We start from the raw sequence: 72,089 nt of genomic DNA, 5'->3' as shown, positions 1-72,089 counted from the left end.
ACAGCATTACTCATTTGTGAAGGCTTTGGGACTAGAACCTGAGGAAAAATCTGAACCCATTGCCTTTGGGACATCTTTGGCAGACAAAACAGTTAAGGAGCAAACTCTACAAAGATCCAAAGCAGGAACTCGGAAAGTGATACCTGCCACCAAGTTCATAAGACTCAACAGAACCACAAATTCCACTGCCATTTATACCTTTCTTTGTGTTATAATAATAATAATAATAATAATAATAATAATAATAATAATAAATTTTATTTATATCCCGCCCTCCCCAGCCGAAGCCGGGCTCAGGGCGGCCAACAACAATCAAATAATCAAACAATCAAATAATCACACATTCAAAATATTCATTATAAAAATTAATTAAAATCAAATTAATGGCAACCGATTAAGCAATATTCTGTGCAGGTTGCCAGAGGAGGGAGTCAGGCTGCGCCCTGACCAAAGGCCTGGTGGAACAACTCTGTCTTGCAGGCCCTGCGGAAAGATGTCAGGTCCCGCAGGGCCCTAGTCTCTTGTGACAGAGCGTTCCACCAGATTGGAGCCGCAGCCGAGAAGGCCCTGGCTCTAGTTGAGGCCAGCCTAACCTCTCTGAGGCCTGGGACCTTGAGGATGTTATTATTTGCAGACCGTAGGTTTCTCTGTGGGGCATACCAGGAGAGGCGGTCCCGTAGGTACGAGGGTCCTAGGCCGTATAGGGCTTTAAAGATTAAAGCCAGCACCTTAAACCTGATCCTGTACTCTACCGGGAGCCAGTGCAGCTGGTATAGTACTGGGTGAATGTGATCTCGCAGCGAAGACCCCATAAGGAGTCTCGCCGCGGCATTCTGCACCCGCTGGAGTTTCTGGATCAGTCTCAAGGGCAGCCCCACGTAGAGCGAGTTACAATAATCCAGTCTGGAGGTGACCGTCGCATGGATCACAGTGGCTAGGTCAGGGCGAGAGAGATAAGGGGCCAACTGCTTAGCTTGGCGGAGATGAAAAAATGCCGCCTTTGTTATAGCTGTAATCTGCGCCTCCATAGAGAGGGAGGTATCGAAGATTACACCCAAACTCTTAACGGACGGTGCTGGCACTAATTGCACCCCCGCAAGAGATGGGAGTTGCCCCCTCAATCCCATATCGTCCCGGCCCAGCCAGAGGACCTCTGTCTTCGAAGGATTTAACTTCAACCGGCTCCCACGTAACCATCCAGCCACAGCTTCCAGACATCTCGCCAGTGTGTCTGGGGCCGAGTCAGGATGGCCATCCATCAACAGATAGAGTTGGGTGTCATCAGCATACTGATGGCAGCCCAGCCCAAAACTCCGGACAAGCTGGGCGAGTGGGCGCATAAAGATGTTAAAAAGCATTGGGGAGAGAATCGCACCCTGAGGCACTCCGCACACCAAGGAGTGGCGCGATGACAATTCCCCCCCAAGCGCCACCCTCTGTCCCCGACCAGAGAGAAACGAGCGCAGCCATTGAAGGACTGTGCCCTGGATCCCCACGTCGGCAAGGCGGTGGTCCAGGAGTTCGTGATCGACCATGTCGAAGGCTGCTGACAGATCTAGAAGAATCAGCAGCCCCGACCCGCCTCGATCCAGCTGCCTGCGGAGATCATCTGTTAGGGCGACCAGAGCCGTCTCGGTCCCATGGCCAGCACGGAAGCCGGACTGGAATGGATCCAGAGCAGATGTTTCACCCAGAAACCTACCAAGCTGTTCAGCAACTGCTCTCTCAATCACCTTACCCAGGAATGGAAGATTCGAGACCGGGCGGTAATTGGATAGATCTAAGGGATCTAATGATGTTTTCTTTAAGAGCGGACGCACCACTGCCTCCTTCAGTTCCCCTGGGAATATCCCGGTGCCAAGGGACAAATTGATGATATCCCCCAGGGGGGCCCGCACCTCGTCTGGACACGATCTAATCAGCCATGACGGGCACGGGTCAAGAGGACAGGTGGTGGGCTTTCCAGCTCGGAGGAGTCTGTCCACATCGGCTGGAGATATCCGGTCAAAGTGGTCCAATACTGGACCCGAGGACAGTCGAGGGGCCTCCAGTTCCTTTATTGTATCCAAATTGGCAGGGAGGTCATGGCGGAGCAACAGGACCTTCTCCGCAAAAAAGCTCGCAAATGCCTCACAGCTGTGTGTCAGATTATTATTTAAATTTGGCTGTCCTTCAAGGGACGTTAAAGACCGAATTATATGAAATAATTGCGCCGGGCAAGAGCTAGCGGATGCAATGGAGGCCGAGAAGTAGGACTTCTTAGCGGCCTTCACTGCCATCTCATAGGTTTTCATAAAAGCCCTATAAGATGTTCTTGAGGCTCCGTCACGGGTACCCCGCCATACTCGCTCTAGCCGTCTGAGGTCCCGCTTCATTTTCCGAAGCTCCTTGGTAAACCAGGGAGCCCGGTTTCTGCGAGGTCGCAGAGGGCGCTTAGGTGCGATCTCATTGATGGCTGCCAAGAGCTGGGTATTCCAGCCCTCAACAAGCTCAGTCAATGAGTCGCCAGGGGGAGCAAGGTCCCACAAGGCTTGATGGAATCTATCAGGGTCCATCAGCCTCTGCGGGCGAGCCCAAATCGGCTCACCACCTAAGCAGGGTGGGGGTGGAAAGTCAATCCTGGCTTTCAGAGCGTAGTGATCAGACCATGGCACCTTCATCAAAGGAGACATGATCACATCTATACCGGCGCCAAAGATCAAATCCAGCGTGTGGCCTGCTTGATGTGTGGGGCCCGAAACAAACTGGGAGAGCCCTAGTGTCGCCATGGAAGACACCAGGTCCAGAGCCTGTGAGGAGGGGGTGGCATCAGCATGGAAGTTGAAGTCTCCCAATACCAATAGGTTAGGGAACTCCAAGGCCCAGCCGGCCACCACCTCCAGCAGGCTTGACAGGGTGGCTGCTGGTGCGCTAGGTGGCCGGTACACCAGCCAGACAGCCAAGCTCTCCTCGGAGCCCCACACTAGGCCAACACATTCAATGCCGGGGATCGATGGCGATGGTAGAGCCCTGAAAGAACAATCTTCCCGGATTAATAATGCCACCCCTCCCCCCCGGCCCACAGTCCGTGACTGGTGGAGGACGGAGAAACCCGGGGGCGCCATCTCTCGTAAGGTAACAGTTACCCCTTCGCGCACACAGGTCTCCGTCACACAAGCCAGGTCGACCCCCTGCGAGGTAAAGAAATCTCTCTATTGTTCAGGTCAGGCCTCACCACAATAATGTAGCATTTAGGGGAAAAAATGCAAGTCAGTAACCCAGCACCAGAAGCAAAGATGGAGAAGATCTCCACAGCCACCATGTATTTTCCTCTGGTGCTCAGATAAGTTGGAATGAAGGAGAGCCAAACACTGCAGAAGACCAGCATGCTGAAGGTGATGAACTTGGCTTCATTGAAGCTGTCAGGCAACTTCCTGGCTAGGAAGGCCACCGTGAAGCTGATAGTGGCCAGGAAGCCCATGTAGCCCAAAACACAATAGAACATAGAGACTGACCCTTCATTACATAGAAATATGATTTCTTCCGTCATTGAGTGCATGTCCACATCTGGGAATGGGGGAGAGGTTGCCAGCCAGAGGACACAGATCCCTACTTGAACAATGGAGCAGGAAAAGACAATGGAATAAGCCAGTTCTTTGCCTACCCATTTCCTCATAGTGGATCCTGGTTTGGTAGCCATGAATGCCAAAACCACCAATATGGTTTTGGCTAAGATGCTGGAGAGGGCCACAGAGAAGACAATGCCAAAAGCAGTTTGTCGGAGAAGGCAAGTCACCATATTAGGTCTTCCGATAAACAGCAAAGAAGAGAGGAAACACAAGAGGAGGGAGATAAGGAGACCATAGGTGAGGCTTCGATTGTTGGCTTTGACTATGGCTGTATTGCGATGCTTAATGAAGATGCTGAGCACCAGAATTGTGATTAGAGCGAATAAAAGTGCAGAGGAAGATGAAAAAATGGCCAAGGTTTCATCAAAGGCTAGGAAGTTTGGAATCTTAGGAATGCATAGATCCTGGCCGCTGGTTGGATACTGATCTGCTGGGCAACTGACACATGTATCCATGTCTGAAAATACATAAACAGTGTGTGACCATTTGAAGCAACCAAAAGTATTCTTAAGAATTCCTTCATCACTAGTCCATTTAGTATAGTCTTTTCTACATCAGAATGTATACGAGCTTCAAGTCCAAATGCTTTTGTACTAGGTGTATCAAAAATAAAAGTTGTGTATCAATTCTGGAATTTTCTACATGGGTAACGTCTCTTTTTTCTTTATTGTCTCCCTGCTTTTTCTTAGAGCCACATAAACAGTACAGCAAAATGAGAAATGCATTACAGCTGAAATCTTTGGATCTCAGAAAAGTGAGTTTGATAAGAGTTTCACCCTATTGTCAAACAACCTCATTCTTAGAGGAGAAAACACCACTTCTATTCCACCCTATTTTTTTTGATGCTGTAGGTAAAATATATTAGCTTCCACCTAAAAAGAAATCTTCAAGATGTTTTAAAGATTAAAATATAAACAGTGAGAACAACACATCTGTTAATTTAAGCCTTTTCTCCTGCAGCAGTTTAATGTCAACAAAATTGCCAGGAGCCCAGAGGTTCTGCATTATCTTAAGATGTCATCTCTAACCTTTCTCATTTGAAATCATTCCTTCTGGACATGCATCACAATCATAGCAGCAAAACTTCTTTCCCTCCTTCTTTTTCTTCCCGTAACCAGGATGGCAGTTGGCATTACATACAGAAAGCGGTGGCACCTATCCAAATGGATAGGAAAAGTTTAATATTATGATATTGTTTTGAGGAATTTATCAAATATCCACTATCAGGAGATTTAACAGTAAATAGGAGGACTAATAGCGTGAAATGATTCGTAGGTACACAAGTGGCACATACAGTGGGGTAAAAAGCTGCTGTTCTAAGCACCAGACAAACTTAAGAAGATGTCAGTATTCCCTTACCTTAGTGAAGCGTCTGTGCCATTTGATTCTGTCTTCATTAATGGTGAGCACTTTACCTGGAGGGGCCTGAGGATCCAAACTTCCCACTTTGACCCTGACATAGGAATTATTTGGGAAAGTGACCAAGTTGGTAATATCAAAGCCAGCTGCTAACTCTCCATATTCATTTAATGTAATTTCATCCCCAGCACTGTTGTTGAATGAGATTCTCTGCAGGAATGAGTGGAGCTAAGTGGAAAGAGAATCAAAGTTGAACACTTCAGTTCACAACGAAGAGCATCCATATTTTAGTTGCACATACAGGAGGAGTAGGAAATCATGAATCAGTGTCAATTCAACATTCAACAGACTTGCATCAAGATGGAGAGACCATAGTCCTGCTTGTCTGAGACCAGCCTTTGTCTGTATCCAAGAAAGGGATGGAATTTGAGAAGTCATGTAAGAGAAGAGATGGGAGCTTATGTTCTCAAAAGATAGGAATGCAACATGAGAACATCGGACTCGACCTTTCCATAGTTTATAGAGTGGAATTGAGCATGGTTGGATGTTGGATGCAGAGGAGTGGTAGGAAGCAGCAGCTGGAGAACCCGAAAGGGACGCCGCAAGGGGGCTCAGAGCCAGGGGATTGGTGGTGAGATGACAAGGAGTGGTCAGTGGGAGAAGAGGGAGCAGACTGGGAGGAAGAGGTGTCAGAAGCAGAAAAGGCAACAGGGTTAAGGGAGCAGGAAGAGGCTGTGGCAGACGGAAATCCAGACTCAAAGGCAGAAGAGGAGAAGGGAGAAATTCAGGGTCTAGAGACAGTGATCAAACAGTTGCTAGCCTCTTCTGGGGACCTACCAGTGAGGCCAGAAACCCCTGGTGATTGGCAGACAGGGAAAGATGAGGAGCTGGGGACAGGGCCTTCCAAGATGTGCCCAGGTAGTGGCAGCTCCCTGATGGGCTGCTCTTCTGTTTTCTCTTGGATATGAGGATCCCTGCAATAGCCAGTGCCTGGGGTTGGGGTCCTGGTTGTATTTGCCCAGAATTATGCGCCTGGGCCCCCCAATCTTACACCACTGGGTAACTGGACAGGTAAGAGAGACAGAGAGAAGTGGGGAGGGATATTTGGAGAAAATGGAGGGGTTTGCAGTGTGAAGGAGGTAGTTGTTTGTAGTCTGTTGCATCTGAAAGTCGGTGTCATCTAAAGTCTGTTTAGTATCATTATAGGAAATATTCTAATTCCCATCTTTCATACAATAAATTTACTTAAGGTTCATTTTTAATTTCTTAAGTTTTATTCTTTTATTTCTTTACTGATGATTAAATGCCAACTATCATAATGTACCAATGCAGTGAATGCTTTGTAACAGAGAACAATACCTGCCAAGGTTCTACATATTGAGGAGAGAGTCTTCCCCTAGCACCTCTCCATTTGCAGATGACTGCAGCCAAGTGCATGCTATTTAAGGCATGTGCCAAAGCATAGACAGCATTATAAACACTGTAGCTGTGGCCAGTCATGCTCATTTCAAAAAATGGTGCAGGAAGGCTCTCCAGCATCTCTTCCCCAGTACACATAGTTGCTGAGAGAGTGGAATTCGGAAGTGAACAACTGAATGCATCTTCCCAGAAATCTTGGAAAAAACCATCTGTCTCTGTCCAATGAGGGTATACACTCTGAAGAAAGTCTTGAAAGTTGTGAATCTCCTTGGAGTGAATTGCAAAGGATATAGCACCATGGAGCATTTGTATTTTAACATTAATTTTTTTTTGAAGGCTATATAATATGAAATCAATTTGAGTAGTTGTAATCCATACTTTTCCTACATGTGACTTCTTTTGAGGAAATAGTAGGTGATATAACTCCATTGTGCTTAAAGCAGTTGACAACCATATACTAAATCTACTTCCTCCATGTAGAAGAATTGCATTAGCTTTGCTTGTTGTGATAGTTGGTAACAAAATCCTTGAGTCCTCCAGCATTTCTAGTAAGTTACTGTTATAATGTATATTGGGTTTAACTCTTTCTGTAAATGCTGAACAGATTCCATTCTTGAAAAGCATTGGCTCAATTGTCTGTAAGAAACGTTCCCCAGCTTCATTAGCTGGAGTGATGAGCCCAACCCATTTCCATCTGAAATGCAGAAGTAACTGGATAATTCCCTGATACTGAAGGTCTTCATTGGGGACCATGCGGTAAAAGGAAGGGAACTTGGTTCCATCATTTATGGCTGGTTCAAATGAACCATATGAAATCTGGAAAAAGCAAAAGCCAAATGTTTCCAAGTGGAAACAAGAACTCCTGATACTCCAATTTATTCAAATATAAACACGTACACGCACGCACACTAAAAATATTGAATATATACTGAATCTGTATGCCAAGTTTACCAAGTTTAGGGAGACCACCAACCCCAGCTTATATAGGAAAACACAGATAACCTTGCTCCATGTTTTCTCTTGATATTTATTATTATTATGGCATCATCACAGCTTCATTCTTGTACATATTGATTGTATCCAAGGATAGGGGAGCATTTGGAGGAGGAGCCTCCGGTGAGCTGCGATAGAGGATTGCTGAATCCCATCACTGCCGTACATTTTGGAATCAGAGTCTGAGACGGGAGTAATCAGCCACCCTACACTCCTCAGGCTGGGGAGTGACAGCTCATCCGCAGATCGCCAACACCTGGCCCCAAATTCAGAAGGAGGGGCTGGGGGCAGCTGGGTGGAAAGCCTGGATCGTTTCTTGGCAACTCTCCAAAGTCGCCTCCAATTAGCAGCAAGCTTCCAGTTCTTAAAATGAAAAACTGGATTTAAGTATTGGACATGATCTGAGCGAAGGGGAAGAAACTACTCTTCTAATTAATTCATCCACTGAGGTGCTAAAAAGGATTCGAAAGGAAAAAGGATAAACATCTATGTTGACTTGGTATGTTGGAACTGAAGGGGGGGGTTTGAGCCTCCTTTGTTATTATATTTCGTTTTCCTATGTTATGTGGCAAAATCCTCCTCTGAAAGAACCAGCTGCCTGATTATTTATAGCAAGCGAGACTGGAGAGGTGGTTTATTTGGTGATATAATAGTCTAATTCTAATAGTCATTAACTGTGTGGAAATAACAATTATTCAAAGGTGGAAAACCAAGTTCAAAGTATTCGGCTGCAGATATATTTGGAAGAGGATAAAGAGTTTCCCAACTTTGATTTGGAGAATGACTGGAGAGACGCCAAAAACACTTAGGAGGTTTGCCTAGAATTAGAATCGGAATGACGCAGCTTCAACGAGCGGCCATGTCTGAAAGTAGATCAATTTGTCAAATTAAATGCAGAGCCTTTAAATTCTTACTTAATATTTGCATTCCCAGTTTTATATGGCAAAAACCTTCCCTGGACAGGTTAACCATTTGAAGGACAGCTGGTCTTAAAGCATTGGGCAGATGCCTTGCTTTGATTTTATCTGGACTGACTTGGCTGCTGCCCAAGTTGAGAAGATTTTTGGACTGGCTTGGTGGAAACATCATTTTGTGAAGAGACATTGTGAACATACGGAGGGAACTCGGGATGTAAATTCCACAAAGAATATATTGTTTTGTTCTATCTCGCTTGTTCAGAGGCTGTGAAATGTAATAAGTATTAACATCGGAATGATTTATGGGAACTATCGTGAAAATTATGAAAGCAGCAGAAGAATGAAATGATCAGAACCACCCCAGCCTGAGAACATGGGAAGATACCGCCAATTTTTTTTTTATAATTTGGCCTAATATTTGGACTGTTTGATGGTTGAATAATATGTATAATTTGGAATGTTTAATATGATTTTATTGGATTGTTAAAGTGGAAAATTTAATAAATATTATTTTTTAAAAATAGAAGAATAGGGGAGCATTTATCATGGCTCATGTTAATATACTAAGTGGATGATGAACCAAAACTCCAAGGTGTAAGTGGAGTGATAGAAATTGTTGTTCATGTACTTTTGATCTGTAACCTTTGTAATGACTGTAGGGAGCGGTTGATTCTCTATTTACTAAGAACTCTCTCAGGAAGATTTCCTGGGAAATCCTGAAGATCTCCATTAGATTGTATATAGTATTCATCTCTGAGCACAAAACCAAATCATATAAAATATCAGTAAAATACAAAATACTGTACCAGCACTATTTAAAACAACTAAAATGAAATACAACAATGCAGGAGAATAGCACAATGCTGACACCACTATATAAGGCTCTGAAGTGAGAGATGACAAATGCCAGAACAAAGCAAGAAAACACTTTTTCAATTAGCCTCTGAAAATGAACAATGTTGATTAACATCATACTTTGGGAAAAGACTATCTTGATTTTTAAGGGGAAGAATATTTTTAGTTAATTTGTTCTCAGTTATTTTTGCCTATGAAGCCAATGTCAATTTCATATATTCAGTAGCTCACAGGCAGCCAGGGCAGTGCGTTCAGGATTGACGTATATGAACCAGTCTAGGTGCCTCCTTTACAAACCTGGCAGCTTTACAGAAATCTTCTATTACATCTATTAAACACAAATTGCCCTTCTTACACACATTGTTGGATATGCATATTATACCCCTTTTACTTTGTCTATTTCCCCACTCCATATTTATGAATCAGTAGATTCCTAATGCAAGGACAGCATGAAATCTCTGTTTTTCAAGATCCATATTCTACCTGTGGAATCTTGAAAGGACCTAAGACGTTTGCCATGCACCAGGAGGTATCAGAGCTGAGTCCCCCAATGACCCCTATGACATTTTTCTGGATGCCACACCTGTAGTTGGGAACAAAGTGATGCGATTTAAAGAGCAGGTCCAGAGTGTTTCGGTAGGTCATCTTTGAATCATAATAGCTATCATAGATGTGGAAGCCTAGAGAGACATTGGGCAACATCCTTGGATTCTCATTGATCTCATCAACAGCAAAGACCAAAGCCAGGATTTGCTGGTAGAACTTTGTCAACACCCTGCAAATGAAGTGAGATTTTGTTTAATGGGAAAATTAAACAGTGCACAGAATCTAGATAGGAGAGATTCACCTGCCTCCCTATAAGGAGAGGATGAAGCCAGCAAAGTTTATTTACTTATTTGGGCAATCTAAGAATACTGTGTAATTTTAAAAGCTGTTGCATATTTCTTCATCTCTTCAGCAACCCGTGTTAGTTTTTGCCACCTTGAAAATTTAGGTATCATCAAAAACTTCAGTACCATACTACTTTGCTATATACTTTTCCTATTTTTTCATGCCATCTGTTTTCTTTTTTTTTTTTTTTTATAAAATTTTTATTAGGGTTTTTTACAGAATAGAGTACAAAGACAATAAACAACCTTACTTTTATCTCAACAGAGTTTCATAACTTCTTTGGACTTCCTCACATCTCCCACTGCCATTTTCATCATCATAAATTTTTTCCAAGCAATTTATCATCTAGTTTGCAAATTTTATAACCGCTTATTTAAATATAGTCCTCTGAAAATTTGTTTCTCTTAGTCTCGCTTTACATCCCATTCCAATCCGATTTTGTGATGGCCAATTATTTATGATCTTTCTCCTACTCTCTTTTCTATCTCTCTTTACACAATTAGACTCAAAAAAGCTTATTGTTCATCGACAATATGCACATAGCCTTTATGTACAGATTTCTAATAAAATCTCTCCACACATTTAAAAAATAAAGTACTATAGCAATCAATCAAAGTTATTTTCTGTCAGATATAGCATATAAGGAATAATTAAAATAATATTAATTAACAGTTACTTACATTGGGGCATCAATGAAGTCCTGGGAAGGGTGTTTCTTGAAGGATAATTTGGGGTGTATGTAACAGATATGAGATGCCATTGCACCAATGACCAGGTCACCTGGCTCATACCACTCGTGTGGAACATGAACAGGATTATTAGTTGCGCATTGAGCGCTTTGTCCTTGGGACACTATATTGGGGAGCAGCAGAAGCAGCAGGAGCAACATCCTGATGGCAAATTCCCTTGTCTGCATGGACTCCCCTGCTTCTCTCGACAGTATTATTCCTCTCCTCCACCTGATATGAACAAGACAAATTGGGTGGCAGCTGACTCTGTCAATTTGGCACTGTAAGGGACATGTATCCACCTTATTGTTAGCTTGAAGATTGTCACAACAGAATGCCTTGGATGCCAAATAAGATGCAGTGGTTTGATATGAAAGAGGGAAACTGATAACTGATAAGTAACAGAGCCCAGCCTAGTTGTCTATGGAGCACTGAGGAGCTTATAATCATTTCAGGCTTGCTTGTTGATTCCTTTTTTCCGCTCCGGCCTTTGGAAGTTCAGTCAGGTGGATTGATTATTGTAATTTTAGTAATGATAGGGGAGAGAACCAGTTGTGCAGGGTTTTTGGATTCTATGGCGCATCAGCAGTAGGAGAACTGCCAAAATATTACTATTATTATTTTTAAATATATATTTTTATTGATTTACCAACATTGTTCTAATAGCGACTTCAATATAACAATACCAATTTTATCTAATTAATGCAATTATGAATGCCAATTATTCAAATGTCAATTATATGATTTAATTAAATGTTTCCCCTTGCATGCTAAATTTGATGGCTTCATTCTTCTTCATGATTTCTGTGTTCCACTATGTTAATAACTTCCATTGCATTCCATGTACATATAGCAATCTGTTAGATAACAGCTACAGACTTGTGATTTCTATTTGTGTTGGTATATTAGGTAATTTATAAAGTTTCAATTGAGGAACTCTAAGTGCAATCCTTATTTCTTCCTGCGTGTGACAATTTCTCCCCCATGATGTTTTCCCGTTCATATATGGCCCCATCCTTACCCTACTTCCAAATTTGTTAGTACTGGGGCATCCTTCACTCTCCCACCTATGTAACACTGATCAGACATGCTTTGCCATCACATTAACTGAATGGTGGCAGCAATTCTGGATAGCACCCTTGCCTTATCAAGAAGTGGGAGCACTGGATTATAGCATCAATGGGATATCAGATGCACACAAGGCATGATGGAGAACAGCAAGAACTTGGAAAAGATGGATGCGCCATGCTTGACGCCTCAGTTACTGCTCACGCCCATGTGCCTGCTCTCACTTTAATATATTGCTCCCACTACGCCAAACAACTTTTTACCCGAAGGCTTAAAAAAAGCCCCCTAACAATCCCAGCATATCCTGTGAGGGATCTTTGTGAGGGGGTAACCAAAAAGTTGGAGTCTCATGCAGGTGTTCTTTAAATAAACAATAATGATTTATTTTTTAAAGCAAGGTAGTATAATATAAGTCGAGAAACTTAGGTTATTTCAGCAATAATAATATGCTAGTTCACTTCAATTCAGTTTCTAAGGTTTGGGCTTTATAGTTTGGTTCCTTTCTAAGGCGGGACTTTCCTTCATTTACCCACCCCTTTAACAAATGCAGCTCCTGAGGTAATTTCAGCAATAGTCTTAAGGGCTCACCCCCTTCCTTCACTGGGATTTGGATGTCTCCTTCTCCTGCTTCATCAGTCTCCCAGAAAGATTTGGTCCTTTTACTCCTGCAGGACAATACACTCAGTCCTTCACGGTACACTCGGAGTGGATGTTTTATTCCAGAACCAACTCTTCCTCCTCCACACTCCTATCCTATCTCCCTACCTAACTCCCAACCTCCCTCCTCAACCACTTCAACTCAACCCCACTCTTAACCACAGTCTAACCCCATCTCCCGTGAAATCGGCTCCTTTTAAACTCTCCCTCCTGGAACCACAGCCAGTCAGAGGCAGCTGCTATTTATCCAAATGCTAGCAGGAGAAAAAAGTAAAAAGAAATACTTGTGGAACTAACATTTCTGTCACAATAGACACAACATTTTAGAAGGACTGGAAGAAACACTATGGACAGCATATCTGCTAAACATTGGAAGAACAAGGATGTAGTTTGAGTGCCTCATTTGCAGTTCTATGAATCAATGTGTCAATACAAATAGAAAATATTAATATTGCAGTTGTTGTATAAGGGATTATTATTTTGACTGGAATATAATAGAAATTAATAAGATTTTGGAATGCAGAAATAAAGGAAATCATCTAGCATGTGGGGAGGGGCACCTAAATTATATGATTCAGTATTTGAGTGCTTAGTATTAGTATTACAATTTGATATTGTTTTAATGATGCTATTATTGGATGGTAATTGAAAATTAATAAAAATTATTATAACAGAAATAGACTTTAGAATCAACTTTAGAAACAACACATCTGTATTCTTAAAAATGAGCTTACTTGAGATATTCTCTGAGACCTCTCTTTCAAACTGGTTAGAAGTATAATTCAGAAATAAAAGGTTTGTCCTATTAGTGTTAGTAATATCCAATGTGTTTTCCTCCAGATAGTGTTTCATATCTCTGCTCCTTTTCTTTGTTAAAACTATTTAAAAAAACAAGGGAAATGGCTGTCTTAAACTTCTCCTTCTTCTATTCCTCAGCTGCCTTGTGTGTTAGAGATAAAGAATGTAGAGCCCTTAACTATTTCACAATGTTTTTTGTTTCTGGTATGCTTTTTTATCTTCAAGATGAATTTGTAGATACCATGAAGTAATTGATAAGAGACTTTTTATTAACAATCATTTATACAGTACATGTAGAACGTTGATCAACTGAACTTAACCATTTCTAAATGAAAAGGCTGAGAGTTTTGCTATTAAGATTCCATTTGCTATAAATATACAGTAAAACATGACAGGTTAGTATAGTGGTAAGTATCCCCGCCTGTCACGCGGGAGACTGGGGTTCGATTCCCCGATGTGGAGAGGCACCAATGTTTAAGGGACGTGGGTGGCGCTGTGGGTTAAACCACAGAGTCTAGGGCTTGCTGATCGGAAGGTCAGCGGTTTGAATCCCCACGATGGGGTGAGCTCCCATGGCTCGGTCCCAGCTCCTGCCACCCTAGCAGTTCGAAAGCACGTCAAAGTGCAAGTAGATAAATAGGTACCGCTCCGGCGGAAAGGTAAACGGCGTTTCCGTGCACTGCTCTGGCTTGCCAGAAGCGGCTTAGTCATGCTGGCCACATGACCCGGAAGCTGTACGCTGGCTCCCTCGGCCAGTAAAGCAAGATGAGTGCCGCAACCCCAGAGTCGGTTATGACTGGACCTAATGGTCAGGGGTCCCTTTAGCTTTAATACACAACAAGGGTGTATGGAGTGTTAGGGAGGGGTAGTAACTCTAGCAGGGACCAAGTCGTGCTCCTTCTGGGGTAGTTTGTCTACCTCTGATCCCCACCCTGCCCTCAGTTCTCACCTGTGGCTCCTAGAAATTGTCAGCTTGCAACAGCAGCCACATCCCATGAATCAGATACAACTGGCTGGCTCCCTAAACCAGGTGAGGGCAGCCAATGGGCCTCAAATCCTCAGTCTGTTAGGGAATTTCTCTGCATGCAAAGACAGGACATAGCAGATAAGAGAAAAAGTGGGCCCAATGCTTAAAAAGGTGGCTACTGCAGGAGCTGTAGAGGGAAATGAGGGGCAGATGGGTCTCGTAAACCTAGGAAGGGAGCCCACCTAGGAGATGGAAATTTTGAACCTAAACCTCCACTGCTTTACAGCATTACTGATTTGTGAAAAAGGCTTTGGGAGTAGAACCTGAGGAAAAATCTGTACCTATGGCCTTTGGGACCTCTTTGGCAGACAAAACAGTTAAGAGGCAAACTCTACAAAGATCCAGAGCAGGAACTCGGAAAGTGATACCTGCTACCAAGTTCATAAGACTCAACAGAACCACAAATTCCACTGTCATTTATACCTTTCTCTGTGTTAGCTGCTCTTTGTTGTTCAGGTCAGGCCTCACCACAATTATGTAGCATTTAGGGGAAAAAATGCAACCCAGCAACCCAGCACCAGAAGCAAAGATGGAGAAGATCTCCACAGCCACCATGTATTTTCCTCTGGTGCTCAGGTAGGTTGGAATGAAGGAGAGCCAAACACTGCAGAAGACCAGCATGCTGAAGGTGATGAACTTGGCTTCGTTGAAAGTGTCAGGCAACTTTCTGGCTAGGAAGGCCACCGTGAAGCTGATAGTGGCCAGGAAGCCCATGTAGCCCAAGACACAATAGAACATGGAGACTGACCCTTCATTACATAGAAATATGATTTCTTCCGTCATTGAGTGCATGTCCACATCTGGGAATGGGGGAGAGGTTGCCAGCCAGAGGACACAGATCCCTACTTGGACAATGGAGCAGGAAAAGACAATGGAATAAGCCAGTTCTTTGCCTACCCATTTCCTCATATTGGATCCTGGTTTGGTAGCCATGAATGCCAAAACCACCAATATGGTTTTGGCTAAGATGCTGGAGAGGGCCACAGAGAAGACAATGCCAAAAGCAGTTTGTCGGAGAAGGCAAGTCGCCATATTAGGTTTTCCGAGAAACAACAAAGAAGAGAGGAAACACAAGAGGAGGGCAATAAGGAGACCATAGGTGAGGCTTCGGTTGTTGGCTTTGACTATGGCTGTATTGCGATGCTTAATGAAGATCCTGAGCACCAGAATTGTGATTAGAGTGAATAAAAGTGCAGAGGAAGATGAAAAAATGGCCAAGGTTTCATCAAAGGCTAGGAAGTTTGGAATCCTAGGAATGCATACATCCTGGCCGCTGGTTGGATACTGATCTGCTGGGCAACTGACACATGTATCCATGTCTGAAAATACACAAACAGTGGGTGACAATTTGAAGCAACGAAAAGTATTCTTAAGAATTCTCTCATCACTAGTCCATTTAGCATAGTCTTTTCTACGTCAGAATGTATACGAGCTTCAAGTCCAAATGCTTTTGTACTCGGTGTATCAAAAATAAGAGTTGTGTATCAATTCTGGAATTTTCTACATGGGTAATGTCTTTTTTTTCTTTATTGTCTCCCTGCTTTTTCTTAGAGCCACATAAACAGTACAACAAAATGAGAAATGCATTACAGCTGAAATCTTTGGATCTCAGAAAAGTGAGTTTGATAAGAGTTTCACCCTACTGTCAAAAAACCTAATTCTTAGAGAAGAAAACATCTGTTAATTTAAGCCTTTTCTCCTGCAGCAGTTTAATGTCAACAAAATTGCCAGGAGCCCAGAGGTTCTGCAGTATCTTACGATGTCATCTCTAACCTTTCTCATTTGAAATCATTCCTTCTGGACATGGATCACAATCATAGCAGCAAAACTTCTCCCCTTCCTTCTTTTTCTTCCCGTAACCAGGATGGCAGTTGGCATTACATACAGAAAGCGGTGGCACCTATCCAAATAGATAGGAAGAGTTTAATATTATGATATTGTTTGGGGGAATTTATCAAATATCCACTATCAGGTGATTTAATAGTAAATAGGAGGACTAATAGCGTGAAATGATCCGTAGGTACACAAGTGGCACATACAGTGGGGTAAAAAGCTGCTGTTCTAAGCATCATACAAACTTAATAAGATGTCAGTATTCATGCCTGGACCATCCAACCTTACAGCTGTGTTAGAATTCGGTGTGATTTGACCCCTGGCTTGGCCTTTTGATGGAGTCACCACCTAACGGCATTTGCTTCAAGGAGTTCACATGGTGTTCCTTTGTGTGGCACAAGGAATTAAAGGTAAGTCATTATAGCGGTTCTTTTCCTACCTGCAGGGTCATTACAATAAACTAGGACTAGGAAATCATTCCATGACTTTTGGGTTGTGGTTTCCTGTTAGGCCACATCCTGTCTCAGAGAGAAATGCTTTGGGTTCCTGTGGGAGTCATAAAGCCATGGCAGAGGTTTGTAAATGCTGCAGGGTACCTCTGGACCTCGTGACCAGCACTCTGAGCTTTACAATGTATTGGAATGTAATGACCCTATATGGCGATGGGGTGCAATAAAAGCTTGGCCTGATGTAGGTAACATGAGATTGGCAAACGGCCATGCGGCTGAACAGAACAAAGGAGAATAAATCGGAGAAGGGCAGACAGAGGGGCTGCAATCTCTTACTATGGAAATATAGCTAGCTTTCTGTGTCTTTATTTTATACTAAACAAGTGCCACTTGTAACGGCTGGCTCCAACAGGTTCCTATGCCTGACCTGTTCTGGGAGGAGTTGCATTCCGTTTGAAGCAAGAGGTCTGGTAGCACTCCTCTATTCTCACTCATCACTAGTCTGAAGTGGTTTCAGGTGCTATTGACTTTCAAAATGAATAATGTATGAAGTGCTTTTGTTACATCCCATTTTGTGGATAACCGCAAATTCTGGGTTTTCAGGGACTGTGCCATTATTTCCATACCTTAGTGAAACGTCTGTTCCATTTGATTCTGTCTTCATTAATGGTGAACTCTTTGCCTGGAGGGGCCTGAGGATCCAACCTTCCCACTTTGATTCTGACATAGGAATTATTTGGGAAAGTGACCAAGTTGGTAATATCAAAGCCAGCTGCTAACTCTCCATATTCATTTAATGTAATTTCATCTCCAGCACTGTTGTTGAATGAGATTCTCTTCAAGAATGAGTGGAGCTAAGTGGAAAGAGAATCAAAGTTGAACACTTCAGTTCACAACAAAGAGCAAACATATTTTAGTTGCACATACAGGAGGAGTAGGAAATCATGAATCAGTGTCAATTCAACATTCAACAGACTTGCATCAAGATGGAGAGACCATAGTCCTGCTTGTCTGAGACCAGCCTTTGTCTGTATCCAAGAAAGGGATGGAATTTGAGAAGTCATGTAAGAGAAGAGATGGGAGCTTATGTCCTCAAACGATAGGAATGCAACATGAGAACATCGGACTCGACCTTTCCATAGTTTATAGAGTGGATTTGACCATGGTTGGATGTTGGATGCAGAGGAGTGGAAGGAAGAAGCAGCTGGAGAACCCCCAAGGGACACCCCAAGGAAAGGAGGCTCAGAGCCAGGGGATTGGTGGTGGGATGACAAGGAGTGGTCAGTGGGAGAAGAGGGAGCCGATAGGGAGGAAGAGCTTTCAGAAACAGAAGAGGCAACAGGGTTAAGGGAGCAGGAAGAGGATGCGCCAGACTGAAATCCAGACTCAAAGGCAGAAGAGGAGAAGGGAGAAATGCAGGGTCTAGAGACAGTGATCAAACAGTTGCTAGCCTCTTCTGGGGACCTACCAGTGAGGCCAGAAACCCCTGGTGATTGGCAGACAGGGAAAGGTGAGGAGCTGGGGACAGGGCCTTCCAAGATGTGCCCAGGTAGTGGCAGCTCCCTGGTGGGCTGCTCTTCTGTTTTCTCTTGGATATGAGGATCCCTTAAATAGCCAGTGCCTGGTGTTGGGGTGCTGGTTGTTCTCCCTTAGAATTATGCGCCTGGGCCCCCCAACCTCACACCCCTGGGTAACTGGAGAGGTAAGAGAGACAGAGAGAAGTGGGGAGGGATATTTGGAGAAAATGGAGGGGTTTGCACCATGAAGGAGGTAGTTGTTTGTAGTCTGTTGCTTCTGAAAGTCTGTGTCATCTAAAGTCTGTTTAGTATCATTATAGCAAATATTCTAATTCCCATCTTTCATACAATAAATTTACTTAAGGTTCATTTCTAATTTCTTAAGTTTTATTCTTTTATTTCTTTACTGATGATTAAATGCCAACTATCATAATGTACCAATGCAGTGAATGCTTTGTAACAGAGAACAATACCTGCCAAGGATCTGCATACTGAGGAGAGAGTTTTCCCTTAGCACCTCTTCTGTTGCGGATGGCTCCAGCCAAGTGCATGCTATTTAAGGCATGTGCCAAAGCATAGACAGCATTATAAACACTGTAGCTGTGGCCAGTCATGCTCATTTCAAAAAATGGTGCAGGAAGGCTCTCCAGCATCTCCTCTCCAGTACACAGTTTTTGAGAGAGTGGAATTTGAAAGTGAACAACTGAATGCATCTTCCCAGAAATCTTGGAAAAAACCATCTCTCTCTGTCCAATGAGGGTATACACTCTGAAGAAAGTCTTGAAAGTTGTGAATCTCCTTGGAATGAATTGCAAAGGATATTGCACCATGGAGCATTCGTAAATTAACATTAATTTTTTTTTGAAGGCTATATAATATGAAATCAATTTGGGTAGTTGTAATCCATACTTTTCCTACATGTGACTTCTTTTGAGGAAATAGTAGCTGAGTTAACTCCATTATGATTAAAGCACTTGACAACCATATACTAGATCTACTTTCTCCATGTAGAAGAATTGCATTGGCTCTGCTGGTTGTGAAAGTTGGTAACAAAATCCTTGAGTCCTCCAGCATTTCTAGTAAGTTACTGTTATAATGTATATTGGGTTTAACGCTTTCTGTGAATGCTGAACAGATTCCATTCTTGAAAAGCATTGGCTCAATTGTCTGTAAGAAACGTTCCCCAGCTTCATTAGCTGGAGTGATGAGCCCAACCCATTTCCATCTGAAATGCAGAAGTAACTGGATAATTCCCTGATACTGAAGGTCTTCATTGGGGACCATGCGGTTAAAGGAAGGGAACTTGGTTCCATCATTTATGGCTGGTTCAAATGAACCATATGAAATCTGGAAAAAGCAAAAGCCAAACGTTTCCAAGTGGAAACAAGAACTCCTGGTACTCCAATTTATTCAAATATAAACACGTGCACGCACGCACACTAAAAATATTGAATATATATTGAATCTGTATGACAAGTTTACCAAGTTTAGGGAGAGCACCAACCCCAGCTTATATAGGAAAACACAGATAACCTTGCTCAATGTTTTCTGTTGATATTTATTATGATTATGGCATCATCACAGCTTCATTCTTGTACATATTGATTCTATCAGAAGGAGGGGCTGGGGGCAGCTGGGTGGAAAGCCTGGATCGTTTCTTGGCAGCTCTCCAAAGTCGCCTCCAATTAGCAGCAAGCTTCCAGTTCTTAAGATGAAAAACTGGATTTAGGTTTTGGACATGATCTGAGCGAAGGGGAAGAAACTACTCTTCTAATTAATTCAGCCACTGAGGTGCTAAAAAGGATTCGAACAGAAAAAAGGATAAACATCTATGTAGACTTGGTATGTTGGAACTGAAGGGGGGGGTTGAGCCTCCTTTGTTATTATATTTCGTTTTCCTATGTTATATGGCAAAATCCTCCTCTGAAAGAACCAGCTGCCTGATTATTTATAGCAAGCGAGACAGGAGAGCTGGTTTATTTGGCGATATAATATGATTCTAATAGTCATTAACTGTGTGGAAATAACAATTATTCAAAGGTGGAAAACCAAGTTCCAGGTATTTGGCTGCAGATATATTTGGAAGAGGATAAAGAGTTTCCCAACTTTGATTAGGAGAATGACTGGAGAGATGCAAAAAAAACCTTGGGAATTAGAATCGGAATGACGCAGCTCCAACTAAACGAGCGGCCATGACCGAAAGTAGATCAGCTTGTCAAATTAAATGCAGAGCCTTTTAATATCTTACTTAATATTTGCATCCCCAGTTTTATATGGCAAAACCTTCCCTGGACAGGTTAACCATTTGAAGGACAGCTGGTCTTAAAGCATTGGGCAGATGCCTTGCTTTGATTTTATCTGGACTGACTTGGCTGCTGCCCAAGTTGAGAAGATTTTTGGACTGGCTTGGTGGAAACATCATTTTGTGAAGAGACATCGTGAACATACAGAGGGAACTCTGAATGTATATTCCACACAGAATATATTGTTTTGTTTTATCTTGCTTGTTCAGAGGCTGTGAATTGTAATATGTATTAACATCAGAATGATTTATGGGAACTATCGTGAAAATTATGAAAGCAGCAGAAGTATGAGATGATCAGAACCACCCCGGCCTGAGAACATGGGAAGATACCTCCAATTTTTTAAATAATTTGGCCTAATATTTGGACTGTTTGATGGTTAAATAATATGTATAATTTGGAATATTTAATATGATTTTATTGGATTGTTAAAGTGGAAAATTTAATAAATATTATTTTTTTAAAAAAGAAGAATAGGGGAGCATTTATAATGGCTCATGTTAATATACAAAGTGGATGATTATGCAAAATTCCAAGATGGAAGTGGAGTGATAGAAATTGTTGACTATGTACTTTTGATCTGTAAACTTTGTAATGAATGTAGGGAGCGGTTGTTTCTCTACCTACTAAGAACTCTCTCAGGAAGATTTCCTGGGAAATCCTGAAGATCTCAATTAGATTGTATATTCTATTCTTCTCTGAGCACTATAAACCAAATCATATAAAATATCAGTAAAATATAAAATACTGTACTAGCACTATTTAAAATAACTAAAATGAAATACAACAATGTAGCAGAATAGCACAATGCTGACACCACTATATAAGGCTCTGAAGTGACAGATGACAAATGCCAGAACAAAGCAAGAAAACACTTTTTCAATTAGCCTCTGAAAGTGAACAATGTTGATTAATATCATACTTTGGGAAAGGACTATCTTGATTTTTAAGGGCAGGAACATTTTTAGTTAACGTGTTCTCAGCTATTTTTGCCTATGAAGCCAGTGTCAATGTCCTATATTCAGTACCTCACAGGAACCCAGTGCAGTGCGTTCAGGATTGATGAATATGAACCAGTCTAGGTTTACAAACCTTGCAGCTTTAGAGAAATCTTCTATTACATCTATTAAACACAAATTGCCCTTCTTACACACATTGTTGGTTATGCATATTATGGCCCTTTTACTTTGTCTATTTCCCCACTCCATATTTATGAATCAGTAGATTCCTAATGCAAGGAAAGCATGAAATCTCTGTTTTTCAAAATCCATATTCTACCTGTGGAATCTTGAAAGGACCTAAGACGTTTGCCATGCACCAGGAGGTATCAGAGCTGAGTCCCCCAATGACCCCTATGACATTTTTCTGGATGCCACACCTGTAGTTGGGAACAAAGTGATGCGATTTAAAGAGCAGGTCCAGAGTGTTTCAGTAGGTCATCTTTGAATCATAATAGCTATCATAGATGTGGAAGCCTAGAGAGACATTGGGCAACATCCTGGGATTCTCGTTGATCTCATCAACAGCAAAGACCAAAGCCAGGATTTGCTGGTAGAACTTTGTCAACACCCTGCAAATGAAGTGAGGTTTTGGTTGATGGGAAAATTAAGATTTTCACCTGCCTCCCTATAAGGAGAGGATGAAGCCAGCAAAGTTTATTTACTTATTTGGGCAATCTAAGAATACTGTGTAATTAAAAAAGCTGTTGCATATTTCTTTGTATCTTCAGCAACCCATGTTTGTTTTCGCCACCTTGAAAATTTGGGTATCATCAAAACTTTGACAACTATACTATTTGGCTATATGCTTTTAATGCCATCTATTTCTTTTTCTCCTACTCTCTTTTCTTTCTGTTGTTATAGATTTGGTGTTTTTAAAAAGCTTATTCTTCACTGACAATATGCACATAGTCTATATGTACAGATTTCGAATAACATCTATCTACACATTTAAAAAATAAAGTTCTAAAGCAATTCCCCCTTCAAATCAATTAAAGATATTCAGTCAGATACAACATATAAGGAATAATTAAAATAATATAATTAATGGTTACTTACAGTGGGGCATCAATGAAGTCTTGGGAAGGGTGTTTCTTGAAGGAAACCTTGTGGACTATGTAATAAATATGAGATGCCATTGCACCAATGACCAGGTCTCCTGGCTCATACCACTCGTGTGGAACATGAACAGGATTATTTGTTGCGCATTTAACACTTTGTACTTGAGACACTATATTGGGGAGCAGCAGAAGCAGCAGGAGCAACATCCTAATGGCAAATTCCCTTGTGTACATGGACTCCACTGCTTCTTTCTACAGTGTTATTCTTCTCCTCCACCTGACCTGCACAAGACAAATTAGATGGCAGCTGACTCTATCAGTTTGGCACTGTAAGGGACACGTATCCACCTTATTGTTAGCTTGAACATTGTCACAACAGAATTCCTTGGATGCCAAACAAGATGCAGTGGTTTGATATGAAAAAGGGAAACTGATAACTGATAAGTAACAGAGCCCTGCCTAGTTGTCTATGCAGCACAGAGGAGCTTATAATCATTTCAGGCTTGCCTGTTGATTCTTTTTTTCCACTGTGACATCTGGGGGACCAGCCAGGTGGATTTATTATTGTAATTTGAGTAATGATAGAGTAGAGAATCACTTGTGCAGTGTTTTTGGATTCTATGGCACATCGGCAGTAGGGGAACTACCAAAATATTACTATTATTATATTTAAAATATATTTACTTATTGATTTACCAATATTGCTCCAATAACCACCTCATTATAAGAATACCAATTTTATCTAATTAATGCAATTATGAATGCCAATTAGTCAAATGTCAATTATATGATTTAATTAAACGTTTCCCCTTGCATGCTAAATTTGATGGCTTCATTCTTCTTCATTATTTCTGTGTTCCACTATGTTAATAATTTCCATTGCATTCCATGCACATATAATAATATCTTATATAATGGCTACAGTCTTGTGATTTCTATTTGTATTAGGTAATTTATAAACTTTCAAGTGAGGAATTTTAAGTGTAGTCCTTATTCTTTCCTGCTTGTGACAATTTCCCCCCATGATGTTTTCCCGTCCATATATGGTTCTGTATCCTTCATTCCTGCAACTGTTGTTGGTCCCCATCACGCCCTGGGAGAAGCGGTTATTCCACAGTTTCCAAAAGTCACTGCATCGCTTTGTCCTGTGATTCGGCTTCCAGTAAAAAAGCAGTGTTCACCATTTTTTCCAGCCTAGGAGGAACGGTCTGAATCCAGACTGCAAATACTGAATCCAAAAGCCTCTATTAATGCAGCTGGTAGACAAGAAGCCAATCTTCCAATGTAATTATATTTGTAACATCACAAAATCATAGGCAAGGAATGAATGTCAGCAGGATATCTCGAGTTGAGCTGGCCCCATCCTTTCCCCGCTTCCTAATTTGTTAGTACTGGGGCATCCTTCACTCTCCCACCTATGTAACACTGATCAGACATGGTTTGCCATCACATTAACTGAATGGTGGCAGAAGTTCTGGATAGCATCCTTGCCTTATCAAGAAGTGGGAGCACTGGATTATAGACCAATGGGATATCAGATCCCCACAAGGCATGATGGAGAACAGCAACAACTTGGAAAAGAGAGATGCGACAAATTTGGCACCTCAGTCACCGCTCACGCCCATGTGCCCGCTCTCACTTAAATATATTGTCCCCCATCTCACCGAACAACCTTTGACCCGAAGGCTTAAAAACAAAACTAATTATCCCAGAATATCCTGGGGGGGGGGGGAAATCTTTGTGAGGGGGATAACTAAGAAGTTGAGTTTCAAGCAGGTGTTTTTAGATAACCAATAAAGATTTATTTTTAGAACAAGGTTGTATAATATAAGTCGAGAAACTTAGGTTACTTAAATAATAATACGCTAGTTTACTTCAATTCGCTTTCAGAGGTTTCGGCTTTATAGTTCAGTTCCTTTCTAAGTCTCTCCCTTCCTGATTAGTTTGAGACCTAAGTAAACTCATCTCTTTCAGTTCCTCCTTTTCCTGTCTTACCCTCAGTCTCCCAGCAAGATTCGATCCTATTACCCCTGCAGGACACTACACTCAGTGCTTCACTGTACACTTGGAGTGGATGTTTTATTCCAGAACCAACTCTCCCTCCTCCACCCTCCTATCTCCCTAATTCCAAACCTCTCCAGCCTCCCTCCTCAACCACCTCAACTCAGCTCCCCTCTTAACCACACTCTAACTCCATCTCCCTTGAAATCTGCTCCCTTTAAACTCTCCCTCCTGGAACCACAGCCAATCAGAGGCTACTGTTCTTTAAGCATTTGCTGGCAGGAGAAAAAAGAAAAAAAGAAATACTTGTGGAAGCAACTTTCCCGTCACAATAGACACAACATTTTACAAGGATTGGAAGAGACTCCATGGACAGAATAACTGCCACACACTGGAAGAACAAGGATATAGTTTGAGTGCCTCATTTGTAGTTCTATAAATCATTTAATGTGTCAACACAAATAGAAGTTATTAATATTGCAGTTGTTGTATAAGGGATTATTATTTTCACTGGAATATATTAGAAATTAATAAGATTTTGGAATGCAGAAATAAAGGAAATCATCTAGCATGTGGGGGGGCACCTAAATTATCTGATTCGGTATTTGAGTGATTAGTATTTGTATTACAATTTGGTATTGTTTTAATGAGGCTATGATTGAATGGAAATTTAAAATTAATAAAAATTATTATAACAGAAATAGCATAACTAGACTTTAGAATCAACTTTAGAAACAACACATCTGTATTCTCTGAAGCCATTTGGCTTATTTGAGATATTCTCTGCCACCACTCTTTCAAACGGGTTAAAAGTATAATTCAGAAAAAAAGGCTTGTCCTATTAGTGTTAGTAATATCCAATATGTTTTCCTCCAAATATGGTTGCATATCTCTGCTACTTTTCTTTGTTAAAACTATTTTAAAAGGGGGGGGGGGGGAATGGCTTCTCCTTCTTCTATTCCTCAGCTGCCTTGTGGGTGAGAGATAAAGAATGTAGAGCCCTTAACTATTTCACAATGTTTTTTGTTTCTGGTACCCTCTGTGGTCTTCAAGATGATTTTGCAGATTACATGAAGTTATTGATAAGAGACATTTTATTAACATTCCTTTATGTACAACATTCATCAACTGAACTTAACCATTTCTAAATGAAAAGGCTTAGAGTTTTGCTATTAAGATTCCATTTGCTTTAAGTATACAGTAATACATTACAGTGATGTAAAGGTTGTTAGGGGAGGGGTAGTAACTCTAGTGGGAAACAAGTCATGCCTCCTCTGGGGTAGTTTGCCTGCACTCACCTCTCCCCACCCTGCACTCACCCTGCACTCATCCCCACCCTGCACTCACCTCTCACCTGTGGCTCCTAGAAGCTGCCAGCATTCAACAGCAGACACACCCCACCCCAGAAAATACAACTGGCTGCCTAAACCAGGTGAGGGCAGCCAATGGGCCTCGAATCCTCAGTGAGTTGGGGAATTTCTCTGCATACAAAGACAGGATCAGACTGAGTGAGTGGATGAGAGCAATAGCAGGTCCAATGCTCAAAAAGGTGGCTATTCCAGGTGCTGTAGAGGGAAACGAGGGGCAGATGGGTCTCGTAAACCTAAGAAGGGAGCCCACCTAGGAGAAGGAAACTTTGAACCTGAACCTCCACTGCATTACAACATTACTCATTTGTGAAAAAGGCTTTGGGAGTAGAACCTGAGGAAAAATCTGAACCCATTGCCTTTGGGACATCTTTGGCAGACAAAAAGGTTAAGGAGAAAACTTTACACATGTCCGGAGTAGGGACTCGGAAAGTGATACCAGCCAGCAAGTCCATGTATTCTAAGACCCAACAGAACCACAAATTCCACTATCATTTATACCTTTCTTTGGGTTAGCTGCTCTTTGTTGTTCAGGTCTGGCCTCACCACAATAATGTAGCATTTAGGGGTGAAAGTCGTGCTCCTTCTGGAACAAGTCGTGCTCCTTCTGGGGTAGTTTGTCTACCACTGACGCCCACCCTGCGCTCAGTTCTCACATGTGGCTCCTAGAAGTTTTCAGCTTGCAACAGCAGCCACATCCCATGAATCAGATACAACTGGCTGGCTCCCTAAACCAGGTGAGGGCAGCCAATGGGCCTCAAATCCTCAGTGAGTTAGGGAATTTCTCTGCATGCAAAGACAGGACATAGCAGATAAGAGCAAAAGTGGGCCCAATGCTTAAAAACGTGGCTACTGAAGGTGCTGTAGAGGGAAATGAGGGGCAGATGGGTCTCGTAAACCTAGGAAGGGAGCCCACCTAGGAGATGGAAATTTTGAACCTAAACCTCCACTGCTTTACAGCATTACTCATTTGTGAAAAAGGCTTTGGGACTACAACCTGAGGAAAAATCTGTACCCATTGCCTTTGGGACATCTTTGGCAGACAAAACAGTTAAGGAGCAAACTCTACAAAGATCCAGAGTAGGGACCTGGAAAGTGATACCAGCCAGCAAGTCCCAACAGAACCACAAATTCCACTGTCATTTATACCTTTCTTTGTGTTAGCTGCTCTTTGTTGTTCAGGTCAGGCTTCACCACAATAATGTAGCATTTAGGGGAAAAAATGCAAACCAGCAACCCAGCACCGGAAGCAAAGATGGAGAAGATCTCCACAGCCACCATGTATTTTCCTCTGGTGCTCAGGTAGGTTGGAATGAAGGAGAGCCAAACACTGCAGAAGACCAGCATGCTGAAGGTGATGAACTTGGCTTCGTTGAAACTGTCAGGTAACTTTCTGGCTAGGAAAGCCACAGTGAAGCTGAAAGTGGCCAGGAAGCCCATGTAGCCCAAAACACAATAGAACATGGAGACTGACCCTTCATTACATAGAAATATGATTTCTTCAGGCATTGAGTGCATGTCCACATCTGGGAATGGGGGAGAGGTTGCCAGCCAGAGGACACAGATTCCTACTTGAACAATGGAGCAGGAAAAGACAATGGAATAAGCCAGTTCTTTGCCTACCCATTTCCTCATATTGGATCCTGGTTTGGTAGCCATGAATGCCAAAACCACCAATACGGTTTTGGCTAAGATGCTGGAGAGGGCCACAGAGAAGACAATGCCAAAAGCAGTTTGTCGGAGAAGGCAAGTCACCATATTAGGTCTTCCGATAAACAGCAAAGAAGAGAGGAAACACAAGAGGAGGGAGATAAGGAGACCATAGGTGAGGCTTCGATTGTTGGCTTTGACTATGGCTGTATTGCGATGCTTAATGAAGATGCTGAGCACTAGAATTGTGATTAGAGTGAATAAAAGTGCAGAGGAAGATGAAAAAATGGCCAAGGTTTCATCAAAGGCTAGGAAGTTTGGAATCTTAGGAATGCATAGATCCTGGCCGCTGTTTGGATACTGATCTGCTGGGCAACTGGCACATGTTTCCATGTCTGAAAATGCACAAACAGTGTGTGACAATTTGAAGTAACCAAAAGTATTCTTAAGAATTTCACATCACTAGTCCATTTAGCATAGTGTTTTCTACGTCAGAATGTATAGGAGCTTCAGTGTATAAGAGCTTGTACTAGGTGTATCAAAAATAAAACTTATGTATCAATTATGGGATTTTCTATATGGGTGACATTTTTTTTTACTGTCTCCCTGCTTTTTCTTAGAGCCACATAAACAGTACAACAAAATGAGAAATGCATTAAAGCTGAAATCTTTGGATCTCAGAAAAGTGAGTTTGATAAGAGTTTCACCCTATTGTCAAACAACCTAATTCTTAGAGGAGAAAACACCACTTCCATTCCACCCTAATTTTGTAGAAGTTGGAGGTAAAATATATTATCTTCCACTTAAAAAAGAAATCTTCAAGATGCTTTAAAGATTAAAATATATTGATGTTATCTATAAACAGTGAGAAGAACACATCTGTTAATTTAAGCCTTCTCTCCTGCAGCAGTTTAATGTCAACAAAATTTCCAGGAGCCCAGAGGTTCTGCAGTATCTTAAGAGGTCATCTCTAACCTTTCTCATTTGAAATCATTCCTTCTGGACATGGATCACAATCATAGCAGCAAAACGTCTCCCCCTCCTTCTTTTTCTTCCCGTAACCAGGATGGCAGTTGGCATTACATAGAGAAAGTGGTGGCACCTATCCAAAGAGATAGGAAGAGTTTAATATTATGATACTGTTTTGAGGAATTTATCAAATATCCAATATCAGGTGATTTAATAGTAAACAGGAGGACTAATAGCATGAAATGATCCGTAGGTACACAAGTGGCACATTGAGTGGGGTAAAATGCTGCTGTTCTAAACATCATACAAACTTAAGAAAATGCCTGGACCATCCAACCTTACAGCTGTGTTAGAAGTCAGTGTGATTCAGTGTGATTTCACCCCTGGCTTGGCCTTTTGATGGAGTCACCATTTAACGGCATTTGCTTCAAGGAGTTCACATGGTGTTTCTTTGTGGTGGCACAAGAAATTAAACGTAAGCCGTTATAGTGGTTCTGCTCCTACCTGCAGGGTCAGTACAAGAAATTAGCAATAGAAAATCATTCCATGACTTTTGGGTTTGGGTTGTGGTTTCCTGTTAGGCCACATCCTGTCTCAGAAAGAAATGCTTTGGGTTCCTATGCCTAACATGTTCTGGTAGGAGTTGCATTCTGTTTGAAGCAAGAGGTCTGGGAGCACTCCTCTATTCTGACTCATCACTAGTCTGAAGTGGTTTCAGGTGCTAGTGAGTTTCAAAATGAATAATGCATGAGGTGCTTTTGTTACATCCCATTTTGTGGATAACCACAAATTCTGGGTTTTTAGGGACTGTGCCATTATTTCCATACCTTAGTGAAGCGTCTGTGCCATTTGATTCTGTCTTCATTAATGGTGAGCTCTTTGCCCAGAGGGGCCTGAGGATCCAAACTTCCCACTTTGACCCTGACATAGGAATTATTTGGGAAAGTGACCAAGTTGGTAATATCAAAGCCAGCTGCTAACTCTCCATATTCATTTAATGTAATTTCATCTCCAGCACTGTTGTTGAATGAGATTCTCTTCAAGAATGAGTGGAGCTAAGTGGAAAGAGAATCAAGGTTAAACGCTTCAGTTCACAACGAAGAGCAACCATATTTTAGTTGCACATGCAGAAGGAGTAGGGAATCATGAATCAGTGCCAATTCAAGATTAAACAGACTTGCATAAATATATTATGAAGAGATGAGACCATAGATCTGCTTGCTTGAGACCAGCCTTTGTCAAGATCCAAGAAAGAGTGGATTTGAGAAGTCATGTATGAGAAGAGATGGGAGCTTATGTTCTGGAATGATGGGAATGCAACATGAGAACATCGGACTGGACCTTTTCATAGTTTATAGAATGGATTTGACCATGGTTGGATGTTGGATGCAGAGGACTGACAGGAAGCAGCTGCTGAGGAACCCCAAAGGGACACCCCAAGGAAAGGAGGCTCAGAGCCAGGGGATTGGTGGTGGGGTGACAAGGAGTGGTCAGTGGGAGAAGAGGGAGCAGACTGGAAGAAAGAGGTGTCAGAAACAGAAGAGGCAACAGGGTTAAGGGAGCAGGAAAATTTCAGCAGACTGAAATCCAGACTCAATGGCAGAAGAGGAGACGGGAGAAAAGCAGGGTCTAGAGACAGTGATCAAACAGTTGCCATTGTCTTCTGGGTACCTACCAGTGACACCAGTAACCCCTGGTGATTGGCAGACAGGGAAAGATGAGGAGTTGGCAATGGGGCCTTCCAAGATGTGCTCAGGGAGTGGCAGCTCCCTGATGGGCTGCTCTTCTCTTTTCTCTTGGATATGAGGATCCCTGCAATAACCAGTGCCTGGGGTTGGGGTCCTGGTTGTGCTCCCTCAAAATAATGCTCCCAGGGGCCATGGGCCCCTGGCCTCCATCCTTACACCACTGGGTAACTGGACAGGTAAGAGAGACAGAGAGAATTGGGGAGGGATATGGGGAGAAAACGGAGATGTTTGCAGTGTGAAGGAGGTGGTTGGGATAGCTACAGTTACCTGTAGTTGTTGGTAGTCTGTTGCTTCTGAAAGTCTGTGTCATCTAAAGTCTGTTTAGTATCATTATAGGAAATATTCTAATTCCCATCTTTCATACAATAAATTTACTTAAGGTTCATTTTTAATTTCTTAAGTTTTATTATTTTATTTCTTTACTGATGATTAAATGCCAACTCACAAAATGGACCAATGCAGTGAATGGTTTGTAACGGGGAACAATACCTGCCAAGGATCTGCATACTGAGGAGAGAGTTTTCCCTTAGCACCTCTTCTGTTGCGGATGGCTCCAGCCAAGTGCATGCTATTTAAGGCATGTGCCAAAGCATAGACAGCATTATAAACACTGTAGCTGTGGCCAGTCATGCTCATTTCAAAAAATGGTGCAGGAAGGCTCTCCAGCATCTCTTCCCCAGTACACATAGTTGCTGAGAGAGTGGAATTCGGAAGTGAACAACTGAATGCATCTTCCCAGAAATCTTGGATAAAACCATCTGTGTCTGTCCAATGAGGATATATACGCCGAAGAAAGTCTTTAAAGTTTTGAATCTCCTTGGAGTGAATTGCAAAGGATATTGCACCATGGAGCATTTGTATATTAACATAAAATTTTTTTTGAAGGCTATATAATATGAAATCAATTTGGGTAGTTGTAATCCATACTTTTCCTTCATGTGACGTCTTTTGAGGAAATAGTAGCTGAGTTAACTCCATCACGATCAAAGCAAATGACAACCATATACTAAATCTACTTTCTCCATGTAGAAGAATTGCATTAGCTTTGCTAGTTGTGAAACTTGGTACCAAAATCTTTACGTCCACCATATCTAGTAAGTTACTGTTATAATGTATATTGGGTTTAACTCTTTCTGTGAATGCTGAACAGATCCCATTCTTGAAGAGCATTGGCTCAATGTTCTGCAAGAAACGTTCTCCAGCTTCATTAGCTGGAGTCATGAGCCCAACCCATTTCCATCTGAAATGCAGAAGTAACTGGATAATTCCCTGAAACTGAAGAAATTCATTGGGGACCATGCGGTAAAAGGAAGGGAACTTGGTTTCATAATTTATGGCTGGTTCAAATGAACCATATGAAATCTGGAAAAAGCAAAAGTCAAACGTTTCCAAGTGGAAACAAGAACTCATGATATTCTAATTTACTGAAATATAAACATATGCACGCACACACACTAAAATATTGAATATATATTGAATCTATATCCCAAGTATAGGGACAGCAGCAACCCCAGCTTATATATAGGAAAACACAGATAACCTTGCTCAATGTTTTCTGTTGATATTTATTATTATTATGGCATCATTACAGCTTCATTCTTGTACATATTGATTGTATCCAAGAATAGGGGAGCATTTGGGGGAGGAGCTTCCGGTGAGCTGAGATGGAGAATTGCTGAATCGCATCACCGCTGTACGTTCTGGAATCAGAGGCTGAGAAGGGAGTAATCAGGCTCCCTACATTCCCCAGGCTGGGAAGTGGCAGTTCATCCGCAGATTGCCCAACACCTGGCCCCAAATTCAGAAGGAAGGGGTGCTGGGGGTGCTGGATGGAAATCCCGGAATGTTTCTTGACAACTCTCCAAAGTCACCACCATTTAGCAGCAAGCTTCCAGTTCTTTAGACGAAAAATTGGGTTTAAGTTTTGGACATGATCGGAGCGAAGGGGGAGAAACTACTCTGCTAGTTAATTCAGCCACTGAGGTGGTAAAAAGGATTTGAATGGAAGAAGTATTAACATCTATGTAGACTTGGTATGTTGGAACTGAAAGGGGACCATTTATCATGGCTCATGTTAATAAACTAAGTTGATGATGAAGCAAAACTCCAAGGTGTAAGTGGAGTAATAGAAATTGTTGATTATGTACTTATGATCTGTAACCTTTGTAATGATTGTAATGATTGTAGGGAGCGGTTGAGTCTCTATCTACTAAGAACTCTCTCAGGAAGATTTCCTGGGAAATCCTGAAGAACTCCATTAGATTGTGTATACTTTTCATCTCTGAGCATCATAAACCAAATCATATAAAATATCAGTAAAATACTGTACCAGCACTATTTAAAACAACTAAAATGAAATACAACAATGAAGCAGAATAGCACAATGCTGACACCACTATATAAGGCTCTGAAGTGACAGATGACAAATGCCAGAACAAAGCAAGAAAACACTTTTTCAATTAGCCTCTGAAAGTGAACAATGTTGATTAACACCATACTTTGGGAAAGGACTGTCTTGATTTTTAAGGGCAGGAATATTTTTAGTTAATGTGTTCTCAGTTATTTTTGCCTATGAAGCCAATGTCAATGTCCTATATTCAGTAGCTCACAGGAAGCCAGTGCAGTGCGTTCAGGATTGATGAATATGAACCAGTCTAGGTGCCTCCTTTACAAACCTGGCAGCTTTACAGAAATCTCCTATTATATCTATTACACACAAATTGCCCTTTTTACACACATTGTTGGATATGCTTATTATGGATCTTTCACTTTGTCCATTTTACCACTTCATATTTATGAATCAGTAGATTCCTAATGCAAGGAAAGCATGAAATCTCTGTTTTTCAAAATCCATATTCTACCTGTGGAATCTTGAAAAGACCTAAGATATTTGCCATGCACCAGGAGGTATCAGAACTGAGTCCCCCAATGACTCCTATGACATTTTTCTGGATGCCACACCTGTAGTTGGGAACAAAGTGATGCGATTTAAAGATCAGGTCCAGAGTGTTTTGGTAGGTCATCTTTGAATCATAATAGCTATCATAGATGTGGAAGCCGAGAGAGATATTGGGCAACATCCTAGGATTCTCGTTGATCTCACCAACAGCAAAGACCAAAGCCAGGATTTGCTGGTAGTACTTTGTCAACACCCTGCAAATAAAGTGAGATTTTGTTTGATGGGAAAATTAAACAGTGCACAGAATCTAGATAGGAGAGATACACCTACCTGCTTCCCCTTCATGGATCACTGCCTTGCCGTGGTGAAGGGGCTTGAATAACACAGAGAAGCTATGAACTATGCCGAGCAGGGCACCCATGATAGTGGAGAGTTTTGACCAAATGTGATCCACCTGGAGGAGGAACCAGCAAGCTCCTCCAGTATCCCTGCCAAGAAAACTCCATGGACAAAGACAACAGGCATATAAAAGTTATGATGCTGGAAGATGAGCCCCTCAGGTCAGAAGGCATCCAACATGCTACTGAGGAAGAGCAGAAGACAAGTACAAGTAGATTCAGATGAAGCGGCTGGGCCAAAGCTGAAAGGACACTCAGTTGCGGATATGCCTGGAAGCGAAAGGAAAGTCCAATGCTGTAAAGAAAAATATTGCATAGAAACCTGGACTATAAGAACCATGAACCTGGGTAAGTTGGATGTGGTCAAAAATGAGATGGCAAGAATAAACATTGACATCCTGGGCATCAGTGAACTAAAATGGACGGGAATGGGCGAATTCAGTTCGGATGACCATCATATCTACTACTGTGGGCAAGAATCCCGTAAAAGAAATGGAGTGGCCCTCATAGTCAAGAAAAGAGTGGCGAAAGCTGTACTGGCATGTAATCTCAAAAATGATAGAATGCTCTCGATACGAATCCAAGGCAGACCTTTTAACATCACAGTAATCCAAGTTTATGCACCAACTACTGGTGCTGAAGAAACTGAAATTGACCAATTCTATGAAGACTTACAACGCCTTATAGAAATGACACCAAAGAAGGGTGTTCTTCTCATTATAGGGGATTGGAATGCTAAAGTAGGAAATCAGGAGATAAAAGGAACAACTGGCAAGTTTGGCCTTGGAGATCAAAATGAAGCAGGGCAAAGGCTAATAGAATTCTGTCAAGAGAACAAGCTGGTCATCACAAGCATGCTTTTCCAACAACACAAGAGACGACTCTACACATGGACATCACCAGATGGGCAGCATTGAAATCAGATTGATTATGTTTTCTGCAGCCAAAGATGGAGAAGCTCTATACAGTCAGCAAAAACAAGACCTGGAGCTGACTGTGGCTCAGATCATCAGCTTCTTATAGCAAAATTCAAGCTTAAACTGAAGAAAGTAGGAAAAACCACAGGGCCGGTAAGATACAATCTAAATCAAATCCCTTATGAATACACAGTGGAAGTGAGGAACAGGTTTAAGGATTTAGATTTGGTGGACAGAGTGCCTGAAGAACTATGGATGGAGGCTTGCAACACTATACAGGAGGCAGCAACGAAAAACATCCCAATAAAAAGGAAATGCATGAAAGCAAAGTGGCTGTCCAACAAGGCCTTACAAATAGCGGGGGAGAGAAGGCAAGCAAAATGCGAGGGAGATAGTGAAAGATACAGGAAATTGAATGCAGATTTCCAAAAAATAGCAAGGAGAGACAAGAAGGCCTTCTTAAATGAGCAATGCAAAGAAACAGAGGAAAACAACAGAATGGGAAGAACCAGAATGGAAAGAACCAGAAAATTGGAGATATGAAAGGAACATTTCGTACAAAGATTACCATAATAAACGACAAAAGTGGTAAGGACCTAACAGAAGTAGAAGACATCAAGAAGAGGTGCCAAGAATACACAGAAGTATTATACCAGAAAGATATGGATGGCTCGTACACCCCAGGTAATGTGGTTGCTGTCCTTGAGCCAGACATCCTGGAGAGTGAAGTCAAATGGGCCTTAGAAAGCACTGCTAATAACAAGGCCAGTGGAAGTGATGATATTCCAGCTGAACTATTCACAATTTTAAAAGATGATGCTGTTAAGGTGTTACCCTCAATATGCCAGCAAGTTTGGAAAACTCAGCAGTAGCCAGAGGATTGGAGAAGATTGGTCTACATCCCAATCCCAAAGAAGGGCAGTGCCAAAGAATGCTCCAACTACCGCACAATTGCACTCACTTCACATGCTATCAACGTTATGCTTAAAATTCTAAAAGGAAGGCTCTAGCAGTATGTGGACCAATAAATCCCAGAAGTGCAAGCTGGATTTAGAAGAGGCAGAGGAACCAGAGACCAAATTGCAAACATGCGCTGGATTATGGAGAAAGCTAGAGAGTACCAGAAAGACATCTACTTCTGCTTCATTGACTATGCAAAAGGTTTTGACTGTGTCGACCATAGCAAACTATGGCAAGTTCTTAAAGAAATGGGAGTGCCTGATCACCTCATCTGTCTCCTGAGAAATCTCTATGTGGGACAAGAAGCTACAGTTAGAACTGGATATGGAACAACTGATTGGTTCAAAATTGGGAAAGGAGTACGACAGGGTTGTATATTGTTTCCCTGCTTATTTAACTTATATGCAGAATTCATCATGTGAAAGGCTGGGCTGGATGAATCCCTAGCCAGAATTAAGATTGCCGGAAGAAATATCAACAACCTCAGATATGCAGATGACACGACTTTGATGGTGGAAAGTGAGGAGGAATTAAAGAACCTTTTAATGAGGGTGAAAGAGGAGAGCTTAACATCAAAAAACCGAAGATCATGGCAACTGGTGCCATCACCTCCTGGCAAATAGAAGGGGAAGAAATGGAGGCAGTGAGAGATTTTACTTTCTTGGGCTCCATGATCACTGTAGATGGTGACAGCAGCCACAAAATTAAAAGACGCCTGCTTCTTGGGAGAAAAGCAATGACAAACCTAGACAGCATCTTAAAAACTAGAGACATCACCTTGCCAACAAAGGTCTGTATAGTAAAAGCTATGTGATGTGTGGCTAAAAGTGATGTATGGAAGTGAAAGCTGGACCATAAAGAAGGTTGATCGCCGAAGAATTGATGCTTTTGAATTATGGTGCTGGAAGAGACTCCTGAGAGTCCCATGGATGGCAAGAAGATCAAACCTCTCCATTCTTAAGGAAATCAGCCCTGAGTGCTCACTGGAAGGACAGATTGTGAAGCTGAGGCTCCAATACTTTGGCCACCTCATGAGAAGAGAAGACTCCCTGGAAAAGACCCTGATGTTATGAAAGATGGAGGGCACAAGGAGAAGGGGACGACAGAGGACGAGATGGTTGGATAGTGTTCGCAGAGCTACCAGCATGAGTTTGACCAAACTGTGGGAGGCAGTGGAAGACAGAAGTGCCTGGTGTACTCTGGTCCATGGGGTCACGAAGAGTCGGACACGACTAAACGACTAAACAATAACACTTGCCTGCTTATACAGAGAGGATGAAGCCAGCAAAGTTTATTTACTTATTCGGGCAATCTAAGAATACCATGTAATTTTAAAAGCTGTTGCATATTTCTTTATATCTTCAGCAACCCGTGTTTGTTTTTGCCACCTTGAAAATTTGGGTATCATCAAAAAAGTTAAGTACCATACTACTTGGCTATATGCTTTTCCTATTTTTTATGCCATCTCTTTTCTCATTCTCCTACTCTCTTTTCTATCTCTCTTACCACAATTAGATTCAAAAGAGCTTATTGTTCATTGACAGTATGCACATAGCCTATATGTACAGAGATTTCTAATAAAATCTCTCCATACATTTAAAAAATAAAGTTCTAAAGCCATCCCCCCTTCAGATCAATCAAAGTGATTTTCTGTCCGATATAGCATATAAGGAATAATTAAAATAATATTAATTAATGGTTACTTACAGTGGGGCATCAATGAAGTCCTGGGAAGGGTGTTTCTTGAAGCATAATTTGGGGACTATGTAAACAATATGAGATGCCATTGCACCAATGACCAGGTCACCTGGCTCATACCACTCGTGTGGAACATGAACAGGATTATTTGTTGCGCATTGAGCGCTTTGTCCTTGGGACACTATATTGGGGAGCAGCAGAAGCAGCAGGAGCAACATCCTGATGGCAAATTCCCTTGTGTGCATGGACTCCCCTGCTTCTCTCGACAGTATTATTCCTCTCCTCCACCTGATCTGAATAAGACAAATTGGGTGGCAGCTGACTCTGTCAATTTGGTACTTTAAGGGACACGTATCCACCTTATTGTTAACTTGAACACGGTCACAACAGAATGCCTTGGATGCCAAATAAGATGCAGTGGTTGATATGAAAGAGGGAAACTGATAAGTGATAAGTAACAGAGGCCAGCCTTGTTGTCTATGGAGCACAGAGGAACTTATAATCATTTCAGGCTTGCTTGTTCATTCTTTTTTTTCACGGTGACATCTGGAGGTTCAGTCAGGTGGATTGATTATTGTAATTTGAGTAATGATAGGGTAGAGAATCACTTGTGCAGTGTTTTTGGATTCTGTGGCACATCAGCAGCAGGGAAACTTCCAAAATATTACTATTATTATATTTAAAATATATTTTTTATTGCTTTACCAATATTGTCCCAATAGCGACCTCATTATAAGAATACAAATTTTATTTAATTAATGCAATTATGAATGCCTATTATTCAAATGTCAAATTATATAATTTATTTAAATGTTTCCCCTTGCATGCTAAATTTGATGGCTTCATTCTTCTTCATTATTTCTGTGTTCCACTATGTTAATAATTTCCATTGCATTCCTTGCACATATAATAATCACTTAGATAACAGCTACAGTCTTGTGATTTCTGTTTGTGTTGGTATATTAGGTAATTTCTAAAGTTTGAAGTGAGGAACTTAGAGTGTAATTAGAGTGTAGTCCTTATTCTTTCCTGCGTGTGACAAGTTCCCCTCATGATGTTTTTTCCCGTTCATATATGGTGCTGGATCCTTCATTCCTGCAACTGTTGATATTTCCCATCATGCCCTGGGAAAAGCGGTTATCCCACAGTTTCCAAAAGTCACTGCATCGCTTTGTCCTGTGATTCGGCTTCCAGTAAAAAAGCTGTGTTCACCATTTTTTTCCAGCCTAGGAGGAGCCGTCTGAATCCAGACTGCAGATAGTGAATCCAAAAGCATCTATTGCCGCAGCTGGTAGACAAGAAGCTGGATCTGTCAATGTAATTATATTTGTAACATCACAAACCATAGGCAACAAATGAACCTACAAGGTCAGCAGGATGTCTAGAGTTGAGCTGGCCCCATTCTTTCCCTGCTTCTTAATTTGTTAGTACTGTGGTATCCATCACTCTCCCACCTATGTAACACTGATCAGACATCATTTGCCATCACATTATCTGAATGGCGGCAGCAATTCGGCATAGCATCCTTGCCTTATCAAGAAGTGGGGGACTGGATTACAGCATCAATAGACCAATGGGATATCAGATCCACACAAGGCATGATGGAGAACAGCAACAACTTGGAAAAGATGGATGTGCCTGCTCTCACTTTAATATAATGCCCCCACCTCACCGAACAACCTTTTACCGGAAGGCTTAAAAACAAAACCTAACTATCCTAGAATATCCTGGGGTGGTTCTTTGTGATGGCAATAACCAAAAAGTTGAAGCAGGTGTTCTTTACATAAACAATAAAGATTTATTTTTAAAATAAGGTAGTATAATATAAGTGGAGAAACTTAGGTTACTTCAATAATAATATGCTAGTTCACTTTAATTCACTTTCAGAGGTTTGGGCTTTATAGTTCAGTCCCTTTCTAAGGCGGTACTTTCCTTCAGTTACCCACCCCTTTAACAAATCCATCTCCTGAGGTACTTTAAGTAATAGTCTTAAGGGCTCACCCCCCACAATCCTTCACTGGGTTTTGGGCATCTCTTCTTTCCTCAGAAGGGTATCTCCCCTTCAGATTAGTTGGAGACCTAAGTAGACTCATCTCTTTCAGCTCCTCCTTCTCTTCTGTTTTATTCCAGAACCAGCTCACTCTCCTCAACACTCTTTATATTTCAACCTGACTCCTATCCTATCTCCCTACCTAACTCCCAACCTCTCCAGCCTCCCTCCTCAACCACCTCAACTCAACTCCCCTCTTAACCACACTCTAACTCCATCTCCCTCGAAATCAGCTCCTTTTAAACTCTCCCTGGAACCACAGCCAATCATAGGCTGCCGTTCTTTAACCATTTGCTGGCAGGAGAAAAAAGTAAAAAGAAATACTTGGGACCATTGTTTCTGTCACAACAGAAACTACATTTTACAAGGACTGGAAGAAACACCACGGACAGAATAACTGCCACACACAGGAAGAGCAAGGATATAGTTTGAGTGCCTCATTTGTAGTTCTATAAATCATTTAATGTGTCAACACAAATAGAAGTTATTAATATTGCAGTTGTTGTATAAGGGATTATTATTTTGACCGGAATATAATAGAAATTAAAATGATTCTGGAATGCAGAAATAAAGGAAATCATCAAACCAGCACTTCTAGCGTGTGGGGGGGCACCTAAATTATATGATTCAGTATTTGAATAATTAGTATTAGTACTATAATTTGGTATTGATATAATGAGGTTATTATTGGCTGGTAATTGAAAATTAATAGAAAACATTATAAAAGAAATAGCATAAATAGAGTTTAGAATTAGGGTTACAGGGAACCAGACAGAGGGCCTTCTCGGTAGTGGCGCCTGCCCTGTGGAATGCCCTCCCAACAGATGTGAAGGAAATAAGCAGCTATCTTCTCTTTAAAAGGCATCTGAAGGCAGCCCTGTTTACTGAAGTTTATAATATTTAATGCTGTATTGTTTTTAACACTTGATTGGAAGCCGCCCAGTGTGACTGGGGAAATTCAGCCAGATGGGCGGGATATAAATAATAAATTATTATTATTATTATTATTATTATTATTATTATTATTATTATTATTATTATTATATAATCAAGTTTAGAAACAACACATCTGTATTCTTAAAGATGGGCTTACTTGAGATATTCTCTGCCACCACTCTTTCATTTCAAACTGGTTAGAAGTATAATTCAGAAAAAAAGTTTTGTCCTATTAGTGTTAGTAATATCCAATGTGTTTTCCTCCAGATAATGTTGCATATCTATGCTACTTTTCTTTCTTAAAAATATTTAAAAATCAAGGGAAATGTCTGATTTAAACTTCTCCTTCTATTCATCAGCTGCTTTGTGGGTGAGAGATAAAGAATGTAGAGCCATCAACTATTTCACAATGTTTTTTGCTTCTAGTACCCTGTGTCGTCTTCAAGATGAATTTGCAGATTCCATGAAGTAATTGATAAGAGACTTTTTATTAAAAATCATTCATACAGTACATGTACAACACTGAACAACTGAACCTAACCATTTCTAAATGAAAAGGCTTAGAGTTTTGCTATTAAGATTCCATTTGCTTTAAATATACAGTAATACATGACAGGGATGTATGGATGCATGACAGGGATGTATGAAGGGGTAGTAACTCTAGCGGGGAACAAGTCGTGCTCCTTCTGGGGTAGTTTGTCTACCATTGACGCCCACCCTGCGCTCAGTTCTCACATGTGGCTCCTAGAAGTTTTCAGCTTGCAACAGCAGCCACATCCCATGAATCAGATACAACTGGCTGGCTCCCTAAACCAGGTGAGGGCAGCCAATGGGCCTCAAATCCTCAGTCTGTTAGGGAATTTCTCTGCATGCAAAGACAGGATATAGCAGATGAGAGCAAAAGTGGGCCCAGTGCTCACAAAGGTGGCTACTGCAGGTGTTGTAGAGGGAAATGAGGGGCAGATGGGTCTGATAAACCTAGGAAGGGAGCCCACCTAGGAGAAAGAAATTTTGAACCTAAACCTCCACTGCTTTACAGCATTACACATTTGTGAAAAAGGCTTTGGGACTACAACCTGAGGAAAAATCTGAACCCATTGCCTTTGGGACATCTTTGGCAGACAAAACAGTTAAGGAGCAAACTCTACAAAGATCCAGAGTAGGGACCTGGAAAGTGATACCAGCCAGCAAGTCCCAACAGAACCACAAATTCCACTGTCATTTATACCTTTCTTTGTGTTAGCTGCTCTTTGTTGTTCAGGTCAGGCCTCACCACAATAATGTAGCATTTAGGGGAGAAAATGCAACCCAGCAACCCAGCACCAGAAGCAGAGATGGAGAAGATCTCCACAGCCACCATGTATTTTCCTCTGGTGCTCAGGTAGGTTGGAATGAAGGAGAGCCAAACACTGCAGAAGACCAGCATGCTGAAGGTGATGAACTTGGCTTCGTTGAAAGTGTCAGGCAACTTCCTGGCTAGGAAGGCCACCGTGAAGCTGACAGTGGCCAGGAAGCCCATGTAGCCCAAAACACAATAGAACATGGAGACTGACCCTTCATTACATAGAAATATGATTTCTTCAGGCATTGAGTGCATGTCCACATCTGGGAATGGGGGAGAGGTTGCCAGCCAGAGGACACAGATTCCTACTTGGACAATGGAGCAGGAAAATACAATGGAATAAGCCAGTTCTTTGCCTAACCATTTCCTGATATTGGATCCTGGTTTGGTAGCCATGAATGCCAAAACCACCAATATGGTTTTGGCTAAGATGCTGGAGAGGGCCACAGAGAAGACAATGCCAAAAGCAGTTTGCCGGAGAAGGCAAGTCACCATATTAGGTTTTCCGATGAACAACAAAGAAGAGAGGAAACACAAGAGGAGGGAGATAAGGAGACCATAGGTGAGGCTTCTGTTATTGGCTTTTACTATAGCTGTATTGCGATGCTTAATGAAGATGCCAAGCACCACAATTGTGAACAGAGAGAATAAAAGTGCAAAATTTTTTGAAACAATGGTCAAGCTTTCATCAAAGGCTAGGAAGTTTGGGATCTTAGGAATGCATAGATACTGGCCGCTGTTTGGATACTGATCTGCTGGGCAACTGACACATGTTTCCATGTCTGAAAATACACAAACAATGTGTGACAATTTGAAGTAATCAAAAGTATTCTTATACATTTCCTCATCACTCATCCATTTAGCATAGTGTTTACTACGTCAGAATGTATAAGACCTTCAAGCCCAAATGCTTTTATTAAACAACCTAATTCTTAGAGGAGAAAACACCTTGTCCACCCAAATTTTCTAGAAGTTGGAGGGGTTGCATATATTAGTTTCTACGTAAAAAAGAATTCTTCAAGGTATTTTAAAGATTATAATATATTGATGTTATCTATAATCAATGAGAACAACACATCTGTTATTTTAAGCCTTATCTCCTACAGCAGTTCATTGTCAACAAAATTGCCAAGATCCCAGAGGTTCTGCATTATCTTAAGATTCCATCTCTCACCTTTCTCATTTGAAATCATTCCTTCTGGACATGGATCACAATCATAGCAGCAAAACTTCTTCCCCTCCTTCTTTTTCTTCCCATAACCAGGATGGCAGTTGGCATTACATAGAGAAAGCGGTGGCACCTATCCAAAGAGATAGGAAAAGTTTAATATTAAGATATTGTTTTGGGGAATTTTTCAAATATCCAATTTCAGATGATTAAATAGGAGTTCACATGGTGTTCCTTTTGTGGTGGCTCAATGAATTTAAGGTAACCAATTATAGTAGTTCTGCTCCTACCTGCAGGGTCACTACATGCAAATTATCCCATGACTTTTAGGTTGTGGTGTCCTGTTAGGCCCCATTCTGCCTCCTATGGTATTTATCACCTATATGAAACTCTTAGGAATAATATTATGATGATGATTATTATTATTATAGGAATAATAAGATCTGGCACATGGCATCATCTGTATGCTGATGATATGCAGTTCTACCTTTCCATTTCATTAGAATGAAAGGAGGTACTGAAGTTATTTGACAGGTTTCTGGAGTGAGTGATGGATGGGATGGGGGCTGAATCCTTATCACAGAGAAGTGCTTTGGGTGGGTGGTTCCTACACCTGCCTTGTTCTGTGAGGGGTTGCATTCCCTTTGAAGCAAGAGATCTGGGAGCACTCCCTGATTCTTACTCATCACTAGAGTCTGAAGTATTTTTTGGTGCTAGCTAGGAGTCCTCCACCCACCTTGGACCTATTCACCAGCTACAACCACTCCTAGGTGTATATATCCTGAACTTGCTTCATACAAAATCAAGAAAATTATGAAGTTCATTCTCAACCCAAATACTGATACAGCCAGCTTAGTATTTAATCTAATTCCACTAACTGGAGAACTGCTTCATGGATTTCATAAACAAGATGATGCTGGACTCTCTGATAGCCATTGCTCCTTCTTAGTGGGAGATGTCTTCTGCACATGTTGCTCATTTTGATATTGTGGCTCATTTGTTTTTGTACTGATAGACCTTGCAGCATTACTTAAAGGACAATATTTTCTCCTGGATGGCTTATTGACATGAAATAAACAAAAAGGGAATGTCAGTATCACATGTAATGTAATACTATGTACAAAGAAAAGCAAAATTGAAGGCCAACAAGCACAGCTTCAGAGGCTGAAGGTGCAAACATACAGGAAAAGTCACTCTTTCAAAAAGAGTATGTCTCCATCATTAAAGCACTATCCATCTAGATATGAAAACTATATATGAAAAATAAGCTATATTAAATAATAAATTTCAAAATTATTAATGCATGAAATGCTTTTGTTACATCCCATTCTGTGGAAAACCAGGGACTGTGCCATTTTTTCCATACCTGAGTGAAGTCTCTGTGCCATTTGATTTGGTCCTCCTTAATGGTGAGCTCTTTGCCCGGAGGGGCCTGAGGATCCAGCCTTCCCACTTGGACTCTGATGTATGATCTATTTGGGAAAGTGACCAAGTTGGTAATATCAAGGCCAGCCGCTAACTCTCCATATTCATTTAATGTAATTTCATCCCCAGCACTGTTGTTGAATGAGATTCTCTGCAGGAATGAGTAGAGCTAAGAGGAAGAGCATAAAAAGGTCTATAAAACATTTGAATAGTCTGATTAAGATTGTTGAATAGCTTTCCTAGACAGAATTAATTCCTTTTCCTCTAGAAGTTGAACACTTCAGTCCGCAATGGAGAGGAGGAGGGAGAAAAGCAGAGTCTACAGACAGCGATGACACAGTTGCTAGCCTCTTCTGGGGACCTACCAGTGAGTACAGGTTCGGGGGCCAGAAACCCCTGGCAGTGGGTAGACAGGGAAAGATGGGGTCTTCCAGGACATGCCCAAGCAGTGGCGGCCACTCAAATGCAGAAGCCAGTGCCTGGCGTGGGGGTTCTGCTTGTGCTCACTCAGAATTATGTAAACTGGGGCACGGGCCCCTGGCCTCCATCCTTACACCACTGAGTAACTGGACAGGTAAGAGAGACAGAGAGAATAGCGGAGGGATGTGGTTGGCACAACTTCAGTTACATGTAGTTTTTGGAAGTCTGTTGCTTGTGAAAGCCTGTGTCATCTAAAGTGTGTGCAGTATCATTATAGGAAATATTCTAATTCCCATCTCTGATAAAAATTTCTAAAGGTTTATTTTTTAATTTCTTAAGTTTTATTCTTTTATTTCTTTACTGATAAGTAAATGCCTACTCAAAAAATGTACCAATGCAGTGAATGCTTTTTGAGAGGGAACAATACCTGCCAAGGATCTGCATACTGAGGAGAGAGTTTTCCCTTAGCATCTCTTCTGTTGCGGATGGTTCCAGCCAAGTGCATGCTATTTAAGGCATGTGCCAAAGCATAGACAGCATTATAAATACTGTAGCTGTGGCCAGTCATGCTCATTTCAAAATATGGTGCAGGAAGGCTCTCCAGCATCTCCTCTCCAGTACACACAGTTTTTGAGAGAGTAGAATTTGAAAGTGAACAACTGAATGCATCTTCCCAGAAATCTTGAATAAAACCATCTGTCTCTGTCCAATGAGGATATACACTCTGAAGAAAGTCTTTAAAGTTGTGAATCTCCTTGACGTGAATTGCAAAGGATATAGCACCATGGAGCATTCGTATATTAACATTAATTTTTTTTTGAAGGCTATATAATATGAAATCAATTTGGGTAGTTGTGATCCATACTTTTCCTTCACGTGACTTCTTTTGAGGAAATAGTAGCTGATATAACTCCATTGTGCTTAAAGCAACTGACAACCATATAATAAATCTACTTTCTCCGTATACAAGAACTGCATTGGCTCTGCTGGTTATGAAAGTTGGTAACAAAATCTTTATGTCCACCATTTCTTGTAAGTTAGTATTATCACGTATATTGTGTTTAAATCTTTCTGTGAATGCTGAACAGATTCCATTCTTGAAAAGCATTGGCTCAATGTTTTGCAAGAAACGTTCTCCAACTTCATTAGCTGGAGTCATGAGCCCAACCCATTTCCATCTGAAATGCAGAAGTAACTGGACAATTCCCTGAAACTGAAGGTCTTCATTGGGGACCATGCGGTAAAAGGAAGAGAACTTGGTTCCATAATTTATGGGGTGTTCAAATGAACCATATGAAATCTGGAAAAAGCAAAAGCCAAATGTTTCCAAATGGAAACAAGAAATCATGATATCCCAAAAACATTTGTATATAAACACATGCACACACACACACTAAAATATTGAATATATATTGAATCTATATCCCAGGTTTACCAAGTTTAGGGAGAGCACCAACCCCAGCTTATATAGGAAAACACAGATAACCTTGCTCAATGTTTTCTGTTGATATTTATTATTATTATGGCACCATTACAGCTTTATTCTTGTACATATTGATTGTATCCAAGAATAGGGGAGCATTTGGGGGAGGAGCTTCCAGTGAGATGCAATGGAGGATTGCTGAATTCCATCACCGCTGTACGTTCTGGAATCAGAGTCTGAGATGGGAGTAATCAGCCACCCTACACTCCTCAGGCTGGGGAGTGGCAGCTCATCCACAGATCTCCCAACACCTGGCCCCAAATTCAGAAGGAAGAGGGGAGGCTGGGGGACGCTTGATGGACAGCCTGGAACATTTCTTGGCAACTCTCCAAAGTCGCCTCCATTTAGCAGCAAGCTTCCAGTTCTTAAGAAGAAAAATTGGATTTAAGTTTTGAACATGATCTGAGCGAAGGGGGAGAAACTACTCTGCTGATTAATTCAGCCACTGAGGTGCTAAAAAGGATTTGAACGCAACAAGGATAAACATCTATGTAGACTTGGTATGTTGGAACTGAAGGGGGGGGTTCAGCCTTCTTTATTATTATATTTCATTTTGCTTTCTTATATGGCAAAATCCTCCTCTGAAAGAACCAACTCCCTGATTATTTATAGCAAGCGAGACTGGAGAGGTGGTGTATTTGGTGATATAATATGATTCTAATAGTCATTAACTGTGTGGAAATAACAATTATTCAAAAGTGGAAAACCAAGTTCAAAGTATTCGACTTCAGATATATTTGGAAGAGGATAAGGATTCAGCCCCCATCCCATCCATGACTCACTCCAGACACCTCTCAAATAACTTCAGTACCTCCTTTCCTTCTAATGAAATGGAAAGGTAGAACTGCATATCATCAGCATACAGATGATGCCATGTGCCAGATCTTATTATTCCTATAATAATAATAATAATCATCATAATATTATTCCTAAGAGTTTCATATAGGTGATAAATACCATAGGAGGCAGAATGGGGCCTAACAGGACACCACAACCTAAAAGTCATGGGATAATTTGCATGTAGTGACCCTGCAGGTAGGAGCAGAACTACTATAATTGGTTACCTTAAATTCATTGAGCCACCACAAAAGGAACACCATGTGAACTCCTATTTAATCATCTGAAATTGGATATTTGAAAAATTCCCCAAAACAATATCTTAATATTAAACTTTTCCTATCTCTTTGGATAGGTGCCACCGCTTTCTCTATGTAATGCCAACTGCCATCCTGGTTATGGGAAGAAAAAGAAGGAGGGGAAGAAGTTTTGCTGCTATGATTGTGATCCATGTCCAGAAGGAATGATTTCAAATGAGAAAGGTGAGAGATGGAATCTTAAGATAATGCAGAACCTCTGGGATCTTGGCAATTTTGTTGACAATAAACTGCTGTAGGAGATAAGGCTTAAAATAACAGATGTGTTGTTCTCATTGATTATAGATAACATCAATATATTATAATCTTTAAAATACCTTGAAGAATTCTTTTTTACGTAGAAACTAATATATGCAACCCCTCCAACTTCTAGAAAATTTGGGTGGACAAGGTGTTTTCTCCTCTAAGAATTAGGTTGTTTAACAAAAGCATTTGGACTTGAAGGTCTTATACATTCTGACGTAGTAAACACTATGCTAAATGGATGATTGATGAGGAAATTTATAAGAATACTTTTGATTACTTCAAATTGTTACTCATTGTTTGTGTATTTTCAGACATGGAAACATGTGTCAGTTGCCCAGCAGATCAGTATCCAAACAGCGGCCAGTATCTATGCATTCCTAAGATCCCAAACTTCCTAGCCTTTGATGAAACCTTGACCATTGTTTCAACTTTTTTTGCACTTTTATTCTCTTTAATAACAATTCTGGTGCTTGGCATCTTCATTAAGCATCGCAATACAGCCATAGTCAAAGCCAACAACCGAAGCCTCACCTATGGTCTCCTTATCTCCTTCCTCTTGTGTTTCCTCTCTTCTTTGCTGTTTATCGGAAGACCTAATATGGTGACTTGCCTTCTCCGACAACTGCTTTTGGCATTGTCTTCTCTGTGGCCCTCTCCAGCATCTTAGCCAAAACCATATTGGTGGTTTTGGCATTCATGGCTACCAAACCAGGATCCAATATGAGGAAATGGGTAGGCAAAGAACTGGCTTATTCCATTGTCTTTTCCATTGTCCAAGTAGGAATCTGTGTCCTCTGGCTGGCAACCTCTCCCCCATTCCCAGATGTGGACATGCACTCAATGACGGAAGAAATCATATTTCTATGTAATGAAGGGTCAGTCTCCATGTTCTATTGTGTTTTGGGCTACATGGGCTTCCTGGCCACTTTCAGCTTCACGGTGGCCTTCCTAGCCAGGGGTTGTGGTGCTCATCTCGCTTTATTGGCCAAGGGAGCCGACGTACAGCTTCCGGGTCATGTGGCCAGCATGACTAAGCTTCTTCTGGCGAACAAGAGCAGCGAACTGAAACGCCGTTTACCTTCCTGTCGGAGCGGTTCCTATTTATCTACTTGCACTTTGACAACCTTTCGAACTGCTAGGTTGGCAGGAGCAGGGACTGAGCAACGGGAACTTACCCCGTCACGGGGATTCAAACCGCCGACCTTCTGATCGGCAAGTCCTAGGCTCTGTGGTTTAACCCACAGCACCACCCCGTGTCTCATGCCTCCTTTACATACCTGGCAGCTTTACAGCAAAATTCTATAACATCTATTACAAACAAATGGTCCATGTTACACACATTGTTGGATATGCATATTATACCCCTTTTACTTTGTCTATTTTCCCACTCCATATTTATGAATCAGTAGATTCCTAATGCAAGGACAGCATGAAATCTCTGTTTTTCAAAATCCATATTCTACCTGTGGAATCTTGAAAAGACCTAAGATATTTGCCATGCACCAGGAGGTATCAGAGCTGAGTCCCCCAATGACTCCTATGACATTTTTCTGGATGCCACACCTGTAGTTGGGAACAAAGTGACGTGATTTAAAGAGCAGGTCCAGGGTGTTTCGGTAGGTCATCTTTGAATCATAATAGCTATCATAGATGTGGAAGCCGAGAGAGACATTGGGCAACATCCTGGGATTCTCGTTGATCTCATCAACAGCAAACACCAAGGCCAGGATTTGCTGGTAAAACTTTGTCACCACCCTGCAGATGAAATAAGAGTGGGGAAATTAATCATAATCTAGGTATGGGAGACTCACCTGCGTGCCTATCGAAAGAAAGGACAAAGCCCGCAAAGTTTATTTACTTAAAAGGCAGTCTCATAATACTGTGTCATTAAAAAAGCCGTTGAACATTTCTTCGATATCTTCAGCAACCCGTGTTTGTTTTCACCAGCTGGAAAATTTGGGTATCATCAACAAAGTTGAGTACAACACTTTTGGCTATATGTTTCTCCTAGGTTTTCATTCCTTTTCTCTTTCTCCTACTCTCTTTTCCATCTGTCAACATTGTCAACACCCTGCAAATGAAGTGAGATTTTGTTTGATGGGGAAATTAAACAGTGCTCAGAATCTAGATAGGAGAGATTTACCTGCCTGCCTATAAAGAGAGGATGAAGCCAGCAAAGTTTATTTACTTATTTGGGCAATCTAAGAATACTGTGTTTGTTTTCAGTACCTTGAAAATTTGGGTATCATCAAAAAAATTCAGTACCGTTCCTATTTTTTTATTCCATCTCTTTTCTCTTTCTCCTACTCTCTTTTCTATCTCTCTTTAAACAATTAGAATCAAAAAAGCTTATAGTTCATTGAGAGTATGAACACAGCCTATATGCACAGAGATTTCTAATAAAATCTCTCGAAACATTTAAAAAATAAAGTTCTAAAGCTATCCCCCCCAATCAATCATATCAGGAATAATTAAAATAATATTAATCAGTGGTTACTTACAGTGGGGCATCAATGAAGTCCTGGGAAGGGTGTTTCTTGAAGGATAATTTGGGGACTATGTAATAAATATGAGATGCCATTGCACCAATGACGAGGTCACCTGGCTCATGCCACTCGTGTGGAACATGAACAGGATTATTAGTTGTGCATTTAGCACTTTGTACTTGGGACACTATATTGGGGAGCAGCAGAAGCAGCAGGAGCAACATCCTGATGGCAAATTCCCTTGTCTGCATGGACTCCCCTGCTTCTCTCTACAGTATTATTCCTCTCCTCCACCTGATCTGAACAAGACAAATGGCAGCTGACTCTGTCAATTTGATACTTTATGGGACATGTAGCCACCTTATCGTTAGCTTGAACATTGTCACAACAGAATGCCTTAGATACCAAATAAGATGCAGTGGTTTGATATGAAAGAGGAAAACTGATAACTGATAAGTAACAGAGCCCTGCCTTGTTGTCTATGGAGCACAGAGGAGCATATAATAATTTCAGGCTTGCTTGTTGATTCTTTATTTCCACGGTGACATCCGGAGGTTCAGTCAGGTGGATTGATTATTGTAATTTTAGTAATGATAGGGGAGAGAATCAGTTGTGCAGTTTTTTTGGATTCTATGGCGCATCAGCAGTAGGGGAACTGCCAAAACATTACTATTATTATTTTTAAAATACATATTTTTATCGATTTACCAATATTGTTCCAATAGCAACCTCATTATAACAATACCAATTTTATCTAATTAATGCAATTATGAATGCCAATTAGTCAAATGTCAATTATATGATTTAATTAAACGTTTCCCCTTGCATGCTAAATTTGATGGCTTCATTCTTCATTATTTCTGTGTTCCACTATGTTGATAATTTCCATTGCATTCCATGCACATATAATAATCTCTTATATAATGGCTACAGTCTTGTGATTTCTATTTGTGTTGGTATATTAGGTAATTTATAAACTTTCAAGTGAGGAATTTTAAATGTAGTCCTTATTCTTTCCTGCTTGTGACAATTTCCCCCCATGATGTTTTTCCCCGTTCATATATGGTGCTGGATCCTTCATTCCTGCAACTGTTGATATTTCCCATCATGCCCTGGGAGAAGGGTTATCCCACATTTCCCAAAAGTCACTGCATCGCTTTGTCCTGTGATTTGGCTTCCAGTAAAGAAGCAGTGTTCACCATTTTTTCCAGCCTAGGAGGAACGGTCTGAATCCAGACTGCAGATAGTGAATCCAAAAGGATTTATTACTGCAGCTAGTAGACAGGAATCCGGATCTGCCAATGTAATTATATTTGTAACATCACAAAATCATAAGCAAGGAATGAACCTACAAGGTCAGCAGGATGTCTAGAGTTGAGCTGGCCCCATCCTTTCCCCGCTTCCTAATTTGTTACTACTGTGGTATCCATCACTCTCCCACCTATGTAACACTGATCAAACATAGTTTGCCATCCTATTAACTGAATGGTGGTAGCAATTCTGAATAGCATCCTTGCCTTATCAAGAAGAGGGGACACTGGATTATAGCATCAATAGACCAATGGGATATAGGATCCACACAAAGCATGATGGAGAACAGCAACAACTTGGAAAAGATGGATGCGACAAACTTGGCACCTCAGTTACCACTCAAGCCCATGTGTCCGCTCTCTCTTAAATATATTGCCCCCACCTCACCGAACAACCTTTGACCCGAAGGCTTAAAAACAAAACCTCACTATACCAGGGGGATATTTGTGAGGGGGATAACCAAGAAGTTGGAGTCTCGGGGGTGGGGGCGCTAGGGGCGCATTGGAAGATGGCCGGCAATACCATCTCTCCAGCTCACACGAGGAAATGAAGAGGCTGATATGGGAGTATGCAGCCTCCCTTGTCACCCCAGCGAATGGGGGGACACTGCCTTCACCTGCAGTGCCGATAAATCGAAAGATGCAGGGGGTGAGAGCACTAGGCGCACAGCCCTAGTGTGGGTTCTCGGCTCTCCTGGACGCTGTCTCCGATAGCGCACCTGGTTGCAGCAGCTCAAAATAAACAATTAGAGAGCAGCAAATGCAGATGTTTCGAGTGAAGAATGGGAGTTGAGACTGCTATGTGAAGTGTGGAACTGTGTGGAAATGAATTACTAATCAAAGACATTGTTTTGTGGAATATCTGGAAAGGAATGAAAGGCCTTTGGAATGACGCAGTTATAAAAAGAGACTCGCTAGGAAGCAGGCCTGGTTGCAAGGTTTACGATCGAGGGGGAGGAGACCATGGCTTTGTTATCATATTGGACTGTGAGTTTGACCTGGCAGAACCCCCTAAGAAGATTGAGGAGAGAGTGACAGGCCTGCAAGGATTAATGGGCAGACTTTAAGAATGTTTTGTATGGAGTGATGAAATGGCGTCTATCGATTTGAATATGGCTCTTGGAGGAATGGAAAATCTACACAGGACTATAACAACGTTTGTTTTCAACCCGCTTGTGGAGACTATCAGAGGTCACAAAGAAAGGATTATATGATAGCAAGAAGATGAGGAAAACAATAAAGAGAAGATTGGACAGAACTGTGAATACTATTTGGACAGAACTGTGAATATTAAAGCAGCAGCAATAGTGTTGTTTGGATCCCTTTCTGAGCTCGAAGCATGGGTACCCCCAACAAAAAATTAAAAATTTGGCTCTGTATAATTTGGAATTAATGTGATTTGATTGGTTTGTTAATTATATTATATTAAAAAAGAAAGAAAAAGAAGTTGGAGTCTCGAGCAGGTGTTCTTTAAATAAACAATAAAGATTTATTTTTAGAATAAGGTAGTATAATACAAGTGGAGAAACTTAGGTTACTTCAATAAGAATACACTAGTTCACTTCAATTCGCTTTATAGTTTGTTTCCTTTCTAAGGTGGTACCTTCCTTCATTTACCCACCCCTTTAACAAATGCAGCTCCTGAGGTACTTTCAGTAATAGTCTTAAAGGCTCACCCCCCTTCCTTTACTAGAATTTGGAAGTCTCTTCTTTCCTCAGAAGAGTCTCTCCCCTCCAGATTAGTTTGAGACCTAAGCAGACTCATCTATTTCAGCTCCTCCTTCTCCTGCCTCACCCTCAGTCTCCCAGAAAGATTTGGTCCTTTTACTTTTGCAGGACAATACACTCAGTCCTTCACTGTACACTCAGAGTGGATGTTTTATTCCAGAAGCAACTCTCCCTCCTCCACACTCCTATCCTATCTCCCTAACTCACAATCTCTCCAGCCTCCCTCCTCAACCACCTCAACTCAACCCCCCTCTTAACCACACTCTAACTCCATCTCCCTCGAAGTGTGTTCCTTTTAAACTCTCCCTCCTGGAACCACAGCCAATCAGAGGCTGCTGTTCTTTAAGCATTTGCTGGCAGGAGAAAAAAGGAAAAAGAAATACTTGTGGAACCAACTTTTCCGTCACAATAGGCACAACATTTTACAAGGATTGGAAGAGACACCACGGACAGAATAACTGCCACACACTGGAAGAACAAGGATATAGTTTGAATGCCTCATTTGTAGTTCTATAAATCATTTAATGTGTCAACACAAATAGAAGTTATTAATATTGCAGTTGTTGTATAAGGCATTATTTTCACCGGAATATAATAGAAATTAATAAGATTTTGGAATGCAGAAATAAAGGAAATCATCTAGCAATGGGGTGGGGCACCTAAATTATCTGATACGGTATTTGAGTGATTAGTATTTGTATTACAATTTGGTATTGTTTTAATGAGGCTATTATTGAATGGTAATTTAAAATTAATAAAAATTATTATAACAGAAATAGCATAACTAGACTTTAGAATCAACTTTAGAAACAACACATCTGTATTCTCTGAAGCCATTTGGCTTATTTGAGATATTCCCTGCCACCACTCTTTCAAACGGGTTAAAAGTATAATTCAGAAAAAAGGCTTGTCCTATTAGTGTTAGTAATATCCAGTGTGTTTTCCTCCAGATATGGTTGCATATCTCTGCTACTTTTCTTTGTTAAAACTATTTTAAAAAAAGGGGGGGGGAATGGCTGTTTTAAACTTCTCCTTCTTCTGTTCCTTAGCTGCCTTGTAGGTGAGAGATAAAGAATGTAGAGCCCTTAACTATTTCACAATGTTTTTTGTTTCTGGTACCCTGTGTTGTCTTCAAGATGAATTTGCAGATTACACGAAGTAATTGATAAGAGACTTTTTATTAACAATCATTCATACAGTACATGCACAACATTGAACCACTGAAATTAACCATTTCTAAATTAAAAGGCTGAGAGTTTTGCTATAATGATTCCATTTGCTTTAAGTATACAGTAATACATGAGGTTATGGAGTGTTAGGGAGGGGTAGTAACACTAGCGGGGACCAAGTCGTGCTCCTTCTGGGGTAGTTTGTCTACCTCTGATCCCCACCCTGCACTCAGTTCTTACCTGTGGCTCCTAGAAGTTGTCAGCTTGCAACAGCAGCCACATCCCATGAATCAGATACAACTGGCTGGCTCCCTAAACCAGGTGAGGGCAGCCAATGGGCCTCAAATCCTCAGTCTGTTAGGGAATTTCTCTGCATGCAAAGACAGGATATAGCAGATGAGAGCAAAAGTGGGCCCAGTGCTCACAAAGGTGGCTACTGCAGGTGTTGTAGAGGGAAATGAGGGGCAGATGGGTCTGATAAACCTAGGAAGGGAGCCCACCTAGGAGAAAGAAATTTTGAACCTAAACCTCCACTGCTTTACAGCATTACACATTTGTGAAAAAGGCTTTGGGACTACAACCTGAGGAAAAATCTGAACCCATTGCCTTTGGGACATCTTTGGCAGACAAAACAGTTAAGGAGCAAACTCTACAAAGATCCAGAGTAGGGACCTGGAAAGTGATACCAGCCAGCAAGTCCCAACAGAACCACAAATTCCACTGTCATTTATACCTTTCTTTGTGTTAGCTGCTCTTTGTTGTTCAGGTCAGGCCTCACCACAATAATGTAGCATTTAGGGGAGAAAATGCAACCCAGCAACCCAGCACCAGAAGCAGAGATGGAGAAGATCTCCACAGCCACCATGTATTTTCCTCTGGTGCTCAGGTAGGTTGGAATGAAGGAGAGCCAAACACTGCAGAAGACCAGCATGCTGAAGGTGATGAACTTGGCTTCGTTGAAAGTGTCAGGCAACTTCCTGGCTAGGAAGGCCACCGTGAAGCTGACAGTGGCCAGGAAGCCCATGTAGCCCAAAACACAATAGAACATGGAGACTGACCCTTCATTACATAGAAATATGATTTCTTCAGGCACTGAGTGCATGTCCACATCTGGGAATGGGGGAGAGGTTGCCAGCCAGAGGACACAGATTCCTACTTGAACAATGGAGCAGGAAAAGACAATGGAATAAGCCAGTTCTTTGCCTACCCATTTCCTCATATTGGATCCTGGTTTGGTAGCCATGAAAGCCAAAACCACCAATATGGTTTTGGCTAAGATGCTGGAGAGGGCCACAGAGAAGACAATGCCAAAAGCAGTTTGTCGGAGAAGGCAAGTCGCCATATTAGGTTTTCCGAGAAACAACAAAGAAGAGAGGAAACACAAGAGGAGGAAGATAAGGAGACCATAGGTGAGGCTTCTGTTGTTGGCTTTGACTATGGCTGTATTGCGATGCTTAATGAAGATGCTGAGCACCAGAACTGTGATGAGAGAGAATAAAAGTGCAGAGGAAGTTGAAACAATGGCCAAGTTTTCATCAAAGGCTAGGAAGTTTGGGATCTTAGGAATGCATAGATCCTGGCCGCTGTTTGAATATTGATCTGCTGGGCAACTGACACATGTTTCTATGTCTGAAAACAAACGGTGCACGACAATTTGAAGCAATCAAAACTATTCTTAAGAATTTCCTAATCAGTAATCCATCTAGCATAATGATTTCTACTTTAAAAGGTTTAAGAACTTCAAACCCAAATTCTTTTAACCTAGTGGCATCAAAAGTAAACCTCATGAATCCTATCTGGAATTTTCTACTTGGAGGATATCTTCTCTTACAGCCCCCCTGCTTTGTCTTAGAACCACATAAACTGTACAGCAAATTAAGAAATTACAGCTGAAATCTTAGGAGCCTAGAAAGGCAAGTTAAATGAGACTTTCAGCCTCTTGGCAAACAACCTAATTCTTAGCGGGGAAAACACCACCACACTAGGGTGTATTTCACCCTAAGTTTGTAGAGGTTGGAGGTATAATATATAATAAAAAAAATATTCAAGATGTTTTAAAGATAAAAATATATTGCTGTTATCTATAAACTATTAGAACAGGACCTCCATTAATTTAAGCCTCCTATCCTCAACAAAATTGCCAAGAGCCCAGAGCTTTCGTAATATCTGAAGATGTCATCTCTCACCTTTCTCATTTGAAATCATTCCTTCTGGACATGGATCACAATCATAGCAGCAAAACTTCTTTCCCTCCTTCTTTTTCTTCCCATAACCAGGAAGACAGTGGGCATTACATATAGAGAGGGGTGGCACCTATCCAAAGAGACAGGAAGAGTTTAATATTGTTTTGGGGAATTATCCAGCATCAGGTGCTTTAACAGTTGCTGTTCTAAGTATCATACAAACTTAAGAAGATTTCAGTATTCATACCTGGACCATCCAACCTTACAGCTGTGTTAAAATTTGCTGTGATTTCACCCTGGCTTTGATGGAGTCACCACCTAACGGCATTTGCTTCAAGAAGTTCACATGGTGTTCTTTTGTGGTGGCTCAAGGAATTAAAGGTAACCCATTATAGTGGTTCTGCTCCTAATACAGGGTCACAACAATAAACTAGCACTAGGAAATCATTGAATGACCTTTGATTGTGGTGCCCTGTTAGACCCCATTCTGTCTCCTATAGTATTTATCATCTATAGGAAATCCTTTGGAATAACATCCTAGGATCTAGCACATGGTGTCATCTGTATTCTGATGATGTGAAGTCCTACCTTTACATTGCGTGGACAGGCGGAGTCCCCAGATCCCACGCGGTCCCCCCCGTCATGTGGAATAACGACTCAAGACAACATGCTATGGGATTAAATTGGCCACAACTTTATTAAATTTCAAATGTGGGTAGACCTTGGCTCAGGCATTGGGCGTTCTCCCTCCCCAGTCCCCAGCTGGGGACCTAGGGAGCATCAGGGTTATCCAGTGTGTGTGTGTGGGGGGATGGGCCGGCTCTGGAGAACATATGTTCAAGCAGAGATAGCCACCCTCGTTACGCCGCCGCCGCAGGGTAGAGCAATGACGACCTTTCGGCGTAAGGTCAAAGCCTCCCTTCAGAAACCCCTTTAACGGGGAACCCTGGTATTGCCGCCGCAAAGAGGAAGATGGACAAAGGCCAAGGCCCGATACCGCCAAAGTTGTGATGTTTTGCTACGGGAAAGGCGAAACCTGCCAATGCAGGGAAATTCCTTTCTGGCCCTTTAACAGCGACCTTAACATAGCAACGCCCGCATACCTGTGAAGAAAAGCTAACCTGCAAAACCTGTGAAGAAAAATTAACCTGCAAAATAAGACATTAACTGAGGGTGGGTAGGGCGGGAGAAGCTCTGGAGCCAAGTGAGGATTCCCAGGTAAGATCCTCCCTCTATTGTGTGGGCAGGTAATCCCTCCCCTACCTGGCCTGGTCTCCTTGGCAACGCTCCCCCCAGGTGGGATTGGACAACTGACTGAGGTAGGCGGAGACCTCTAGGTATCCCACCTGAGGGAGGCAAAGCCAAGCCTATGCTGTTGGAGCCACTTCAGATCTAGGGGCTGTGCGTGTCCACGCAAAGGGCGCCCCCCGTTTTAAGCGGGGAGCGTTCATTCCATCTGAATGAGAGGAGGTGGTGAAGGTGCTGGTTTGGTGTCTGGAGGCAGTGATGGAAGGGATGGGGAGAGAGAAATGCTTTGGGTGGGTGGTGCCTATGCCACACCTGTTCTGGGAGGGGTTGCATTCCCTTTCAAGCAAGAGGTCAGGGAGCACTCCCACCTTAGACCTACTCACGTGCTACAACTGGCCCTAGATGCATGCACTCTGAACTTAGCTTCATACAAACTAAAATTTCATGATGTTCATTCTCAACCCAAGTAGTGATACAGCTAGCGTAGTCTTCAATCCAGTGCCACTAACTGGAGAATAGCTTCATGGATTTCATAAACAGGAATGGTGGATGATGCTGGACTCTCTGATAGCCATTGTTCCTTCTTAGTGGGAGATGTCTTCTGCACAGGTTCCTCAATTTGGTATTGTGGCTCATTTGTTTATGTACTGATAGACCTTACAGGATTTCTTAAAGGACAATATTTCTCCTGGGTGGCTTATTAGGTAAAGGTAAAGGGACCCCTGACCATTAGGTCCAGTCGTGGCCGACTCCGGGGTTGCGGCACTCATCTCGCTTTATTGGCCGAGGGAGCCGGTGTACAGCTTCCAGGTCATGTGGCCAGCATGACTAAGCCACTTCTGGCGAACCAGAGCAGTGCACAGAAACGCTGTTTACCTTCCCGCCGGAGCGGTACCTATTTATCTACTTGCGCTTTGACGTGCTTTCGAACTTCTAGGTTGGCAGGAGCTGGGACCTAGCAATGGGAGCTCACCCCGTTGCGGGGATTCAAACCGCCAACCTTCTGATCGGCAAAGTCCTAGGCTCTGTGATTTAACCCACAGTGCCACCCACGTCCCTGGCTTGTTAGCATGGAATAAATAAAAAGGGAATGTCAGTATCCCATGTAATGCAATATTATGTACAAATGAAAGTGCCATTAGCAAAACTGAAGGCCAACATGAACGGCCTCAGAGGCTGAAGGTGGAAACATACAGAAAAGTCACTCTTTCAAATAGAGTATCTCTCAATTAAAGCACTATGAAGCACTTATTTTAAGCCATATTTAATAGTGAATTTCAAAATCAATAACGTATGAATTGCTTTTGTTACAATGCATTTTGTGGATAACCACAAATTTTGGCATTTCACAGATTGCGCCGTAATTCCCATACCTGAGTGAAGTCTCTGTGCCATTTGATTTGGTCCTCCTTAATGGTGAGCTCTTTGCCCGGAGGGGCCTGAGGATCCAACCTTCCCACTTTGACTCTGATGTATGATCTATTTGGGAAAGTGATCAAGTTGGTAATATCAAAGCCAGCCGCTAACTCTCCATATTCATTTAATGTGATTTCATCCCCAGCACTGTTGTTGAATGAGATTCTCTGCAGGAATGAGTGGAGCTAAGAGGAAGAGAATCAAAAGGTCTATAAAGCATTCCAATAGTCTAATTAAGATTGTTGAATAGCTTTCCAAGATGGAATTAATTCCTTTTCCTCTAGGAGGTAAACACTTCAGTTCACAATGTAGAGCATCCATATTTCAGTTGCACATTCAGGAGGAGGTGGAAATCATGAATCTGTGTCAATTCAGCATTTGACAGACTTCCATAAAGATATTATGAAGGAGAGTTGAGCCCCTAGACCTGCTTGCTTGGGACCTGATCCGTGACAGGGACAGAATTTGAGAAGTCATGTAAGAGAAGCAATGGGAACTCATGTTCTCAAAGATAGGAATGCAAGATGAGAACATCTGACTGAACCTTTCCTTACTTTATAGAGCAGAGCTGAGCATAGTGTCATGGGCTTGCTGGATGCAGAGGAGTGGCAGGAAGCAGCAGCTGGGGAATCCCCAAGGGACACCCCAAGGAAAGGAGGCTCAGAACCGGGGATTGATGGTGGGATGACAAGGAGTGGTCAGTGGGCGAAAAGGGAGCAGGCTGGGAGGAAGAGGTGTCAGAAACAGAAGAGGCAACAGGGTTAAGGGAGCAGGAATACGTTGAAATGTATAAATATTGAACAAGATTGGAACAAAGGTTGGAAACTGCTGAAATCAATTGTCTGAAGGAGAGCACAGAAAAGGGGGATGTGAGGAAGTCAGGAAAGAGGGTAACAGAAATAGTAAATGCAAGTAACAATTTTCTGTTCTTCTTTTTTATGTTGTTTTTGACTTTGTTTGTTTTTTCCTTTTTGATTCTTGTTTTGATGGTTGTGTTTGATGTATTTTTCTTGGTTTTTTCTTTATTATTTGTTATGAAAAATTTCAATAAATATTTATATATATATATAAAAGACAAGGAGTGGTCAGTGACAGAAGAGGGAGCAGACCGGGAGGAGGGGTTTTTGGAAACAGAAGAGACAACAGGGTTATGTGAGCAGGAAGAGGTTGTGACAGACAGCAATCCAGTCTCCGAGGCAGAAAAGGAGGCTGGAGAGAAGGGGGCAAAGGGGCAGAGAACAGATGGTTGCCAGGCCAGGCTCCAGGCCCCATAGAAAACTGGTGGCAGGCATGCAAGGAAGGAAGGAAGGACTGGGTACTTGGGGAGGAGGACTGCCAGGATGTCCCTGGGTGTTGACCTCTCCCAATGGGCTGCTCTTCTGCCCTCCTCCCCCATTCTACACCACTGGGTAATTGGAGAAGGTCATAGAGACAGAGAGATTTCCGGAGGGATTTGGAGAGGTAACAGAGATTTTCAGAGTGTGGAGGAAGAGGTGGTTGGCAGAGCCTCAGACTGCAGAATAGCTCTGAAACACAAGGCATTATCATTGCAAGGCAGTTTCCACACTGGAAAAGACGTTGGAGGTGCTGGACTTCTTGAAGGATAGGACGTCTGTGAGTGCTGAGGCATGCAAATTTGGCCGCAACAAATCCAGCATCCAAGTCATCAATGTTCATGAGAGGGAGAAACATGGGACTGTGGCAGCACTGACTGCAAATTTGACCAGCCAGGGGGACAAGGCTTTGGTGAAGCAGAGATGGCACTGAACTTATGGGTGGAAGATATGAACTGGACATTGGTTTCTGTGGATAGCAGCATCGTAAACCAAAATCCTCTGATCCTCTAAGACCACTCCCAATCATTCACGGATGAGGACCAGCTTGCCAATGGAATTTAAAGCCAGCCCAGGTTTGCTTAACAGCTTTAAGATTTGCTTAAACCTGAAGAATGTCTGAATGACAGGGGAGGCTGTATATGCAGAAAAAGAGGCTTCCAAAACGAACCCTGCACAACAAGCCGAACACAACATCTGACTGTCAGTCAGACCCTCTGGTGCTTTTATCATATGAAGAATCATTCAGTGAGGGAGAAGAAGAGGAAGAGGAGGAAGAGGAGGAGGAAGAGGAAGAGGAAGAGGAAGAGGAAGAAGAAGAGGAAAAGCCACATTTGTCTCTCACCGGTAAGTGAAGCAGTTTTTTAAAAATAGCTTTAAATTGGTTTTCTAGAAGTTATTCTGGCTTTACATGAGTCTGCTTATATGTGTGATGGCCAGGAATGTGAGTTAACTGTTATCGTTGTTGCCTGGTTAGATATGAAAGCTTGAGTCATGTAAAGTCAGTTCAGTATCACTATGGGAAATATTCTAATTCCCATCTTTGATACAATAAAATTACTTAAGGTTTATCTTTAATTTCTTAACTTCTATTCTTTTATTTCATTACTGATAATTAAATGCCAACTCACATAATGGATCAATGTAGCGAATGCTTTGTAAGAGAGAACATTACCTGCCAAGGTTCTACATATTGAGGAGAGAGTCTTCCCCCAGCATCTCTCCTTTTGCGGATGACTGCAGCCAAGTACATTCTATTTAAGGCATGTGCCAAAGCGTAGACAGCATTATAGATACTGTAGCTGTGGCCAGTCATGCTCATTTCAAAAAATGGTGCAGGGAGACTCTCCAGCACCTCCTCTCCAGTACAAGTGGTTGGTGAGAGAGTGGCATTTGAAAGTGAACAACTGAATGCATCTTCCCAGAAATCTTGGATAAAACCATCTGCGTCTGTCCAATGAGGACGTATACTCCGAAGAAAGTCTTGGAAGTTGTGAATCTCCTTGGAGTGAATTGCAAAGGATATTGCACCATGGAACATTCGTATATTAATAGTAAATTTTTGAAGGCTATACAATATGAAATCAAGTTGGGCTGTTGTAATCCATACTTTTCCTTCATGTGACTTCTTATAAGGAAGTAGTAACTGAGTTATCTCAATTGTCTTTATAGCACTTGCTAACCATATAATAAATCTACCTTCTCCATATACAAGAACTGCATTGGCTTTGCTGGTTGTGAAAGGTGTAAATGAAAACCATGCATTCAGCGTTCCTACTATGTTACCGTTATAATGCACATTGGGTTTAACTTTTTCTGTGAATGCTGAACAGAGTCCATTATTGAACAGCATTGGTTCTATTATCTGTAAGAAACGTTCTCCAGCTTCATTAGCTGGAGTGATCAGCCCGACCCATTTCCATCCAAAATGCAGAAGTAACTGGATTATTCCCTTGTACTGATGATCTTCATTGGGGACCATGCGGTAAAAGGAAGGGAACTTGGTTCCAACATTTATGGCTGGTTCAAATGAGCCAAATGAAATCTGGAAAAGGAAAAAGCCAAACATTTCCAAGTGTAATAAAAAACTAATGGTATTCCAACTACCTTGAATATAAATATAAATCCTATATATCCCAAATATATGAAGCTTAGGGACAGCACCAACCTCAATTTACATAGAAAAACATAGACAATCTTGCTCTATGCTTTCTGTGGATATTATTATTACTATTATTTTTATATCACAGTTTCATACTTGTGCACATTGATTCTTTTCAAGTAGAGGGAAGAAATTATCATTGCTTATTTTAATATACCAATAAATGAATGACTGAGGTGGAGATAGAGCAATAGAAACTGTTCCTTTGCTCTGTAACCTTTACAGTGGTTGTAGAGATTGAATCATAGAATCATAGAGTTGGAAAAGACCACAAGGGGCATCGGGTCCAACCCCCTGCCAAGCAGGAAACACCATCAGAGCACTCCTGACATGGTTGTCAAGCCTCTGCTTAAAGACCTCCAAAGAAGGAGACTCCACCACACTCCTTGGCAGCAAATTCCACTGTCAAACAGCTCTTACTGTCAGGAAGTTCTTCCTAATGTTTAGGTGGAATCTTCTTTCTTGTAGTTTGGAACCATTGCTCTGTGTCCGCTTCTCTGGAGCAGCAGAAAACAACCTTTCTCTCTCCTCTATGTGACACCCTTTTATATATTTGAACATGGCTATCATATCCCCCCTTAACCTCCTCTTCTCCAGGCTAAACATGCCCAGCTCCCTTAGCCGTTCCTCATAAGGCATCGTTTCGTAGCTTTTGACCATTTTGGTTGCCTTCCTCTGGACACGTTCCAGTTTGTCAGTGTCCTTCTTGAAATGTGGTGCCCAGAACTGGACACAGTACTCCAGGTGAGGTCTGACCAGAGCAGAATACAGCGGCACTATCACTTCCCTTGATCTAGATGCAATACTCCTATTGATGCAGCCCAGAATTGCATTGGCTTTTTTAGCTGCCTCGTCACACTGTTGGCTCATTTCAAGATTGGTTGATTCTCCATCTGCTAAGAACTCTCCTGGGAAGATCTCCATAAGATTATACATGTTATTATTCTCTGACCACAAATAACCACATTATTTAAAATATCAGTAAAATAAAGAATCACAGAATCATAGACTGGTCGGAAAGAATAAAACAACTAAAATGAAAAGTAACTATACAGCAGAACAACATAATATTGCTACTACCATATAACTTTCCAGAATGACAAATGTCTGAACAATAACAAGAAAACCGTGTTTTTATTTAACTTCTGAAAATGAGCAATGCTAAATAAAACCATACTTCCCCAGGAAAGGAATTTCATAAGTTTGAAGGGAAGGGAAATTCTTAGTTACTGCGTCCTGAGTTATTTATGCATTTGTAAGGTAGTGTCAACAGCATAAATTGATACTGGTAGCTCAGAGACATGCAGTGTCTTTCTGGACTGATTCAATACGAACCATTTAGATGCCTCATTTGCGAACCTAGCACCTGACAGCAATCTTCTATTACATCTATTAGACACAAATTGCCCACATTGTTAGATATGCATATTAAGCCCCGACGCCAATTATATCCACATTTTGCAGTCCCCTTTTACTATTTCCATTTTACCATATTTATGAAACAATAGGTTCCTGCTGCATGGAAACGAGAAGAGTGAATTATGGAACGAAATACCCATTTTTCAAAATCCATATTCTACCTGTGGAGTTTTGAAAAGACCTAAGATGTTTGCCATGCACCAGGAGGTATCAGAGTCAAGTCCCCCAATGGCTCCTTTGACATTTTTCTGGATGCCACACCTGTAGTTGGGAACAAAGTGATTTGCATTAAAGATCAGGTCCAGAATTGTTCGGTAGGCCATCTTTGAATCATAATAGCTATCATAGATATGGAATCCCAGAGAGACATTGGGCAACATCCTGGGATTCTTGTTGATCTCATCAACAGCAAAGACCAAAGCCAGGATGTGCTGGTAGAACTTTGTCATCACCCTGCAAATGAAATGAGTTAATGTTTAATGGGAAAATTAAACAGTGCATATTATCTAGATATAGGAGAAATTCACCCACCTGCCTATAAAAAAGGGCACAGCCAGCAAAATTTATTTGTTTATTTAGACAACCTTTATATAATACTGTGTCAATAAAAATATATTAAAGTGTTTTCTACAGCTGCTGCAAACTTCATCGACATCTTCATCAAACCATGTACTAGGACCACAACATCTTATTGATGATTTCTTACAACCAGTTGAGACCCCATGACTGTGAAATTAATTTTTTTGCTCATCACTTTGCACTTGCTTACAGTCAATTGCATTTCCCATTTTCCTGCCCATGCATTCAGTTTATCATTTTGTTGCTGTTTGCAACCCATGTTTGTTTTCTCCACCCTGGACATTTTGGTATCATCAGCAAAGTTAAGTACCTCACTGCTTGCCCATTTGTTCTTCATATGTTTTTATGCCATCCCTTTTCTCTTGCTCTTACTCTCTTTTCTCTCTGCCTTTATAGACTTAGACAAAAAAGCTTAATGTTCGTTGCCATTAAGCTTTTGTGCATAGCCTATGTGCATGGATATTTCTAATAAAATAGTGTGTGTAGAAAATCCTTCCATTCTTTTTCTTAAAAAAATTCTAAAGCTTTTTTCTCCAAACCAATCAAAAGTTTTTTTTCCAGTCAGCCATGACATATAAAGAATAAATAAAATAATATTAAGTACCACTTACTTACAGTGGGGTATTAATGAAGACCTGGGAAGGGTGTTCATTGAAAGAAACTCTGGGTAATATGTAATACATATAAGATACCGTTGCACCAATGACAAGGTCACCAGGTTCATACCACTCATTTGGAACATGAACAGGATGGTTTGTTGTGCATTTAACACTTTGTACTTGGGACCCCATGTTGGTGAGAAGCAGAAGTAGAACCAACATCTTGATGGCAAATGTCCTTCTCTGCATAGACACTCCTGTTTCTCACTACAATATTATTGCTGTCCTCCACCTGATTTGAACAAGAGAAATTGGGTGGTTGTTCACTCTGTCAATTTGGCAGTGTAAGGGACATGTATCCACCTATTGTTAACTTAAACACTGTCACAACAGAATGCCTTGGATACAGTGATTTGATATGAAAGAGGGAAACCGAAAACTGAGAGGTAACAAAGTCCAGCCTCTCTCTCCTCTTTTACCATAAGCTGTCTATGAAAAACTGGGGAACTAATAATCATTTCAGACTTGCATGTTGCGTGTTTTCCACTCTGACATCTCGAGCTTTAGCTTGTGGAATTGATTATAGTAATTCTAATAATTACAGGGGAGAGAATCCCTTTTGTAGTGCTTTTGGAGTCTATGGCGCATCAGCAGTCGGGGAACTGCCAAATTAATTATATTTGTGATGTTTCAGAATAATAGGTTAGGATTGTACCTAGAAGGTCATCCAGTTCCTACCCTGTCAATGCAGAATACCCACAAGTATTCGTTATTTTTTAAAATCCACTGATAAGCAGGAAACAACACTCTTCATAAAATTCCTCTATCAAGTATTTTTTTTAGAGTTTCTGAGTGTCAGAAGTACATTGAAGGAAACTAGGGAAGATACCATTAGCAGTTTGGGAGAAAAGCTGATAACCAACTACAGCGAGAAGTCATCCTTGAGCGTATATGCCAACAATTTTGAATAATTGTAATACAATTGGCAGATAGCGATGTGGAAGTACCTATTTGTTTTTACTTTCTTTGTTTTTCCTCCTTTTTATCTTTTTGCATTGTTTTGTTTGTTCTTTCTGTTTCTTTCTTTCTCTCTCCTTGTTTTATTTTTGCATTGTTATCATTCAGATTTGGAAACATTTATAAGAAGCTTTGGAAGTAAGAAAACAATTCACTCTGAAACTTACTTACAGGTGGTACCTAACACCATGGAAACTATGCCCAGGAACCTCACCAAAATGCTGGAGAGGATACACTCCACAGGCACATACCTCCACATGTGATGGGAATGTCCTAAAATCCAACTCTTCTGGACCTCGATCATACAAGAAATATGCAAAATAACTAAGCAATATTAGAAGTCACTCCAGAACTGGCCCTACTAAACATCTTCCAAGACAATAATGCCCACTCACAACACAAAGAGCTTATAACCCACCTACTCTCAGTAGCCAGAAGCATCATAGCCTGACACTGGAAAGACTTCTCAGGAGTAAGCGTAGATCAATGGTAGCAAATAGTATGGGGAACAGCCTTACGGGAAAACCAACCAATAAACTGAAACTGACAAGGGGACAAACAGAAGATGATGCCTTCACTCCTGTATGGTTAACCTTGATCATGTAGCCCAACAAGGCAACAACAAGAACCTGCCAACAGCATATGAATCAGTCTGGCTAACCTGATCCAAACACACACACACACCAATCACACATGAAAATAAATTTCACTATATCCAGTCAAAGACAACCAGCCACCCCCTTAGCCACCCCAACCTCTTTCACCCGACCCCACCCCACTCACCATCCCCCCTTTTCTTCCTAATGTAGTCCTAACATCTCAACAAATGAAACTGATCTATAGAAAATGTAACTTGAAAAAAGAGACATTGCATATAGTTTATTAAACCAAGAAAAAATAATAAAAATATATCTTTCTTTTTTTAAAAAAATGCTTGGGAGGTAGGGAAGGAAGCAAGAGGGTCCCTGGATGAAAGGCGTGGCAGAAAGTGTCTCCCGGGGGAGAGACTGGGAGAAGAAGTAGGGTCTCAGGGGGGAGATGGGAAGGTCTACTTCTCTGTGTGTGAATAAATGAGTAGATATATATGATATAAATATGATAAAGGGCCCATCTCTCTCTTTCTCTCCTTATTTTGGGGTTTTTCTCTTTTTATTCACCTTGTTCTGTAGACTAGGCAGATTTTTATTGCATTCCATGTTGAAATTTTTCAATAGGATAGAATTGAATTTATTATCGTCCCAGACCAGAGTCACATACTGTATTAAACAAATCAGAAACACAATAAAATTAAGTTTAAATTAACAATCAATATAACGATAAACAATACAGTTATGACAGCAGTTAAAATATAGTTTAAGTCTTAATCTCTACAGTATTATCTATAATTTGCTTCTAAGGCCTTAGTCTTTATAATACACAGCTTGTTCCCTAGGTTTTATGGCAACCACGCAAAATTTGACCACCTTTAACATGATCTCTGGATCCTTGTCCTCTATCAGAGATTTTAAACATTGAGGTTGGGGCCCACTTGGAATTTTCTGTATAACAGGGGTGATAAAAACTGAGCGTATATCCCTGTAAAAACAGCATCGTAGCAGGGCATAAGAGATGGTTTTCACCACTAATGCGCCGCAGGGGCAAACTCGTTATAAAAATTATACATATAAGAACTTCAGATTGGCAAAGCCAAGTGTATGCACTTGTTTGAGTGGTAGTGCACTAAGGCATATGGTAAATAGGAACAGTTTGAACAAGTAAACCTAAAACCGAATGAAAATAGTAAAACACGTCCTGCTAAATAGCATCTAGATGTGTTCACTACTGAGGACAAAGCTTTAAAATGAAGCAATTTCAAATCCAAATAGACCAAGGTCAGTAAGAACGTCCAGCCCTCACAAACTTCATCTTCATCTGTTCTTGGAGTCTCCTATTTTTACTTCATGTTGTTCTTCATTAGCTTTCCAAGGATCACTGCAGATGGTGACAGCAGTCACGAAATTAAAAGACGCCTGCTCCTTGGGAGAAAGGCGATGGCAAACCTGGATAGCATCTTAAAAAGCAGAGACATCACCTTGCCGACAAAAGTCTGTATAGTTAAAGCCATGGTTTTCCCAGTAGTGATGTATGGAAGTGAGAGCTGGACCATAAAGAAGGCTGATCGCCGAAGAATTGATGCTTTTGAATTATGGTGCTGGAGGAGACTCTTGAGAGTCCCATGGACTGCAAGAAGATCAAACCTATCCATTCTGAAGTAAATCAGCCCTGAGTACTCACTGGAAGGACAGATCGTGAAGCTGAGGCTCCAATACTTTGGGCACCTCATAAGAAGAGAAGACTCCCTGGAAAAGAACCTGATGTTGGGAAAGATTGAGGGCACAAGAAGAAGGGGAGAACAGAGGATGAGATGGTTGGACAGTGTTCTCAAAGCTACAAACATGAGTCTGACCAAACTGTGGGAGGCAGTGGAAGACAGGAGTGCCTGGCATGCTCTGGTCCATGGGGTCACGAAGAGTCGGACACGACTAAACGACTAAACAACAACAACAAAGCCTTCCAAGACAAACACATAGTCTCTGAAAAACCTTGGCTGACAGCTTTACTTGCATACATTATAGAATCATAGAATCATAGAGTTGGAAGAGACCACAAGGGCCATCGAGTCCAACCCCCTGCCAAGCAGGAAACACCATCAGAGCACTCCTGACATATGGTTGTCAAGCCTCTGCTTAAAGACCTCCAAAGAAGGAGACTCCACCACACTCCTTGGCAGCAAATTCCACTGTCGAACAGCTCTTACTGTCAGGAAGTTCTTCCTAATGTTTAGGTGGAATCTTTTTTCTTGTAGTTTGGAACCATTGCTCCGTGTCCGCTTCTCTGGAGCAGCAGAAAACAACCTTTCTCCCTCCTCTATGTGACATCCTTCCACTTCTTAGCCAATCTTCTTAGCACAGTAGAACTCTGTTTAGATTCCCATTACCCAAAATCTGAAGTTTCTTTTTTGAAATTTTGTCCTTTCTGTGAATATCCCTGTGCAGCTGCTAAAAAGAGTTTCAAGGGAAATGTGGTCATTATTCCAAAAGCAAAATCAATTGCCATGCTATTGTATCCACATGTGAATACAGCAGATTTCCATGAGCACACAAGGGAAGGACCATAGTTTAGTAACATATTCTTTTTATTGAATGAACCCAGTTCACACAGTTGGCAGTCACTTACTAGATCAGTGTTTCCCAACCTTGGGCCTCCAGCTGTTTTTGAACTACAATTCCCATCATCCCTGACCGCTGGTCTTGCTAGCTAGGGATGATGGGAGTTGTAGGCCAAAAACATCTGGAGGCCCAAGGTTGGGAAACACTGTACTAGATCACTATTCTATGTCAGTCTTTGGGGTCTTTGGTTCTCATTACATGTGAAACCATATACAGGTAGCTATTGTGCAAGATGGGGTTCACAAAAGGTCAGGGAGGTGGCATGGATATGGAGTGAAGGAGGAAACAGGGGTGAAAAGCAATCAAGGGCCCCCCAAACAGTCCAGGCCACACTTGATGAAGCCGGGGACCTCTGGCATGATCTCAGATCCACTCCGAAGCAATTTAAGAGATGGCCTAATGTCTAATTAGTGTCAAAAACTCTAATTAAACATATGGCTGGAAGCGGAGTAGGAGGATATGAAGTTGAATCTTCTCCAAACTCAGGATTGGGGAAGGGGTCCATTTCCACAGGGTTCTCTTTTGCAAAAAAATTATTTGTGGAGAAACTGAATGTAGTTGAGGATATCTGCCCCGAGGCAACTGTTGAGTGAAGGCAAGGAATCTGTGGAGTGGGGTATCAGGTAGGAAGGAGAATCAGGCACTCAATCTCCTACATTATCCTGGGAATACACACTTTGCAGCTTCCAATGGTCTCCCCAAATTTGTTCAGGAAAGGCACAGAGCCTCATGAGCAGAAATGTGGGCACCCATGGGGATGAAGGAAAAGAGTAGAAAGGCAAAGTAAATTTTCTGGTAAAGTCTTGGTGGGGAAACGACAGGGAAAGTGATTCCTGCCAGAAAGTCCATTTAGCCTAAGAACCAACAGAGCCACAAATTCATCTGTCATTTAAACCTTTCTTTGTGTTAGCTGCTCTTTGTTGTTCAGGTCTGGCCTCACCACAATAATGTAGCATTTAGGGGAAAAAATGCAACCCAGCAACCCAGCACCAGAAGCAAAGATGGAGAAGATCTCCACAGCCACCATGTATTTTCCTCTGGTGCTCAGGTAGGTTGGAATGAAGGAGAGCCAAACACTGCAGAAGACCAGCATGCTGAAGGTGATGAACTTGGCTTCGTTGAAAGTGTCAGGCAACTTCCTGGCTAGGAAGGCCACTGTGAAGCTGAAAGTGGCCAGGAATCCCATGTAGCCCAAAACACAATAGAACATGGAGACTGACCCTTCATTACATAGAAATATGATTTCTTCAGGCATTGAGTGCATGTCCACATCTGGGAATGGGGGAGAGGTTGCCAGCCAGAGAACACAGATCCCTACTTGAACAATGGAGCAGGAAAAGACAATGGAATAAGCCAGTTCTTTGCCTACCCATTTCCTCATATTGGATCCTGGTTTGGTAGCCATGAAAGCCAAAACCACCAATATGGTTTTGGCTAAGATGCTGGAGAGGGCCACAGAGAAGACAATGCCAAAAGCTTTTTGCCGGAGAAAGCAAGTCACCATATTAGGTTTTCCAATAAACAGCAAAGAAGAGAGGAAACACAAGAGGAGGGAGATAAGGAGACCATAGGTGAGGCTTCTGTTGTTGGCTTTGACTATGGCTGTATTGCGATGCTTAATGAAGATGCCAAGCACCAGAATTGTGATCAGAGAGAATAAAAGTGCAGAGGATGTTGAAACAATGGCCAAGGTTTCATCAAAGGCTAGGAAGTTTGGAATCTTAGGAATGCATAGATCCTGGCTGCTCTTTGGAAATTGATCTGCTGGGCAACTGACACATGTTTCCATGTCTGAAAACAAACAAAGAATGCATAACAATTTCAAGCATCCAATACTATTCTTAAGGATTTCCTCATTGAAATTTTAGGACAGTGCTTTCTATCTCAAAATGTTTAAGAACTTCTGTATGAAATCTGGAATTTTCTACATGGGTGACATTTTTTTTACTAGTCCCTTTCCTTTTTTGTTGTAACGACTTGTAGTGCATAGCAAAATGAAAAATACATTACTGCAGAAATCTTTGGAGCCCAGAAAGGCAAGATTAATGGGACTTTCAACCTTTTGTCAAACAACCTAAGTCTAACAGGAGAAAATTGATACTAACTCTAAACAATGAGAACAACACATCTATTTAAGTTACGCCTTCCCTCCTCCATCAGTTTAATGACAACAAGGTTGCCAAAGAGTTCAGAGCTTATTAAAATAAATTGGTATATCCTAAAATGACATCTCCCACCTTTCTCATTTGAGATCATTCCTTCTGGACATGGATCACAATCATAACAGCAAAACTTCCTTCCTTCCTTCTTTTTCTTTCCGTATCCAGGATGGCAGTTGTCATTACATATAGAAAGAGGTGGCACCTATTCAAAGATATAGGAAGAATTTAATATGAAAACAAGGTTTGGATGAATTATTTCTGTTACTTCTTGTATGGTCATTTGAGAAACTAGTACTAGGAAACCACCCCACGGCTGTGGGGTTGTAGTGTCCCAATATGGTACATTCTGTTTCCTGTGCTATTTATTATATCAATGAAATTGTTAGGAATAATATCCTAGAATCTGGCTCATGGTAACATCTGGATGCTGATGATGTGAAGTTCTACCTTTCCATTCCATTGGAATGAGAGGAGGTGGTGAAGGGACTGGACAGGTGTCTGAAGACAGTGATGGATGGGATGGGGGCCAAATCTTTATAGCAGAGAAATGCTTTTGATGGGTGGTTCCTATATTTGACCTCTGCAGCAAGAGCTTCTTTAGTCTGGTATACTCCTTGATTCTATCTCATCACTGGAGTCTTAATTATGGAATTTCATGGCCTGTGCAGTTATTTCTGTACCTCAGCGAAGTCTCTGTGCCATTTGATTCTGTCCTCATTAATGGTGAACTCTTTGCCGGGAGGGGCCTGAGGGTCCC

The 72,089-nt window shown here is 41.5% G+C and overlaps 4 protein-coding genes across 4 annotated transcripts in view; all 4 read right to left on the bottom strand.

Annotated features, from left to right (window-relative positions):
- Positions 1-3,148: 3,148 nt before the first annotated feature.
- LOC310830753 (vomeronasal type-2 receptor 26-like) lies at positions 3,149-10,802 on the bottom strand (the record flags this gene model as incomplete). The annotated part of the gene is made up of 4 exons (XM_083710593.1): positions 3,149-4,065; positions 5,024-5,195; positions 9,635-9,926; positions 10,723-10,802. The coding sequence occupies 4 exons, from the start codon at positions 10,800-10,802 to the stop codon at positions 3,149-3,151; spliced, it is 1,461 nt and encodes a 486-aa protein (XP_083566719.1).
- A 3,935-nt stretch (positions 10,803-14,737) lies between these two features.
- On the bottom strand, positions 14,738-15,637 carry LOC310830752 (vomeronasal type-2 receptor 26-like; the record flags this gene model as incomplete). Its single annotated transcript, XM_083710592.1, has 1 exon — positions 14,738-15,637. The coding sequence occupies one exon, from the start codon at positions 15,635-15,637 to the stop codon at positions 14,738-14,740; it is 900 nt and encodes a 299-aa protein (XP_083566718.1).
- A 1,579-nt stretch (positions 15,638-17,216) lies between these two features.
- On the bottom strand, positions 17,217-65,136 carry LOC310830751 (vomeronasal type-2 receptor 26-like; the record flags this gene model as incomplete). Its single annotated transcript, XM_083710591.1, has 11 exons — positions 17,217-17,456; positions 21,701-21,800; positions 22,480-22,592; positions 26,999-27,894; positions 28,475-28,601; positions 43,951-44,178; positions 48,776-49,067; positions 49,124-49,131; positions 58,810-59,037; positions 63,928-64,219; positions 64,961-65,136. The coding sequence occupies 11 exons, from the start codon at positions 65,134-65,136 to the stop codon at positions 17,217-17,219; spliced, it is 2,700 nt and encodes an 899-aa protein (XP_083566717.1).
- Positions 65,137-70,059: 4,923 nt separating this feature from the next.
- Positions 70,060-72,089, bottom strand: part of LOC310830750 (vomeronasal type-2 receptor 26-like) — a gene marked incomplete at both ends in the record, with an annotated part of 3,912 nt that continues 1,882 nt past the window's right edge. Inside the window, 3 exons of the mRNA XM_083710590.1 lie at positions 70,060-70,961; positions 71,408-71,534; positions 72,013-72,089. The exon at positions 72,013-72,089 is cut by the window's right edge and continues 151 nt beyond it. Of these exons, the coding sequence (XP_083566716.1) occupies positions 70,060-70,961; positions 71,408-71,534; positions 72,013-72,089 (1,106 nt within the window). The remainder of the gene's footprint in view (positions 70,962-71,407; positions 71,535-72,012) is intronic.

Source organism: Podarcis gaigeae (assembly GCF_964106915.1).
Source record: "Podarcis gaigeae genome assembly, chromosome: 13".
Classification (NCBI taxonomy): domain Eukaryota; kingdom Metazoa; phylum Chordata; class Lepidosauria; order Squamata; family Lacertidae; genus Podarcis; species Podarcis gaigeae.
The sequence above is the reverse complement of the archived record's forward strand: the minus strand, read 5'-3'. Positions and strand labels throughout refer to the sequence as shown.